A 72,089-nucleotide genomic window follows, 5' to 3' on the forward strand; every position below is an offset into this window, starting at 1 on the left:
GCATGGTATTCTGCAAATTTTTGGGTCCCCCATCTGGTCCTCCTTCTGAAAAACTGAAACTCTCAAAAATTATCAATTCGCTTCAAAATGATTGAAAGTGATAAATTAATTTAAAAAGATAACACAACACCTATTAAAACTACTAAAACATAACAATCAATTTAGGATTAATATGTCTTTCATTTATGTTTACCTTGGAGTATAGCTCTGCCTATTAGAAATTTCCCTGAAAGCTCACATTTCCTTTTTGAAGGGGGACCCTCTCCAAGCTAAAAAAAATCATTCCCCCTAGACTAAAAATGTTGTCATTCCCCATCTTCCTGGGAGGGAGAGGAGAGAAGGATCCCATGAAAAGTTTTCGGATCTTACTCATTTCACTATAATGAGGCACATCTAAAAATAAAAGAAATCTAAGTTTCAAACTATTAGACCTGTCCTGCTCTTCAAACTGACTCTTTAAGGACATTATCAGAGAATTTGTCTATAATTAAAGTACGATTTGCTGACAGTCAATGAATTACCAAAAATTTTTAGAATTTTAGGTCTTGTCTAGCCTACCTTAACTTAAGGATATGAATTAATGCAAATAAAGCCAGAAAAATATTATGTTTTGCGGAAAGAATTAATCGAATGAAGCATATTGTGAGGTTTTTCATAACGAAATGATGACAGCAAAATCATCAAAAATGCGGGATTTATTAATGTGAATGTCGCAATTCTAGGAATCACAGAATTAAAAATTGAATTAATTCTGCATTAATTTATTCTTGCATTACTTTATTCCCTTGAGGAAGTCTCAAATTTAAGAAGAACAGGAGAAAATTTAAACAAACTTGTTAAATAAAAGGGATGTAATAAAGTTAAATGAAATATTACTATCTTCATCTGGAAAAGTGAGAGACTTTTTCTTCTTCTTATTCTTCTTTTTGGACCTACCTAAGGTAGTCCTTTAAATTAACCCTTGTCCGTTCGTTCGTCCGTTCGTTCGTTCGTTCGTCTGTTGCCAGCTTTTCTCGGGATCGGCTCATTAGTTTTTTCTATTTTTTTGCACAATGATGCGAAATGGCAATGCCCAAAATGTGACGGAGCCCGATTTTCGAAGAAAAAAAAATTTCCGGCCGAAAATGGCGGAAATATGCCGGAAAAACTGTTTTTTTGGCATTTTCTCGAGATTTCATCATTAGTTTTTTCTGATTTTTTGCTCAAAGATGCGTATTAACAATGCCCAAAACATGGCCTAGTGCGATTTTTGAGAAAAAATTTTTTCCGGCCGAAAATGCCGGAAATATGCCGGAAATCGCCGTTTTTCTGGATTTTCATTGGACTTTTTCCATATAATTGGTTGTTTTTTCATTCAAAAACATTATTAATAGCAATGCCCACCATCAAGCATGTTTCAATTTCCAATAAAATTGATTTTTGAAGCCGGAACTTTCTAAAAATCGCCGGAACAGCCGATTTTCGCCGGAGAAACGGTATTTCTTGAATTTCTTGATCTGTACTTTATGTTTTTTCATGAAATTTTGCACACTGATGCAAAATGTCAATACCTAAATTGTGACGGAGCCCGATTTTTGAAAAAAATTCATTTCCGGCCGAAAATGCCGGAAATATGCCGGAAAAACTGTTTTTTTGGCATTTTCTCGAGATTTTGTCATTAGTTTTTTCTGATTTTTTGCTCAAAGATGCGTATTAACAATGCTCAAAACATGGCCGAGTCCGATTTTTGAGAAAAAATTTTTCCGGCGGAAAATGCCTGAAATGTGCCGGAAATCGCCGTTTTTCTAGATTTTCATTGGACTTTTTCCATATAATTGGTTGTTTTTTCATTCAAAACATTATTAATAGCAACGCCCACCATCAAGCATGTTTCAATTTTCAATAAAATTGATTTTACTCTCCTTCCCTCTTCCCCCATCAACAATCAATGATAAAATTTAATGTTTTATGCATTTTCGCAAAACGGTATATCGTCTGACTGATTGTTTTAATTGTTCTCCTTATTGCCTTATTATCTAGCTTTCATCATCAGGTAGGTCCATTCAGCATGTTGCTTGTTTTTGGTGGCTTGAGGCTAGATAGCACTCTCTCTCTCCTTTGCCTTTTCTCTTCATTCTCAGCTTCATTGATTGCTACAAAGAAAAAAATAGATTGAAAATGATGTGAAGCTGGCTCATTCTCCTTTATTAAAAAGTTGTTAAACTTTGCATCAGCTCTTACTATGGTGATGAAATTGAAAAGTACCTTTGCAATTTGGATTATTAACACCCTCTTTTGTAGTCTCTCAAGGCAAGTATCCTAAAAAATCAAAAAATCAGTGAGGATCAAGTGAGAATTAATTTTTAAAACCATTTATGTACAACCTCCTGTTCACTTAAAACTTGCAGGTGTTTAGAACGGTAAGAGCAAACATTCATTTCTCTAAAAGGAATAACAGCAGTCAACTTTTTTTATTTCTAACATAAACTCTTGTTTCCAAAAGCTTCAGATTACATGTGACTGCAATTCATCTTGCATTGATGGGTAGGTAATAATTAAAGCTTTGGCCATTTCAGCCAATTCTTCATCTGATGGTGTACGTAAATGATGAGTTCGTGTCAATTCTGCCTGCATGGTTGTTATTGTTGTGCGAATCAGCCGTTCATTTCTTTGTCCATACCAGAAGTCTTTGGCTCCTCGTGCAATGAATGTTCTTCGTCCATACCAGAGTTATTCAGCTCCTCATATAATGAACCTTCTTTGTCTTCACCCGAATTCCTTGGCTCTTCATGCAATGAATCTTCTTCGTTTCTTGGGACAGCTTTTTTACCAATCAGAGATGAAGTTTTAAGCGGGGGTACATTTTCCTTTCTTTTTCCATTGGGAGAAAGGGGTGGAGATCACAGTAAAGCTCCTATTCCTGAAATAATAGAGTAAACTGCTGTCAAGACTTTAGTTTGACACATAAAAAAGAATTCAACTAAGAAAAAAAAACATCCCAAATACCAGAGAGAAACACCAGAAAAAAATTAATGACTGACTTAAACCAAAATAAAAATAAATTCCACAAAAATGTTCTTTGGAATGCATAACTCAACTGCAAAGAAAATTAGGGAAAACCCTTTAATTGGCCCAGCACTGGCGATAGGGCCTTTCATTTGCGTTTCTGTCCGTTGTGTTAGCGTGTCCGTTTTGGTAGAAACGGCACCTAAAACCTATACCACTTTTTATTTTTGCAGTCTGATCACAGATCTGTAAAACCCGATATGCATCTTTAAGCTTTCTCCAGCAAAAAAAAAAGTGAAGCAAAAAATTGACTTTTTAAATTTCGTGCTAGCGGATAGGATCTAGCATTTTAATTGTTTTTGGAGCGCGAGATAAAAAAAAGTAGGCGGCAAAGGCCATTTCACATCTCTCAAACAGGTGAAATTGCATATTTTAGTCACGTGACCTTGGCTTCACTTTTCGATAAAAGTCTAGCTAGCCCTTCGGGCTTTACAGATCTGTGGGTCTGACAAGGTAAAAGTCGGCCAAAGTTCGATACGGGCTATGAAAGATATAGTTTCTACTTCGCGCTCCGTAAACACCAAATACTATTTTAATGCTCCTTAGGGGTCACTCAAAAATAAATCGATTTTAGGTTAGAAAAACGTCGATTGACGTTTTAAAAGCTCACCCACCCACCCACACCCCCAAAACGTCAAAAGCTTGAAATTCCTGAAAAACTTTTTCCACTGTTTTGTCACCCATCTTGATTTTTGATACGGCCTGCATAGTTTATTTTTGAAAAGTAACAGAGATAATTTCTAAACAACTTGTTCACGAAATTCCTATAAATTAATTATCTCCGTAGTATATAGCCAATAGCAGCAAAAAAAACGGCCATCCGAAAAATTTTGAAGGCCGTGCGGGCCGTCAAACAAAGAGCAAACTAAACATTGGGCCGTTTGTTTTGGTTTTCAAAACAGACGAAGTTATCTAAAAGAAACATGGCGACGGCGACAAGAAGAAACATTTGGCGTGGAATGAAAAATCCATGTTGAAAGAAAACGTCAACAACCTTTAAATCACCCACCCACCCACTAACGTCAATTGACATTTTTCTAACCTAAAATCGATTTGTGAGTATGACAGTGTCCAGGGTCATTAAAATAAGGTGGATTTTGGAAAGCGAAAAGTAGCAATAATTGCAAGGGAAAGGAAAGGGAAATTTCTGAAGTTAGAGTGATGCCCCCGGGGGGGGATACTTAGGCAAAATGGGTGCCGGGTATGTGCGAGCCATAAGGGTACCTTTTCTCATTCCTCAAAATTCTCTCAAAGGGGTACAAATTCAAAAGTTAGTCTCTGAAAGGGTCCCAAAATCACGAAAATCAAAAGTTTCTCTCTCAAAGGGTCACGATTTCCAAAAACTTTGACCAAAATTTGGTGAAAATCAAACCAAAATTTGGAAGGCATGGACCAAAATATAGGAAAAGGTCTCTCAAAGGGTCCCAAAATCACCAAAATTTTGTCTTTCAAAGGGTCGATTTTCGATTTTCGGCTCCGACATACCCGTCACCTCGCAAACCTAGTACCCCCCTGTTGGGGAATTCGGACAATGAATATCCGTCACCTCGCAAAGCTAGTATCCCCCTGTTGGGGAATTTGGACAAGGATTGGAATCAGTTTCCATTTGTAACTGGTTGATTATGTTCAAACTGAAAAATTGATTGAAAAATTACAATTAGAAAATAAACTAGAGAAATTGATCTTAGAAAATTGATAAAAGTAATTGATGTTTTTTGGATAATTGAATATATGACTAATTGAGTGAATATTGACAATAATTGAATGCATTAAATAAACTTAAATTTGACTAACAAAAAACATGCCTAAAAATGACCTAGCCTAATGTCCAGACCTAATCCGGACCCAACCTAAATGTGCATGAAAAGGAGGCACAAAAAGCAATCAAGAAAGGCACAAAAAGACAAACAAGAAAGGCACAGAGGCAAACAAAAAAGGCACAAAAGGCAAAGAAGCAAACAAAGCGGCAAACGTACCGGATAGCCACATGCCAAATTTGAAGGCAAGTGAGTATAGGTACATGAAATGATTGATAAAAAGATTGAACTTGAAATATTGAACTCTAAAACTTCTATCTAAAAACGCATCTCAACATCTTCCACGTCCATCCTTCTTGTGTAAGTTTCAAAATTGAATGATTGAGTTGAATTGAAATTGTAAAAAATTGATATAATATCTAGCGATAATTGCCTACAATAATTGCCTAGGGAATATAAATACAAGTCATTTGCGATGCAATAAAAAATATAATTGTCCTACGTATAAATTATTTTTGTATTTTGATATTTTGTTAATAGTAATTAAATTAAATTGAATTAGGGTGCAGCTCACCCTACACTGCCCCACCACAGGTGGCAAATTGATTAGCATTATACAAGTTCAACATCACAGAGGTTTCATCCACACGATGAATAACCACAAAATTTCGAACAGAACGAAATGTAAATCGATGAGTATTCTCTGAAGCATTCCTTCAGTGGTCGACTTTCGTTGCAAGTCTCCCATGATAGTGACTGGTCTAATTCTGTTTCTCACGATGATGCTCCAAATTTTGTTCATCAATGTTAGTCCGGTTTCCAGACAGTCATTTAAAGATGGACTTCTTTCATTTGGCTTGGCTGAAGCATCGTAAACTATCCGTAGTTTGGTCGTCTCTGAATCTTCCTTTCTGACTGGTTTGTGTGGGATGTAGTATTCCTTTCCGGTGGCTTCTTCGTTGGCTGGCTCTAATATCCTTTCTTTAATTTTGTCTGTAATCTTTTGATGGTACTCTTCAAATTGATCTTGATTTCGTTTAAGCTTGGTAATTATGTTGTTGGTTTGGCGAAGACTTGCAGCTTTGTTGTTTGGTAGCTCGGCGTGGTTTGCTTTCCACATAAGTCCGGTCTCATACCATCCTTCTTCATCTCTCTTCAGCTGCTCGCGGAACTCTGAGTTCACAGTTTGTTGATCTCCATCAGGTGAATCTTGTATTCCAAGTACATCTAGACGGCAGAGTTGGTCATAATCTGTTGCCGATGAATGTGTTAGATACGATCTTTTGCCCACTTCTTCACCTGGTGACATTACGATCAATCCAAGTTTTGTCATTTCAGCGATTGGTTGACGTGGTTGACCAATTTTTGGCTCCTTCTTCATCTTGATTTGACAGTACACATCAACTCCAATGATTAAATGAACTGGGATTTCCTCACGAAGGTCATCTGTGTTAAAGTCGATTTGTCGCAAATGATCATATGTTTCTTTGAGATTACTGTAATTTGGATTATCCAGGTCCAACAGGGTTTCCTTTTGGACTTTGTTGGCTTCACTTCGGACTTTGAAAGTCGTTTTCAGACTTTGGATTTCAATCTCGCATACTTCAAGCGTTGAATTTGATGTCGTCATCAGCATTTCGGTGCATCCAGTCTCTTGGCCAGTGTTGAAGATACGTAATTACTTCCTGTTCCACTGTCCAGCAGGACCCAACATTTGACGTTATTGACTTTCACTTGGACAATCGGGTAGATAACAGTGTCCCCAGCAGTTGATCCAGTGAGACCAGGTTCCTTTTTCTTGTCGCAAATTGATGTGTGGTGTTTTCCTCTGCAATTGAAGCACGTTCTAGCTTTACAATCAGAGGCCTGATGTCCACTTTTGGTACAGTTGAAACATCGTCGTTTATTTTGTAGTATCTTCCTCCGCTCCACTTTATCGGTAACTTTAGTACAGATGTTTTTTTTGTGATCTTCTCCGCAGTATGCACACTTCTTCTGAGTTTCTGTTTTGGTCGAAAAAGATGGTTCTCCTTTGTGTTGTGAATCATCTCGCTGATCTCCGTTCCGTTGATCATGTTGCGAACCGTTTCTTTGGTCTCGTCGCGAATTGTTTCTTCTATCTCGTTGCGAATGGTCTCGGTGATCTCTTCGTGAATCGTGGTTTTGGTCTCGTCGCGACTCATCTCTTCGCTGATCATCTCTTGAAGTTCTTGGGTTTCGTGCAATCCATTCCGATAGTGAGTTGACGAAGGTTGCAAAATTCCAGCTATGCCAGTCTTTGTCCAAACGTACCAGGTCTGATCGAATACCTGGTAACTTGTCGAGGGTCATTCGTGCGTATCCTTCAATTGAATTGAGTTTCCCCATTGTTTCCAACGATTGTATGCTGTTGACGAGAACTTCGTAAAAGTCGTGAATTTTTGTAGTGCTGGTTTCTTGGATTAAAGGTAGGGACATAATGCGTTGAATGTGTGCATTGACAACTTCGCTAGATGTTCCATATTTGCTTTGTAGAATGGTCTTGGCTCGCTCGTACCCCTCCGCGTTGAAGGGCAGCCAATTGATCAAAGATAAGGGTTGACTTGTTAACATATCTCGCAGGTACGAAAACTTTGTCACATGTGCAATTGTTGAAGTATCGATCTCTGCTTCAAATTGATTCCAAAACCGGAACCAGTCGATGTGTGTACCGTTGAACATAGCAATTTTGAGCTTGGGAAGTTTGGCATGCATCTGGGATTTTGTCTCCTCGCTGTTCGCTGTAATCTGTGCTTCTCTGTTTGTTACGATTGCCATCTGTTTTCCCATGTCGATCATATCTGCCTTTGCGATCCCCTTCAATGCATCTTTGATGCCGGTTACCATACTATCTTTGTTTGCAGTTGTGTTGACCATACATCTACTTCTTCTGGGTTTGCGTCGTTGGTCAACATCTCCTCGATAACATTGTATTTCAAGGCTTCAATGTTTTCCAAAGTCTTCTGTATGATGTTGTGTTTCTCTTTCAATCTGCGTTCGAGTTTCGTCTCAAGAACGTCGTCCATATCTTTGGTCGCATAATCTAGCAGTTTCAGCTTGACTTCGATCTTCTTACGGTCTCCCGTGTTGTGTATAAGGTAGTAGACGGTTCGTCGACTACTGTGAATTCGAAGCACGTAGCTCGAAGGACAGGAACGTCGCGTGTGTCGAATGTAGTGCTTGTAGGACGAAGCACGTGGCTCGAAGGACAGGAACGTCGCGTGTTTGTGAATGTAGTGCTTTTAGGACGAAGCACGTAGCTCGAAGGACAGGAACGTCGCGTGTGTCGAATGTAGTGCTTGTAGGACGAAGCACGTAGCTCAAAGGACAGGAACGTCGCGTGTGTCGAATGTAGTGCCTGTAGGACGAAGCACGTAGCTCGAAGGACAGGAACGTCGCGTGTGTCGAATGTAGTGCTTGTAGGACGAAGCACGTAGCTCGAAGGACAGGAGCGTCGCGTGTGTCGAATGTAGTGCTTTTAGGACAAAGCACGTAGCTCGAAGGACAGGAACGTCGCGTGTATCGAATGTAGTGCTTTTAGGACGAAGCACGTAGCTCGAAGAACAGGAACGTCGCGTTGAATGAGTGTGTCTATAGGACGAGACACGAATGATGAGTGTTGACCTGCTCCGAGAACAGAACTCGAACAGGAACGTCGCGTTGAATGAGCGTGTCTATAGGACGAGGCACGAATGATGAGTGTTGACCTGCTCCGAGAACAGGACTCGAACAGGAACGTCGCGCTGAATGAGTGTGTCTATAGGACGAGGCACGAATGATGAGTGTTGACCTGCTCCGAGAACAGGACTCGAACAGGAACGTCGCGTTGAATGAGTGTGTCTATAGGACGAGACACGAATGATGAATGTTGACCTGCTCCAAGAACAGGACTCGAACAGGAACGTCGCGTTGAATGAGTGTGTCTATAGGACGAGACACGAATGATGAGCGTGTGCTCAGGGAAATCCAATGATTGAATATCAGGAACGCAGTTTTGTTGAACGTGTTTGTTGAAATACGTTGTGTCCAAAATTCAAAAGTTGATTCGTTGATACAGAACTCAATTTGAAGATATCAATATAAAGTTATGTAACACACTAGCCCAATATAACATGAATGCTGACTCTGTTATGTAAGAAATGGTTTGTCCACCTTTTATCTTTCAACTTTCTCTCAATTAGGATGATTTCAATGTTTCTTACGAGCTCCTGAATTTTCACAAAATTTTGACAGAATTCTCTCTCTCTAGTTCTGATGGAGCATTTCCGATTTTACCAATGTAGATATGTTTCAATGCAATAATGTGCTTCTGATTTACGAAAATTTTGACAGAATTTCTCCTCGTAAATAGATGAGCTCAACAATTTGCTACAGAATTTCACACGTTTTAGAAAAAATGTCTCACCGATTTTACCAAATCAAACAAACGAATTTAGAAGAAGAGTGTGTTGTGTGTCTATGTTGTGTAACAACAATTTCTCTGAGAGAAGAAAAGATTCTTTTGTGTGTGTTTTGAAATGAAATGATCTTACGAATATCCTTTGGTTCAGCTGAGTGGGTTTACCAACTGACGGTATGTGCGGCGAAAAAGTTGGCTTTTAGAATCGCACCCTTACAGTGCAGAAAAAAATCGGTGAAATTCATACCCTTACAGTGCATTTTTTCAAATTTTAAACTCTTTTAGAGCAAAGAAAATCAACAATGCCCCCCGGGCAACAAATCCAACAAAAATCTCTCAACACTTAGTTTAAGTAATAAATTTCTTAATTATGTGTCACGATGTCTCTCAATTTTTATAGATACAAATCCAACCAAAGATATTCTCAAGTAAAGGTTTGTAAATTGTGTCGTCGTCTTTGGCTCGACGATGTTCTCAAGTTGACTGTTTAGAAGTCGTGTAAAATGTGTCGTCTTTGAATCGACGATGCTCACAAGGTTTGACTTGTCACGATGACAATCTCTCCGAGGGCACTTTGTGGGAAATTGATTCGACCACAAATAACTCACGGACACGGTTGGTTACAAAAACTAATAATAAAGTCTCTTTCTCCGGATCACCATAAAATATGTACACTATCAAAAAAATCCACTCCGTTCTTCCACTATTTAAATTCTATCCACTCTTCTCTGCTGTCTCCCATCACTAACTTGTCTTCTCTGCAACTAACTCTCACGCTCTCCATGTGCTCAAAATATATAAGAGCGCATGCGCAATATGCTATTTACACCTAAGTTATGTAACATAAAACATATACTAGTAAATATGTAACAACGAACTAGTAAATTTTCCTCAGGTTTAATGAAAGGGAAATTTCAAAGATTAAAATGGTAGAGTTTGACGACATTGCTAAGATAACACACTTCATCCACTCAATTACAGCTCTTCATAATTTTTGTGTTGATTAAAACGAAGTTGAGCTGAATGAAGACTTTGAGGTAGATGAAGGGTTGGACAGTAATGGTAATGAACTACATGAAGGAGATCGAGATGTTTTGAGAGCGAGATGTTTTGAGAGCTATTGGGTCCAAATATGAAGATGTTAAAAAGTTTCGTGACGAAATCGCTGAGGAGTTATACTTAGACTTTCATAATTGATCACATAATTTTTTGTCAAAACCAGTTTTAGTTAAATCATTTAAAGTTTTGATTTTGACCTCGTTAACCTTAAGTTAAAGGAAGAAATTTTAGCGGGAATTTAATTTGGCGGATTCTAGATTTCGGAATCCAATTTATCTACAGTAGAATTTTTTTTACATTTAAAAATTTTTAAATTGAAAATCTGATAACATTTTACATTAAATTAATTTTTCTCGTAAATTGTGACATACTATAAAATCAAATTTGAAATAGTTTGAATTTCAATAATTTACAAAATTATTATCTTCGATACAATACGCTTTTGAGTTATTCAAATGAATGTGTTCAAAATAATTAAACATTAACTTTCATTAACGTATCTCCTCAGTCCCTTTTTTTCAATTCCTCCAACATATCTTTAAAAATTTGATTTCTCTCATCTGCTATCCGCTCTAATCGATCGATTCTCTCGTCTGCCTTACGTTCTCGTTCTCTTTCCCTCTCTTCACCTTCTGCCTTTCAATTATCTAGCCAGTTAGTTAGTGCCTGAACTGATAGTGTGACTGTCGACTGATATTTCCTTTTCCGTTTTACCTTTTCTCTTTGCTGATTTCTGGCCGGCTCTGTGGGTATAGCTTGATCTTCACTTTCACTGTGTCCAACTTGCGTATTGAATGTTCCTTCCCCTCCTTTGTTGAATGTCAACGATGAAATGTTCGAAGAAGAAGCAACACAAACAGGCTTGATATTTGGATCATTTCTTTTTATTTCGTCCATTTCGTCGTAATATTCGAATTTCATTCGTGTCGATCCTGACGCTCTCGCTCCATAGTTGTTATCTTTCACACTGAAGAGAGATTAAAAAAATAAAAACGGAATTCAAGAGAGAAAGTAATAATTCTAAATCTCTTCTACTTTAATTTGGTGTCCGAACAATTTCCCCCTGGTGAATTCCCCCCGGTTAATTCCCCCTAGTATATTCCCCCCTTGGTGAATTCCCCCAGGAAAATTCCCACCCGGTGAATTCCCCCCTGGTGAATTTCCACCCATATATTTTCATATGTGTTTTTAAGTTTCGAAATCATGGACTGTAACCCCCGGGGGGGTACTAGGGTTGGCGAATGAGAGGTATGTGCGGACGGGACTGACCCTCCGAAAACTGACCGTTAGAGAGACTGATATTTTTGCTGAAAAGGTGACCCTTAGAGAGACTTTTTGAATTTTTTTTTTCGATTTTTGAAAAAAGTCATACCCTTAGAGAGACTTTATTACTATTTTTTCTCTGGAAATCAAAAAATTTTCTAAAAATCCTGAATTTTCCGACCCTTAGAGAGACTAATTTAAAACTTTCAAACCTCCAATTTTAGGGTCAAGGATTTTTACAAAGTTTTAAGAATCACAACTCAGGTATTTCAAATTACATGATTTTTAAGTTCACCAGGGGGGAATTCACCGGGTGGGAATTTTCCGGGGGGAATTCACCATGGGGGAATTTACTGGGTGGGAATTCACCGGGGGGAATTCACCAGGGGGAAATTGTCCGGGAATCGTTAATTTGGTTTGAAAAGGACGAAATAGATCATTTTAAGCTGAATTATAATAAATTGAATATAATAACGATAATAATTATGATAATAACCGGGATGGCACATTGCTATACATTGTAAATTGAATATATTAATATTCTAACAAATAATACGATTATAAACTGTATTACGTTTTATAGGTATGCTCCATTATTATTGCCCAGCAGGTCTTGCATTGAAGGGGTGTGGGTGCTGGGTCACTAGTTGGAATGTACTCCTTCATGTCATTGGCGATGTATCTCCAGACCTTTGTTCCTGAATAGGCTGCGTTAGAGAATTTATCCTGGTGTGCTCTGTATATATCAAAAAGTCGTAATTAAGTTCCCTTTTGCCAGCCCAATGGAACGTTTTAACCGTCGAGTGCTCAAAATTTTCAACGTTTTGTGTTTCGGATGTCGATGTTGTTTGGACTTGGAGTGCGGTTGCAGATGAGTGAGAGTGTGGTTGTGGGTGAGTTTCAGCGGAAAGCAGTGTATAATCTTACTTACTTTAGGCATCCACTTGGGGTGACATGATGTGTTCCCTCCATCTATCTCTGTCGTGCATCAGCCGTATAAGTTCCCTCTCTTCCAACCCAGTGTCTTCATGTATCAGTGATTTAATCGTTTTGGTTGGTCGACCTCTTCGTCTAGGCTTTTCAGGTTCCCAGAACAAAAGTTTTGTTGCAGGTTCGTTACCACGTATAATATGGCCAGCTAGGCGGAGACGGCGGATTTGAATGACTTTGCTGATTGGAGGTCGCCCTCCGTAGAGGACTCTGTTGGTGGTATGTGATTGGGGATTGATGTTTTTCACCCTTCTCAGCATCCTTGTGTAGGTCCCGTCAATTTTTCTCTCGAGAGATTTATTGAGGGACCAGGATTCACATGCATATAAAAGGATCGACATGATTGTCGCATCAAAGATCTTTAGTTTCGTTTTAGCAGAGATTTTCGACTTCCAGCATGTATCAAGCCTGTTGAGAGCAGACCAAGCTTGTGCCATTCTCGTATTGACTTCAGTAGATGTTTCGGAGTACGAGCCGAGGTATTTGAAGTCTTGGACCTTTTCAAGTTCTGATCCATCAATGGTTTTGAAGCTTTGGTTGTTTGTTGAGTTGATATGCAAGTATTTGGTTTTTTGTATATTCAAAAAACAAGCCAATAGATTGTGTTGCTAATTCAACTTTGTGGGGAACACGCTCTGCCTCTTTGATGCTTTCGTCAATTAGGGCAATATCGTCTGCGAAGTCTAAGTCGGCAAGATGAATTGAAGGGTGACGGCGGCTTCTTCGTCTAAACAAAGTCAATCCATCAGAACTCTTTATGGCCTTTCTTAGTGCGTAGTCCAGAACGATGATAAATAAGAAAGGTGCAAGTGGATCGCCTTGTAATACCCCTGTTTCGATTTTAAAGAACTCAGTTTCACCTTCCTGAGTAAGAACTGTCGCAGAGTTGTTTTCGTACATTATTCTGATGGCATCAACTATCTTCGGTGGAATTCCGTATGCATGCAGGATTTTGAACATACGTTTTCGGTCGATGCTGTCGAAAGCCTTACGGAAGTCGATGAATGTGATAACCCCTTCCATTTTGTGATTTTTCATCTCTTCAATTATTCGTCTGAGGGCAAGGATCTGGGATGATGTCGATCGAGAGCTACGAAAACCATTTTGGTTTGGTCGAAGTCGAAGTACTTTATCAATTTCAGGACGCAGTCTATTTAGAATCAAGCGATTATAGATTTTAGCCGAGACTTGACTGAGACTGATTCCGTGATAGTTATCGGTTTTAGTTAAATCACCCTTCTTCGGAACAGGTACGATAGCAGACAATCCCCACTCAGGAGGTCGAGCGCCATCTAGAGTTGCATTGCAGAAGGTAAGAAGAATTTCTTTACATTTAGGGAGCTTCCACAGTTCGAGTGGAAGACTATCGAGACCGGGTGCCTTGTTGTTTTTCATTTGTTTGATGGCTGATTCAATTTCCGTCATAGTAAAGTCTCCGGTAGAGATGTTTTCGTTGAGTTCAAAAATTTGTTGAGGATCAAAAAGTTCGTTTTCATCGGTGGTAACGTTGTTAAGAAGAAGTTTCTGGAAGTGGTCTTTCCAAGTTTTTAGTCTATCGTCTCCTGAAATGAAACAAGTAGAGGGCTTTTTCTTTCCCGAGAGTTCCTTAACAAGTTTCCAAGCGTTTTTTGAGCTGTTTGTCGATTTGGACTTGTCAAATTCGTCTAGGATGATGTTGATCCTTGTTTCCTCTTCTTGGTAATGTGTTGCCTTGAGGTGTTGTTGTTTTGACGATACGTCCTCCAGTGGTGCGTTTAACACTTCCGTGCGAGCTTTGGCGACACTTTCAGGTTCTATGGATACATTTCTTTCTTTGTTAGGTAGGACTGTTTTTGCCGTGTTGATACATTGTACAGCAAAGGATTTATACGATTTGTCCGTACAGTTTTCCCAGTTTACTGATAGATTCTCGTTTATCGAGTTTGCTGTAGTTGGATCAGCTAACTCTTTCCAGTTTAGTGCCTTTTGACGGTTAGTCTTTGGGGCACGGAGGCTTAGCTTGCACTTGGTCACGACGATGCGGTGGTCAGAACCGATGTAGCTGGGAGACCCGGCTACAATGTCCGTGTGGTTTTGAGGTATAGCATTTAGTTCGAGCAGAAAATATCAGAGTTTTGACATAGTAGCCGGGAATTATTGAAGATGTAAGAATCAGCGCAAAATTTGATTGGCTAATATTTTATTGTTATGATTTGATAAACAAAAGTATGACGTCAAACAGCTCTATTGTTTCAAGAAGTGGCGCGAGCTTTTAAATTGTTTTGAAAAGATAACGGTTTTTTCTTTTGTGATTTGAAGTGATTTGAATCGAGTCAATAATTCCATACTCTGTATTTCAGTGAAGTTGTTGGGATTTTGACAGGGTAGAAATATTTTTGTAACAGAGTATGGTCTCCAGACTAGAACCGATGGGATCAGAAGAAGAGTGTGCTTGAGAATCATGGATAGTGTTTCTCCATTTCTTTCGGCAGAGTATGTAGTCAATTTGGCTAAGGTCTCCGGTGGGAGATTTCCAAGTCCAAAGGGAGCTTGTTCGTTTTTTGAAAGATGTGTTTGTGGAGAATAAGTTGAATTCTGCAATGAACTCTTGGAGATAATCACCATTCTGGTTGCAGATGCTATGGTATGAAAAGTTGCCGGTTATACGGGCGTTGAAATCTCCACATATTGCGAGGAATGAATGACTTGGTATTGTAAGAACTATGTTGCGCATTTCAGTGTAGAATCTTTCGATATCTTTTTCATCGTAACCGCTATGTGGAGAGTAGCAAGATATTATACTGGATTTTGGGTTACCTCTGAAATCAGCGATGATAATACGATTTGAAATCTTTCGAACTGACGACAGAATTGGTAGAAGATCTGTTCGGATGATGATTCCTACTCCGCCAATAGTTGCATTGTTTGCTGCTTTCCAGGCGGAAGCAGTGAATAGTGTGTAACGATTCAATGGTTGAGCAATTATCTCAGGGTCGTTTGCATTATGGAGGAAGCGATGTTCTTGGATAGAGCATATTGGAATGTTGAATTTCTCAAGGTGGACGACTATCTCTTTTCGTGAGTTAAGAGAGTTCAGAGTGCGACAATTGAGTTGTGCGATGTGAATGTGATGCCTTTGGTTAAAGAGTCCTTTCTTTCTCCTATCATCGGGAGGTACCCTCCTTGTGGGGTTTGGGGTATCGCCGTCATTGGAATCGATTGTCGATACAATAGGTTGGAAAGGACGAAAATCAGGGGCTTCAACCCTGGAGCGATTTAAAGAACTGTTCATGTTGTCTAATGGCTGTATAATCCTCGAGCCCATTATCACTCAACAAACCTTGAGAAAAGTCCACTAAATCGCTCCCTGAATCGCTATCACTACTTTCGAGGATCTCTTTAACTGTCTTCAGTCTCTTGAATTTTCCAGCAACGCACTAAAAATAAAATAGAATAAAGCAGGGGATAAATATCCTGAATACAAATAAATGATAAATTTGTACTTGATAACATATAATATAAATGCAAATAAATAGAGTATTCAGATACAAATCTCTATAATATCTCTATATGTCTTTATTATGGTTGTCATCTCCTTGTTATTCTGATGTTGCTTTAAAAAATTAACCTTTTTGGCTTTCCCTTTATTTGATGTCTTCTTGGCCGTCATCTTCTTTTGGTTCTCTCGCTCTGTTCGTTTTCTTTCTTCCTCTTCTGCAGTTCCGCTTTCTTTTTCTTTTTGTCTTCTTTATCCTTTAATTTCTTCTCCTTTTGTCTTTCCTGCTCGTTCAATTTCTTTTGGTAATCCTTAACAAATTTGGACTTTATGAATAATTTGGACTTTATGAATAGTTTCGGGGCTTTAGGCAATGGTTCCTCTACAGAAATATCCTCATAGTTCACCGTTGCACAATAATCTTTTAAGTTTAAAAAGACGGACTCCATAATTCCACAACAGTGTTTTCACTTTTTTATTTGTTTTTATTTTCCCGCTTTCCGAGCTACCATAATTGTTTACATGGATTACGTAATCGTTACTCGCACCAACTCGCAAAAATGTCTCTAAAATCCCGCCATTTCGAATGGTTTGTAGGGATTGAATGTCCCAAAGATTTGCACATTTTTTTTGGTTGAGAAGAGGTTGAAATTGAGCTGCAACTCCTGCGACATATCCAAACAAAGTATCTCAAGAGGTAATGTTTTTGAATCTCCTCCAAACGCTGCAAACCCTTCAAATTTGTGACCAAAGATTCACAAATATGGTTTTTTTGCAGGGTTTGTAGTGACCAATAGTTTCTACCCAAAAAAAGAATAAGATTACTTTTTTCTAAGATCAATTTGTATAAAACACATGCATTTTTCCAGGAGCCCGAATTTCCTCATCGAACAGACATTTTAACAGATTAAATTATTTGAAAAATGTCAGCTATCTGTATAGCCTAATGATTTTGATTTTAACTTAACCCTTAAATGTTTAAGGCTTCCTAAAATTCACATTGATTGCTGCTATGCCAGTCGGTGCAAGGACTAGAATTATTTATTTTTTGGATTCTCTACCTCTGTACATAAGCAGTTTTGATAAAGACTGCTATATTGTTGTGAGTAAATGGCTTTTTCCTAGACCTCCGCCACCAGTTAAAGAAAATATGAAATGGCTCAATACATTTAGGCACTTTTGAAGACATAAATTGCCCTTCTTCCCACTTCTGCCACCATCACGTTGAAACATTTTTAAAAAGTGTGAAAAGTGGCTCCTCCAGCTAACTTGTGTCAGGCAACGTCTAAAACCAAGACCACGTTTCTTTCAATAAAGTCCCGAAACAGTGGTCCTTCTAACAAAAATCCCTAATCCGTCGAAAGGCTACTGGTCCTCACTCTAGGTCTTTACTTTACATTTTCAATCGGTTCAACATAAATTATGCCGTCTGCCATCTTGCGAATAAATTTATTCTCTGGTTACGTCCATAAATTATGTAAAAAATGTACACGAAAAATCAAAATCGAAAGTGAAAAAAGGACTCACAAGTATTTGTTGTTGCTGGTTAAAAAGTTTAACACTTAAAACACAAACAATCAATTATAATATGATGTCAAAACGTAGACAAATCATCTCAGCTCTTGCTCTAAGTCTATTTGATGACAATTAAATGGAAATATTGCGAGAAGAGCCAAGCACCTCTAAAAAACGAATGGTTATGGCAACTACAGCTGCCTTCTCTGAGATGTTGCCTGGTTGCTGCACCAGAGAAAAATACAGTAAACATAAAGAATTCGTACCTTTTATCGATACCTACCACCCAAATACGTTTACAGCAATGTTTAGAATGACAAGATCGACTTTTGACTCTTTACTGGGAGCAATTTGTATGGATGAGATATTTTTAAAACAAAATAGTGGAGGTATGTATAGTTATGTATATTGGATGGTATGGATTTTTTTGTGCAAGGGAGAATAATTTTTTTAATGTCTAAAGCATGCTGATGCTTATTCTAAACCCAATATCTCACTCAGTCTGGTTTAGTTGATACACGGCCACAGCCGAAAAATATTTTTGAATCGATCAAAGTTTGGAAAATATTCTCATTTTTTTGCAGGTATGGAGATGACTGCATTCAAAGACCAGCTGTTGATGTTCCTCTGGTATGCCGCAACACAGGACAACTTCATCCGCCTGGCAGATCGTTTTGGTGTTTGCACGACCACTGCGACATTAAGTGTCGATCGGATTGGTAAAGCAATTATCAATAATCTCAAGCACCTTATCAAATGGCCAAGCAGAAATGAAGCCAAAGAAACCATGCTGGCATTTTCAAAGAACGGCTTGACCAAAAAAATTGGTTCCGTTGATGGCTCTCACATACCGATCAAGAAGCCATTCAAAGGTTTTGAAACGTATTATAATCGGAAAGGATTTTATTCAATTAATTTGCAGGTAAATATATTCATAGATAAGAAACGAACATTTTAATTTCAGCACTTTTTCATAATTCTAAAAAGTGAAAGTTTAAAGAATTTTGCCAAAAAGAGGTTTTTTGTCAGAGGTTGTAGTTTGCCTAAAAAGTCAAAAAAAATTCATTTTATATTTCAGGCAATATGTGACCACAGGTTAGCATTTATTGACATTTACTGTGGTTGGCCTGGTAGCGCTCACGACAGCAAAGTTTTTCAAAACTCAGGAATAGCGATACAAATTGAAGAAAGCCCTAAGACAATGTGTCCGGATGGAAGTTACATTCTTGGTGACAGTGCATATCCCCTCTCCCCAACCTTTTTGACACCTTATAAAATATCGGGAAAGGGACTGAATCCTGTCCAGCGACATTTCAATTATGTCTTATCTTCCACACGTGTAATCATTGAACGTGCATTTGGTCTCCTGAAAGGAAAATTTCAAAGACTAAATCACATCGAAATGGACAACGTTGCAAATATTAACCAGCTTATATATACATGCATCATAATACACAATTTTTGTATTTTCCACAAGGAAGATAACTCCTTTGTTGTTATTGAAAGAGAAGCGCATGATGACGCTGATGATGTTGAAGATGTTCCACGTTTCGCAGTGGGCTCCAGATTAGAAGACTATCAAGCTTATCGTGACAAAATTGCTGAAGAGCTATACTTGGATTCTTTTTTTGCATTACTTCTCATGACATGACAATAATTTTCAAAAGGTTGAGTAATAATTAATAAATATTTTTAGATTTTACTTACATTCACAGGTTGTAGTTTGCCTGAAAAGTCAAAAAAAAATTCATTTTCTATTTCAGGCAATATGTGATCACAGGTTAGCATTTATTGACATTTACTATGATTGGCCTGGTAGCGCTCACGACAGCAAAGTTTTTCAAAACTCAGGAATAGCGATACAAATTGAAGAAAGCCCTGAGACAATGTGTCCGGATGGAAGTTACATTCTTGGTGACAGTGCATATCCCCTCTCCGCAACCTTATTGACACCTTATAAAAAATCGGGAAAGGGACTTAATCCTGTCCAGCGACATTTCAATTATGTCTTATCTTCCACACGTGTAATCATTGAACGTGCATTTGGTCTCCTGAAAGGAAAATTTCAAAGACTAAATCACATCGAAATGGACAACGTTGCAAATATTAACCAGCGTATATATACATGCATCATAATACACAATTTTTGTATTTTCCACAAGGAAGATAACTCCTTTGTTGTTATTGAAAGAGAAGCGCATGATGACGCTGATGATGTTGAAGATGTTCCACGTTTCGCAGTGGGCTCCAGATTAGAAGACTATCAAGCTTATCGTGACAAAATTGCTGAAGAGCTATACTTGGATTCTTTTTTTGCATTACTTCTCATGACATGACAATAATTTTCAAAAGGTTGAGTAATAATTAATAAATATTTTTAGATTTTATTGAAATAAATTTTTTGTACGATGTTAGAGAAATATAATTTCTTCACAATATGATTATTAACTATTGTAACTTATTTATTCTCATTCTTTAATGACAATTAAACTTGTTAATTCACATATTGTAAATATAAAAATTATTTAAGAAATAACTTACAACTCTTATTGGAATAAAATCAAATCATGCTTCGAAAGGAACAAATATTTTCAAAAAATTGTGCACATATTTAATACATCATGATATTATCAATCATCCTAATGGTCCGTAATGGTCCTCATCCGAAGGTAACTCCTCGTCTTTTTGGTTCGTTATTGCTTGTAGTAGCCCTTTCAAAATTTTGTTTTTTTCTTCTGCTAGTTTTTCTAATTTTTCGAATCGTTTCTCTAGTTTCTCTTCTCTTTCCTTTTCTTTTTTTTCTTCTTTTGCTGTCCATTGGTCAAGTCAATTCGTCAAAAAATGCGTCGATGACTCTAAAGTAGAAGTGTATTTTCTTTTCTTCGGTCTATCGCGATGCTGTTCTTTGTTCAATAGATCGTTCCTCTGTAGGTACCACTGCATCATTGGTTACGTTTTCTAATGAATCAGTGTTCCTGAAGGGCGCTACGTTTCCAATTTCATCCACTGGTTTGGTACTTGGTTTTCTGCTCAGTATTTGATTAAGCTCGTCTTGAAATTTACATGTTGTTGAGCTTGTCATGATGGAGGCAGATAGAAAAGTCAATTGAGACTGTCAGCTTTATGCTGGAAAAACTAGTATATTCGATAGTAAAAACGTTATGCGTAGCTAATCTACCATTATGGAAAATGACATAATAAAATACGGAACAAAAAGCAAGTAAGACAAATAATAGCTAAAAACATAATAAAAATATCAACACTCCCTCTTGAGGATTACTTTCATTTTCGTTTACTGTCCGAAAAGAAATTGTCCGAATTTGACTAGGAGATGTCTTTTTGGTGGTTTGGTGAAGACATCTGCAACATTGTCATCAGATGGTACATAATCAATAACTACATTTCCATTCGAATAGACTTCTCGAATAAAGTGGTAACGAATATCAATGTGTTTCGATTTAGAATGTTTAACAGGGTTCTTAATCAATGACAATGCTCCTTGATTGTCGTTCTTGATGATGGTTGGTTGTAAATCGTGCTCCGTCAGTTCATTTAGAAGACGAGCAAGATAGATGGTTTCTTGACATGTGATTGACAACGAAAACGTATTCGGCTTCACAAGTCGATAGTGCAACGGAGGTTTGCTTCTTGGATTTCCAACTGATTGGTGGACCATGTTCGGTGAGGCTAATGTGATAACCAGTGATGCTACGACGGTCATCAGTTGAAGACGCCCAATCAGCGTCGCAGAATGCGTGGATTCGAAGGTTGAACTGCGATTTTCGGAAAGTTAAATGTTCGACGCAGTTCCTTTGATGTATTGGAAGACGTGTTTGAGCATTGCCCAATCTGATGATTCAGGGCAAGATAGATGTCGAGATAATTTCGTCACGACAAAAGCGATATCGGGTCTTGTGCACGTCATAGCGTAAATTAGACTTCCAACCATTTTACGGTACTTCTCGTTGTCGGTCTCGTCGGATTTCGAATCATTGTAAGCTTTGAGGTTTTGCTCACATGGTGTAGATCGGGGTTTACAGTCCCATAGATTAAAAGTTTTTAAAACAGCTTCAAGGTAATGTGATTGCGACATGGTGATGAATTCCTCTGTCTGTTTGAAGTTGATACCGAGGAAGGTAGATAGTTGTCCGAGGTCTTTCATCTTAAATTTTGATGAAAATTTTGATTTCAGTTGTGCCATGTGGGACTCGGTACGTGTGGCGATAATAATGTCGTCTACCCAAACGAGTAGGATGGCGGTTCCACCCTGTTGAAAATAGACGCATGGGTCTGCTGATGATTGCTTAAAGGATAGTTCGTTAATGAGATAATCGTGTACAAGAGTGTGCCAATTACGACCGCTTTGTTTTAATCCGTAAAGCGACTTGTTCAACTTCCACACTTTATTGACGGGTTCATATCCTTCCGGTGGAGTAACATATACGTCCTCATCGATTGGAGCGTGAAGGTAAGCACTCTTGACATCCATTTGATGGAGTACTAGATCGTTCTGTATGGCGATTTGCATTATGGTACGGACTGATTCCATGCGGGCTGTCGGAGAGAACGTTTCGGTATAATCAATCCCTTGGATCTGAGAATATCCCTTGGCAACGAATCTGGCTTTGTAGATTGGAGAATCTGGATTTCCTTTGATGTGATGATAAACCCATTTTCCACCAACAATTGATTTGTTCTCAGGCGGTTCGGTTAACGTGTAGGTGTTGTTGAGTTGTAACGATTTAATTTCATCATCCATTGCGGCTGCCCCATTTTTGCGAATCTGGGCTGGTCATGGCTTCCTGGTAAGTAAGCGGGGCATTCACCAGGTAGCAAAAATCAATGAGGTTGATGGAATCGGTTGTCTCTTTCACGTCTTCATCTTTCATTGGTTGTTGTTGACGGCTCCTCAATGGATAGCTTTTACGTTGCTCTGGACTGACTACTGGCTTGGATGGTTCTGTCTCTGTCTTAACTTCTTGCTCCTCAGGTTCAGTTGGAGGCAAGAGTACATCTGATCCCGGTTTAGTTTCAAACTTATCGGTGAACTTTACGAGTCGATATTTCATGACAGTACGTTTGTCTGGGTGATAGACGAGGTATGATGGGCTGTCACGATCGTACCCAACAAAATAACCCTTTTTGCATCGAGGGTCTAGTTTCTTTGGGTCATGGATGAGAGGGTAGCAAACACTTCCGAATAGATGCATCTTCGAGATGTCGGGTTTCCTTCCAGTGATTACGCTGTACGGTGTAGTTTCCAATCTTTGCACATAGCAACGGTTTCGAATATGTGTGGCGGTTAGGACAGCGTAAGTCCATAGTGACTTTGGTAGGTTGGCTTCAATTAACAAAGATCGTGCCATCTCGAAAAGTGTTCTCCAGTTTCGTTCTGCTGTCCCATTTTGGTGTGGCGAGTAGGGCGATGTCAATTCATGTTTGATATTGTACTTTAACAAAAGTGCTTTGAATTCAGCTGATATATACTCTCCCCCCATTGTCACTACGTAGACGATCGGTATCTCCTGTGGGTAGAAATTCAGTATAAAAGTTGAAAGTTTTAACATTACCAAATGGGTTGGTATCCGCTAAGAATTTCTCGGTTGCTTGCAATGCATCTGACTTGTTTTTCAGGAAGTATGTAAACGAGCATCCTGAAAAATCGTCAACGAAAATCATAGCATAGCGGTGGCCATCTTTAGCTACAGGATCAACAGGACCAGCAAGGTCAGTGTGGACTAATTCGAAGGGTTTGGTAGCTCGGATGTCAGCATCTCGGTTACGAGTGTTGGTCTGTTTGGCGAGAATACATGTTTCACAATCAAAGTCACTTTTATCTGAAATGTTCATGCCTTGGGCAACTCCTTCTAGCTTTTTGACGTCGGAAAGGTTGCAATGACCTAGAAGTTTGTGCCATGTCTTGAGCGATTCGGTTCTGGTATCGGATACTGATGTCTTACAGAGGTAGTACAATCGACCATGTTGCTCGATCGGGAATGTGGTACCATCAGTGGTAATAAGTTCAGCATGATCACCTTCAAAGTTCAATTTTGTTCCTTTCTTTGTTGCTGCTTGGACTGAGAAAATGCATTGTGGAAATGAAGGTACATACAATACATTGTCTAATTTTGCATTAACAACTTTTCCAGTGGAAGATAACAAAGAAATTGACACTGTCCCTTTTTTCTTTGCTAGGTTGTTAGATCTGGAACCATCAGCAAGTTCGATGAAATGTTGGTCTGGTTTGAAAGTTGTATCAATGTCAATAAAGTTCGAGTCTGTGTCACAATGTGGGTGGTTGCACCACAATCAACTAGAAATTTGTCTGATGAAGTTTTTAAAAGCAGTTTGTTGCTATCCTCAACTGTGAATACAAATGAATGTCCTTCTGATTCGTCCGAAACGGTTTTAGCTGTGTGTTGTTGTTTTTGTTTGCGACATGTCTCGTTCGAATGGGAATTGGTTTTGTGGTACAAGCAATACGGTTTGTCGTAGTTTTGCTTTTTTGGTTTGCGACAGTCGGTTGATTTGTGACCAGCAGCACCACAATTAAAGCATGTGAGTTTCTTGGTACGATAGGAGTCTGTCTTCATGATATTATCACCTTCAGTTGAGTCAGGACGTTTGTTACGAGTTTGTTCTGTATCCTCGAAGTTTTTGAGGGCTTGTTTGAATTTTTGAAAATCTTGCACTACGTCCTCTGATTGGGTAGTAACGGCTATAAAGGATTTGTATTGATCTGGGAGTCCTTTTACAACCATGGCCACAAGAAGGCCATCACTCACGGTTTCCTTGGCGGTACGTAGGGCATTTGCAGCTGACTCAGCTCGTAAGATGTAGTCAGTGATTGATTCATTGTTTCGTTTGATCAAAGAGGTTAACTGAGTGTACAAAGTTATTATTCTCGGTTTGCCTGAACCAGCATAGTGTTCCTTGAGGATTTTGAATGCAAGTCTACCATTGTCTCTTGCATCTCTCATAATAAGTGAAATGGAACGTTCGTCTAAGAATTGGATGAGTTCAGAGAAAGCTAATTCGTTTTTCTCAGCTGTAATTTCATCTTCAGAAACGAAAATATGTTTCAGTTTACGAATGTTCATGTATCCTAAGAACTTCACCTCCCACAGCTCAAATTTTCTTTCATTTCCATCGAAAGCAATGTTCTGCCAAAGATTGTTCACACTGGGCCCATAACCTGTTGAGCTTGTCATGATGGAGGGAGATAGAAAAGTCAATTGAGACTGTCAGCTTTATGCTGGAAAAACTAGTATATTCGATAGTAAAAACGTTATGCGTAGCTAATCTACCATTATGGAAAATGACATATTAAAATACGGAACAAAAAGCAAGTAAGACAAATAATAGCTAAAAACATAATAAAAATATCAACACATGTGACTCTCTTCGCCCAACTTTGTTTTCGATTGTTGATCATCACCCTAAAAGACACATAAATATCCTAAATTTAATGAATAATACTGACAGGAGGAGTACATGCTTTTTTATAATGTATTTGGCCGATTTTCGGAATTTCCCTAGAGTAGAATTTAACTTGGGATATGAGCATTTTTCAGCCTTGTAAAGCCCTCGACCTAAGCATCTCCGAATTTAGTTTTTCCGAATTTAGTTTTTCCGAATTTAGTTTTTCCGAATTTTGTAGGCTTATAAAAAATATACTGGATTTCGGGCAGTACATACACATGTATCTCCCACTTGCGTTGGTACCCCTAAGATAATAAGTAAAAAAAAATACCCATTGTACGCTTTTGTCAGTGTTCGCCACTTTGTTTTGCATTGTGTAGCTGATGGTACCGGATTTCCAGATTTAATCTTTCTTTTTATTCCCTGGTGGATCATTTCCCAAACTTGTTTCTTTCAGTATCGTCCTGTATGAAAATAAAATTCTCGTAATGCTTTTCGTATTCATTGATGAAAATGAGGGTGATGGACTTGCTCCATGAAGCAAACTGCCCAGGACCTTTTGGTTGCTCTTCCTCGATCATGGGAACGTCAGGATCAGACTCACTGTCGGATTTGGTATCATTATCAGATTCGGATTTAGACTCGAGGTTGTGTGCCTTGTGTGTTGCGGATGTCGTTTTGTGCGTTTTAGAAAAGTTAGGGGTGTAGCGTTTAGGCGTGGCAATGTTTATTTCGACGTTCGTGCTATTAAAATCGACAGTTTCTTCGGTTTCTTCATCCTCGCTATCGGAATTGTGCAAATTAATCCTCCAGAATTCGATAAGAATTGCTCTTTTAAAAAAATTGTCAATTATAAAAAATTCAAAATACTCACATTTTTCAAAGATTTTTTCATGGATTTAACTGCTCTTCTCACTTCAGGATCTCCAACTTTTGATGACTTTTTTTTTTTTCGTTTCCGGTTTTCTGTTTTTTTTTTCTTTATTTTCTTTTTCCAAGTAATTATTATAAATATATCCTGGTACATTCATTTTCAGCCCTAAGCCTAAGGCTGTCAGGACGGTTGCAACGTCGGTCAATCGCTGGAAACATTCCATTTTATTGATTTGAAGATTTTACACAGCAGCGAAACAATTTGCTTAAATGGTGTACCGGTAACATTCTTAGCTTGACTATATTTCTATTGTTTTATCATCATTAAAAACACTTTTCCGGATTTGTTTTTATCTGATTACCCAATTTCAAAGCTCTGTATGTCTTTTTTTATTACCTCAGGGAGTCGAATTAAGGGAAATTCCATTTTTGTTGGGAAATTCCCTATTTAAACCACAAGTATTTATTAACCTCTCTGAGCAACGCACATTAGAAATTTATATCCTTTCAAGAACTTGTTGTTTGACTATTACAGTAAAATGGCAGTTTAGTACAGTAGCGTTTAGTATGATATAAACAAGCCATTATATACATAGCCTATACTAGACGTCACCCGCGTTTTTTACGCAATTAACGTCTATTCCACTTTGCGACTTTTTCGAATGTTTTGAGCCCGGGTTTTCGGGCTCTAAACATTCGATTTTTTGACGTCACTTTTAACTTTCGAAGCTCCTGCAGTAGCAAACTAATCGAATTTGCGTCAAAACACTTGAAAGGCTTCTATTTTTCGAAAATCGTCAAAGTGGAACTCACTAAGAAACGAGATGAAAAATCCCGGTTTTTAGTGTGGTGCTCGCTATTATATACATTGTTTTTGTAATAAAAGAGATGACAAAAAAACAGATAAATAACTTTATCTTATCTCTATAAAGAAGATATCTATGAGATGGACACAAATTGCTAATATTTGTAGACTAAATTTTGCTTCAGATGAGATGCCATTCTAACAGAAGTAACGGCTATTAGTAACATTTCTTTCCAAATTCAACAACTTATTTTATCGTTCTTCTGCGGTGGCACTTTAATGAAAATTATGGCTAGTAAAATAATGACCAGTTAGTGAGGGCTGTACTGAGAAATATTGCCGGAGGTCAAGTAACGACTCAGGTTGCGAGGTCGTTGCGTTGATCGAGGACAATATTTTCAGTACAGCCTGAAAAAAACGGTCATTATTGGTCCAGCGCGCAGCAGAATGACCTTTAAAAAGCAACTGATCGAAAAGATTTTGTCTTTGTCAGGGCCTGTGCGCACAATAAATTAACAAGTCCAGGCTAAACCAACCGCCGATCTAGAATTTTTGTCCGCCTACCCGCGCGATGTTTGACCTATGTTTTGGATTGAATTGGTAGTAGAGTCAAATTTTCCGGTTAGATTAAATGGTTGTTTCAGGTAGGGTTAGGGCTAGGGTTGGGGATGGGAGTTAACCCCTGGTTAGGGTTTTAGCCCCCGGGTAGAGTTTGTAGTAAATACCATGTTTATAAGGAACTTTGAACTCCTCATTGCAGTTGTGACTCGATGGCCGAGTGGTTAAGGCGCTGGCGTTCTAATCATAGGTGCTTTGTATATAGTGGGTTCGAATCCCATCAGCGGCAAAAGTTTCGAAATTTCGGAAATGCGCTTCAAGAACTTACAAAACTTAGCAATACAAAGAATCTGTCAAAGAACAGAAGCTCAGAGTGGAGGATGGGAAGGAAACTTTTTTTCGTCACTTATGGAACCCGGTACGAACGACATTCGGTTATTGCCACGTCTGCTGGACCTTCACGCCGCTCCGGCTTCTTGTTGTATTTGTTAACCGTTTCCTTCAGCTTCGATCGATTTTTAGCACTTTATCCTGGAAAAATAGCAAATTAAAGCGAAAAACTCAAGCAAAAAAGAGTTGTTAAAAATTGTTATTATTTCCGACGTCAGAAATAAAAAATGAGAGAAATGATGTCAACGCATTTTTTTTTTGTCATAATACTGAATATATTAGTTATGAATAAAATACATAAATTGCCCCAAAAATGAGAAAATGGCAAGACCAAGACCTGTGAAAGAAACCAATAAAAATCCTGAAAAACGCCAAAAAGGACAAACCAAAAATATACTCAAAAAAACAAATAAAAACAAAAACAAAAACACGCAGATTTACAAAGTCCAACAGCAATAAAAAAAAATTAGATGTTACGAAACAAATTTGTAATTTCAGCATCAGCTGTCGTGTTATTGAAAGTAGAGTGTCTCTGGTGCCTCCAGGACCTCGAACCTCTCAAACACCACAGCTGACCGAATCAAACTAAATGAAATTTTTCTCTTTACATAAAAATAAGTATCGGAAAATGCACATTTTTTTCACAAAAAAAAGTTCACTTAGGCGAACGTAAAATCGTTTGGTCCCTTTGCTCAAGCTACCATTTGAGGAGAAAACTAGTGGGGTGAATGTCCCATTCTTATGTTCTAGAATGCGATTGAGATATTTTCACTTCTTCTTTTCCTCCATAAGTCTCATAACACTAGCAAGATTTTGGCTGCGATAACTTCTAGCAAAGGGGGAAAACACCCTCGCGTAAAGAAAAGCCTTCTGTTGTCGCTGCCAAAATCCTCTCAGTGCGATATCAGCCCGGAGATCAAGATCGTTGTCAAATCGCTTTTGGAGGACCAGTTCCTTCACCACATCTTACGTCTATAGACGTTAAATTTGCGGTAATGTTCACTAACTCATTGTGACAACGCATGTGGATAAAGCCGTCGACTTTACATTGAACTTCGAACCACAGACACAGTCGCTGGGGAGATTTTTCATATCCCAACCATATCTAAGTTGGTAGATCACATCGAAAAATTCCCTTTTCGTCAGCGAGAACTCTTCTGATTTGATCGGCAGTGATGACAACCATGATGAAGCACCATGCGAAGTTGCGATTTCGATGGCCTTCAGTTCGATCTGAGATGAAACAGACTTCAAGTTTTCGAGCTTTCGTTTTAAGAACTAGGTTTTAGATTCGACATTGGTTTGATCAGATTCAGTGATGTTCTGAGTCACTATCTTTCTGACAAGGTTTCGCGTGACTTTGACAGATTGTATGAATTCGAGCTCACATGTCTCCAAAACATTCACAATTCCCGAACCACCATGATTCACAGGTGATGAGAGTAATTGGCGTTCGTGGTCGTTACAGGTTCTACCTTCTCAAAGTGCAGGACTGAAAAGATGACGGATGACATTCTTCCAAAGGCTGAAGTAGTGGCTTGATGTTTGGGATGGTACGGATGATGAAGTTGAACTTGTGCATGAAGCCAGCGGTAAATGCACAATACACGCTTTTTTTATAAGAATAGTGTACTTTAGTTGATGGTGAGCATTATTCTTATTTTTCTATTGTTCTAAACAATATGTCTATTGTTTTAAGCCCGAAATCTCACCCTGATATTCTTTTAGAAGTTATTCTTAGTTATTCTCTAAAAAAGTGTACACCGATTGGGGGGAGGCTTTAGCAATCTCCGATAGTACTTTGAGTTGGTTGATCCAATCTTTTACATAGTTTGATACATAATCGACTTTGAACTCGTTGGTTCCGATTGCTGCACCCAAGTGACGTCTTCCCTCTTTGGTGATATTGAAATTGGTATCCTTGAAGATCGATTTAGATAGTTCGTATTTATCGGATTTAAGGACCAACCAGGATTTTAAGCCTTTAGGGAAATATCCGAGGTACGGACCGATGCTCTCAATCTTTGTTCACCATTCAATATAAGATTCAAGTTGACCAGCTGCGCTCAGATCGTTAGCATACGCGACTTGGTTGACGTCCTTCGAACTGATGCTTTCTAGCAAGAGAACGAGAGCGAGAGCGGCATGGCTACTGGACCCCCTTGAGCTGTAGCCTCTGACGAGTTGATTTCATAGCCACCACTGATGAAGGTTGCAATTCCAGGGCAGATTATTTGGACGTTATGAATCATCACTCGTCGATTTATACGATTGAAGGCGTTGTCCGCGGCTACCAACATGATTCCATCACAGTCAGATTCATTCGATAGGATCTGCATGACATGAACGGCAGCTTCACATCCAGACTTCTGACTACCACAAAGCTGATGATCTCCAACACTTTGCAGTGCATTTGGTTTCAATACGGTCACGACAGATTTCCCAATTAGACGTCTCAGTACTTCACCGATTGCAATGGGTCTCACCCCAGGATTCTTGCCCAGAGGATTTAATCTGCTCGATAGTAGTGATTCGAGTGAGCCGTCTTGCCAAAGCTCAGGTTTTTGACAAAGCTTGCGTGATACTTTAGCGATAGCATCACATAGGTTCAGGCTGTGATTTCCAAATGCGGCAGATGTGAGGATTCTTTTCCAGCCATCAGCATCCAGTGTCGATGGGTCAGCTACGTGGTACCGGATTTCCAGATTTAATCTTTCTTTTTATTCCCTGGTGGATCATTTCCCAAACTTGTTTCTTTCAGTATCGTCCTGTATGAAAATAAAATTCTCGTAATGCTTTTCGTATTCATTGATGAAAATGAGGGTGATGGACTTGCTCCATGAAGCAAACTGCCCAGGACCTTTTGGTTGCTCTTCCTCGATCATGGGAACGTCAGGATCAGACTCACTGTCGGATTTGGTATCATTATCAGATTCGGATTTAGACTCGAGGTTGTGTGCCTTGTGTGTTGCGGATGTCGTTTTGTGCGTTTTAGAAAAGTTAGGGATGTAGCGTTTAGGCGTGGCAATGTTTATTTCGACGTTCGTGCTATTAAAATCGACAGTTTCTTCGGTTTCTTCATCCTCGCTATCGGAATTGTGCAAATTAATCCTCCAGAATTCGATAAGAATTGCTCTTTTAAAAAAATTGTCAATTATAAAAAAATTCAAAATACTCACATTTTTCAAAGATTTTTTCATGGATTTAACTGCTCTTCTCACTTCAGGATCTCCAACTTTTGGTGACTTTTTTTTTTTCGTTTCAGGTTTTCTGTTTTTTTTATTTTATTTTCTTTTTCCAAGTAATTATTATAAATATATCCTGGTACATTCATTTTCAGCCCTAAGCCTAAGGCTGTCAGGACGGTTGCAACGTCGGTCAATCGCTGGAAACATTCCATTTTATTGATTTGAAGATTTTACACAGCAGCGAAACAATTTGCCCCTTTAGAAACAAGGGAAGCAAAACAAGACATCGAAAAACTTGTTTGAATAAACGCGAAGTCACTCTAGTGCCAACTGAAAATGTGGTGACGCCAAAAGATATGACGTCAATTGTAATCGAAAGATCGAACGAGCTTCAAGTCTGGGTTGATCACACCTCTATCGAGCTAGCCCTAATCATCAATTCAGTGTATGAGGAATGCGTAAAATGGAAAAGAAACCTTTTTATGCTGCCTACCGGAATAATTGGAAATGGGATCGTCGATGAAATGACCCGCCTCATCGCCAATGGGTCAATGACTCTCCGCTTAAAACGTTATCACTCAAGGCTATCACTCAACGGAGAAGACCGTCATGACGAGCTCCTGCTAAGCGGTCCAATCAACAAAGTAGGAGATTATGTTTTTCAGAAGATCGACGGAACCTTGATCAGGAAGCTTGCTTGCCAAATAAAAGGAGCAGCTGACCCATCGACACTGGATGCTGATGGCTGGAAAAGAATCCTCACATCTGCCGCATTTGGAAATCACAGCCTGAACCTATGTGATGCTATCGCTAAAGTATCACGCAAGCTTTATCAAAAACCTGAGCTTTGGCAAGACGGCTCACTCGAATCACTACTATCGAGCAGATTAAATCCTCTGGACAAGAATCCTGGGGTGAGACCCATTGCAATCGGTGAAGTACTGAGACGTCTAATTGGGAAATCTGTCGTGACCGTATTGAAACCAAATGCACTGCAAATTGTTGGAGATCATCAGCTTTGTGGTAGTCAGAAGTCTGGATGTGAAGCTGCCGTTCATGTCATGCAGATCCTATCGAATGAATCTGACTGTGATGGAATCATGTTGGTAGCCGCGGACAACGCCTTCAATCGTATAAATCGGCGAGTGATGATTCATAACGTCCAAATAATCTGCCCTGGAATTGCAACCTTCATCAGTGGTGGCTATGAAATCAACTCGTCAGAGGCTACAGCTCAAGGGGATCCAGTAGCCATGCCGCTCTCGCTCTCGTTCTCTTGCTAGAAAGCATCAGTTCGAAGGACGTCAACCAAGTCGCGTATGCTAACGATCTGAGCGCAGCTGGGTCAACTTGAATCTTATATTGAATGGTGAACAAAGATTGAGAGCATCGGTCCGTACCTCGGATATTTCCCTAAAGGCTTAAAATCCTGGTTGGTCCTTAAATCCGATAAATACGAACTATCTAAATCGATCTTCAAGGATACCAATTTCAATATCACCAAAGAGGGAAGACGTCACTTGGGTGCAGCAATCGGAACCAACGAGTTCAAAGTCGATTATGTATCAAACTATGTAAAAGATTGGATCAACCAACTCAAAGTACTATCGGAGATTGCTAAAGCCTCCCCCCAATCGGTGTACACTTTTTTAGAGAATAACTAAGAATAACTTCTAAAAGAATATCAGGGTGAGATTTCGGGCTTAAAACAATAGACATATTGTTTAAAACAATAGAAAAATAAGAATAATGCTCACCATCAACTAAAGTACACTATTCTTATAAAAAAAGCGTGTGTATTGTGCATTACCGCTGGCTTCATGCACAAGTTCAACTTCATCATCCGTACCATCCCAAACATCAAGCCACTACTTCAGCCTTTGGAAGAATGTCATCCGTCATCTTTTCATTCCTGCACTTTGAGAAGGTAGAACCTGTAACGACCACGAACGCCAATTACTCTCATCACCTGTGAATCATGGTGGTTCGGGAATTGTGAATGTTTTGGAGACATGTGAGCTCGAATTCATACAATCTGTCAAAGTCACGCGAAACCTTGTCAGAAAGATAGTGACTCAGAACATCACTGAATCTGATCAAACCAATGTCGAATCTAAAACCTAGTTCTTAAAACGAAAGCTCGAAAACTTGAAGTCTGTTTCATCTCAGATCGAACTGAAGGCCATCGAAATCGCAACTTCGCATGGTGCTTCATCATGGTTGTCATCACTGCCGATCAAATCAGAAGAGTTCTCGCTGACGAAAAGGGAATTTTTCGATGTGATCTACCAACTTAGATATGGTTGGGATATGAAAAATCTCCCCAGCGACTGTGTCTGGTGTTCGAAGTTCAATGTAAAGTCGACGGCTTTATCCACATGCGTTGTCACAATGAGTTAGTGAACATTACCGCAAATTTAACGTCTATAGACGTAAGATGTGGTGAAGGAACTGGTCCTCCAAAAGCGATTTGACAACGATCTTGATCTCCGGGCTGATATCGCACTGAGAGGATTTTGGCAGCGACAACAGAAGGCTTTTCTTTACGCGAGGGTGTTTTCCCCCTTTGCTAGAAGTTATCGCAGCCAAAATCTTGCTAGTGTTATGAGACTTATGGAGGAAAAGAAGAAGTGAAAATATCTCAATCGCATTCTAGAACATAAGAATGGGACATTCACCCCACTAGTTTTCTCCTCAAATGGTAGCTTGAGCAAAGGGACCAAACGATTTTACGTTCGCCTAAGTGAACTTTTTTTGTGAAAAAAATGTGCATTTTCCGATACTTATTTTTATGTAAAGAGAAAAATTTCATTTAGTTTGATTCGGTCAGCTGTGGTGTTTGAGAGGTTCGAGGTCCTGGAGGCACCAGAGACACTCTACTTTCAATAACACGACAGCTGATGCTGAAATTACAAATTTGTTTCGTAACATCTAATTTTTTTTTATTGCTGTTGGACTTTGTAAATCTGCGTGTTTTTGTTTTTGTTTTTATTTGTTTTTTTGAGTATATTTTTGGTTTGTCCTTTTTGGCGTTTTTCAGGATTTTTATTGGTTTCTTTCACAGGTCTTGGTCTTGCCATTTTCTCATTTTTGGGGCAATTTATGTATTTTATTCATAACTAATATATTCAGTATTATGACAAAAAAAAAATGCGTTGACAATCATTTCTCTCATTTTTTATTTCTGACGTCGGAAATAATAACAATTTTTAACAACTCTTTTTTGCTTGAGTTTTTCGCTTTAATTTGCTATTTTTCCAGGATAAAGTGCTAAAAATCGATCGAAGCTGAAGGAAACGGTTAACAAATACAACAAGAAGCCGGAGCGGCGTGAAGGTCCAGCAGACGTGGCAATAACCGAATGTCGTTCGTACCGGGTTCCATAAGTGACGAAAAAAAGTTTCCTTCCCATCCTCCACTCTGAGCTTCTGTTCTTTGACAGATTCTTTGTATTGCTAAGTTTTGTAAGTTCTTGAAGCGCATTTCCGAAATTTCGAAACTTTTGCCGCTGATGGGATTCGAACCCACTATATACAAAGCACCTATGATTAGAACGCCAGCGCTTTAACCACTCGGCCATCGAGTCACAACTGCAATGAGGAGTTCAAAGTTCCTTATAAACATGGTATTTACTACAAGCTCTACCCGGGGGCTAAAACCCTAACCAGGGGTTAACTCCCATCCCCAACCCTAGCTCTAACCCTACCTGAAACAACCATTTAATCTAACCGGAAAATTTGACTCTACTACCAATTCAATCCAAAACATAGGTCAAACATCGCGCGGGTAGGCGGACAAAAATTCTAGATCGGCGGTTGGTTTAGCCTGGACTTGTTGATTTATTGTGCGCACAGGCCCTGACAAAGACAAAATCTTTTCGATCAGTTGCTTTTTAAAGGTCCATTCTGCTGCGCGCTGGACCAATAATGACCGTTTTTTTCAGGCTGTACTGAAAATATTGTCCTCGATCAACGCAACGACCTCGCAACCTGAGTCGTTACTTGACCTCGGGCAATATTTCTCAGTACAGCCCTCACTAACTGGTCATTATTGTACTAGCCATAATTTTCATTAAAGTGCCACCGCAGAAGAATGATAAAATAAGTTGTTGAATTTGGAAAGAAATGTTACTAATAGCCGTTACTTCTGTTAGAATGGCATCTCATCTGAAGCAAAATTTAGTCTACAAATATTAGCAATTTGTGTCCATCTCATAGATATCTTCTTTATAGAGATAAGATAAAGCTATTTATCTGTTTTTTGTCATCTCTTTTATTACAAAAACAATGTATATAATAGCGAGCACCACACTAAAAACCGGGATTTTCATCTCGTTTCTTAGTGAGTTCCACTTTGACGATTTTCGAAAAATAGAAGCCTTTCAAGTGTTTTGACGCAAATTCGATTAGTTTGCTACTGCAGGAGCTTCGAAAGTTAAAAGTGACGTCAAAAAATCGAATGTTTAGAGCCCGAAAACCCGGGCTCAAAACATTCGAAAAAGTCGCAAAGTGGAATAGACGTTAATTGCGTAAAAAAACGCGGGTGACGTCTAGTATAGGCTATGTATATAATGGCTTGTTTATATCATACTAAACGCTACTGTACTAAACTGCCATTTTACTGTAATAGAGTGAAAATTGCGTGAAACCTGTAATGTTAGTGGTTCCTTTGAATCTGAAGCTTCTAAAATTTTTAATGAACTACCTGTTAACTGTCGTGACTCAGAAACTTACAAAGCCTTTTGTCAAGAAACAAAAAAATATTTTTTCGACAAAGCCCTAGCTAGGAGCTTGCAGTAGTACCATATTCTACCAACTGTAGTCCCTGCGTTGCTACTCGCTATTTCCTAGCTGGTGCTTTCTATGTTATATTATTTCTTATACCTAGTTTTAGTCTAATTCTCGATTTGATTCACGCGCCATTTTAGTTTTAAATTTAATTCTGACTTCAATTCTTCCAATATTCCTACTCGTAGCCTTGGTTCCCTAGTCTCCATTCTGATTTTTAGATTTAGCCCATCTGTTGTTAGGTTTACTTAGTCTTTATTTTCTTCAGTGCATTTATATGACTTTATTATATTCTAGTTCTATGAAGTTTTTTTTTTTTTTTTTTTTTTTTTTTTTTTTCCATTTGATGTTTAATTATTTTCAATTAATTTGATTTAGATAGTTGATAGCTCACTTATTTATGTCAAAATACTGGTCGTGTTTTGCAAGGTCCAGTACACTTTTACACAGCCTTCGGTGTTGCAATATATGCAAGTTTTACTCATTCTATCTTACGCTATGTCGTGATTCTGTCTCACCGAGTTCTTAGATCTATTTTGTCGCTTACTTAACCTCTAGCCACCAATAGTACTTGAACCTTAGTCTAGTCTACCATATAACATTATGTTAGTATTTTTTTTTAAATATATTCGTTAATTTTTTATAATAGCACACATTGCGATGGCCTCAGCTAGCATACTCAGATACTCGGATTTGTTTAGGTTTTAGTCTAGCTCTATCACTATTCACATTTTACCCCTTATACTTCTTAATCCTAATCATTTTATTCGTCATACTAGCCCACCGCTTCGTCCCTATCTGCTTGTCCGCATACGGCCCCAATTTTTCTTCAGTATACTACAAGGTTATTTTACAATTTTTTTCTAGACATTGCACATATATTATATACAGAATTTTCAGGTGAAGAGCCAAATTTAAATTTTGGAAATGCCAGAAATATATCATTATCATTTGAGATATATTTTGATAATGTTTCGATAATGCACTATTTATAAAAGTTTTCCTTCTATCGAAGATAGATTAGGTACACTTTTTCTATTATAATATTAGAACAAGAACTAAAAAATAAGAAAAATTTAATATTAAGTCTCGATGGAATATCTTAGTAAACAATTTTGTAAATATCTTAATAAGAGAGATACACCTTTACTTACCGAGAAATTTTTCAAAGTCTTGCAAAACTTTCATTTTGCATTTCTGAAAAATTTGTCGCTTTCCAAGGCGTCTCATGGAAAACCAAAGTAATTTAGGTGAGACTTAGCAAATAGAATCCGGTTTGATTCGATAAAACTTAGGTATAACAAGAGAAATTTTTAATGTATTATCATCGTTCAGGCTAGATTTAGGATGTGAGAATCTGAGTGGATCTGAAATTATCAATCCATGAAAATCAAGATAAAATCGTCGAAAATCGTATCGTATCATTATTATTATTGTTATTATTATATTAATAGTCAAACGACAAGTTCTTGAAAGGATATAAATTTCTAATGTGCGTTGCTCAGAGAGGTTAATAAATACTTGTGGTTTAAATAGGGAATTTCCCAACAAAAATGGAATTTCCCTTAATTCGACTCCCTGAGGTAATAAAAAAAGACATACAGAGCTTTGAAATTGGGTAATCAGATAAAAACAAATCCGGAAAAGTGTTTTTAATGATGATAAAACAATAGAAATATAGTCAAGCTAAGAATGTTACCGGTACACCATTTAACCGGAACTAAAATACTGAAAAACGCTTAAACGCAGACGCAAAATTATGAGCTGTTTGCCCAACTTCCTTATGCGTGAAGCTATGAATGCCATTCTCGGAAGCTTTAGCCTTCCTGCAGTGGCAATTATGATTACACTGTTTTCTGTGACGAGATTTTGATCTGACGTCACTTTCATTCTTAGAAACTCTACATGAGCTTCAGTTGTTGTTATGTCAAAGGAGGGGAACAAAGATTGTGCTGTGCGATATGTTTTTCGTTGTGTGTGTGTTTGAAACTCCCGCATTTTTAATTTCTTTACCAAAAGTTACTCTGCTAAAGCTTTGATTTTAACTAAATTTCTTAATCGCTCAAAGTGATGTCACGTTTTTTCATTGGCCCCTAAAATTACTCTGCCGCTGCGCAACCTTTCGTAAAATACAGTGTTTTTTATTTAGACATAATATAACTCATACCGTACGTGAAGGACTTGCACTGTACAATATCCTTTCGCCGCTGCGCCGAAGCAGCGAAGGCTGTTTAAGATTTAAGATAACTCATGTCATACATGAAAGACATGGGCCGTGCAATATGTTTCGCCGCTGCGCTGTCTTTGCGATGGCAATTTTTGATGTAAAACCAATCATAGAAAATTGTATTTTGGCATGGATGAAATTGCTTTGCGACGCGGTGAAAGGATATTCTACAGTGCAAGTCCTTCATGTATGGTATGAGTTATCTTATGTCTAAATAAAAAAACACTATATTTTACGAAAGGTTGCGCAGGGGCGAAGTAATTTTAGGGGCCAATGAAAAAACGTGACATCACTTTGAGCGATTAAAAAATATTGTCAAAATCAAAGCTTTAGCAGAATAACTTTTGGGAAAGAAAGTAGTTTCAAACACTGCGAAAAGTTCGTTAAAATATCTTTAACTATGATCTCTAGAAAGAGTTTGAATTCAACCTACATTCTAGGGGCCATACACTGTAAAATTTAAAGTAAAACTTACTTGTAGAATGGTATGTCCGTGAAGTACGTCTTCAATTTCGTCGCTGGTTAAGAATTTAGCACATTTTTTCTTGAGAATTTATATAGTTCTCTACGAAAAGACTGCAGTTCGTGAAGGTAATTGATATCAATCAAATTCAAACTTTCGCGAGGTAAAAAAATTGCGAAATTTACGGCATTTACTTTGACTACTTTCGCTTTTCGTAAAATTCGTTTTTGCGAGCATAAACTTTCGTGAATCAAGTCTTAAATATGAAAATTTTCACACGAGAAAAATGGCTTAGAGGGAAAAATATCTCTTGAATTAGTCTGAAATTTTTGTCTTGTGACTTATGAAGGTTTAATGGGTCAAAAAGTGACATAAATCATACATTTCATTTTAAGTTAGAAAATTTACAGATTTTTTATTTTGTCAAGAATCTTCTTCGGCAAAAAACATTCGCGCATGGGCCTTTCAAGACATTTATTTAGTTTTGCAAAACTGGTTAAAATTCACGAAAATCGCTAAATCGTTTGATAGGTTTTTAGTTAGGTGATGATTGTTAAGAAATGAAAGTAACTTTAAGTAACTCTCTAAGTAGTAGAGAGCCCCCCCCCCAGCAGCCGATTTACAAAGGGCGAAAAAAGACGTCTCTTATCACTTATTTCAGCGCCCCTTTGCTTTTTTGCACCTTACAATTGGCAGTTTTAAACTAGAAAAAAGAGAAAATACCCAAAAATTTTACAAAGATATTTACTTTTAATAAGGGGTGCCAAAATCTAAATTTTCTGAAATTGCACACACAGTTTGCCCGAAATTTTGTCGAGCCACCACACTACTGTTAACATGTACAGAAATGAAGGTAACATACCCCGACTGGTATTAGGGTTTAGGGATGCAGGGTATGTGCGTGCCGGACCACCAAACCCTTACCCAACAGATTTTTGCTGAAAAGGTGACCCTTAGGGAGACTTTTCACAAAAGTTTTTTCATTTTTCAAGAAATTTCTCCAGGGGATATCGCAATGATATTATCCGCCTCACGGTGTGTGCACATCATATCGACATCTCAGGCACATTTTCTGGTGGCTTTAGCAAAATAAGATACAAAATCAAACTACACTGTTAGGGTCAGAGACATTTGGTAGAATACACTGTATAAGGCTATAAGGATCCCTTTTCACTGGTCAAGGGCTGCATGCACTCCACTCTCGAAAGATTTTCCTATATTTTTTCAACTTTCACTCTACTTTGTCTAGAGTTTGTGAAGAACGACCCTTAGGGAGACTATTATCTTTTTTTTTTTTGGTAACCCATAAAGAGACTTTGGGATGGTGAAAAACCCAACCCTTAAAGTACGCACATATCCAGCGCCAATGTTTGCCTAAGTATCCCCGGGTAATAGACCCCGGGGAGGGGGTACTAGGTTTAGAGGATGAGGGGTATGTGCGGATGGCACCTCCAAAAACCGAACCTTAGAGAGACTTTTTTGAAGGATTTTCGTTGATTTTTGAAAAGTACCCTACCCTTAGAGAGACTTTTTAACAATTTTTTCATTGTAAATCAAAAAAAAATTCCTAAAAATGGTGAATAATCCGACCCTTAGAGAGACTAATTTAAATTTTTCTGATTTTTGTAACCCTTAGAGAGACTTTGTAAGGTGAAAAAACCGAACCTTACGGTCCACACATACCCAGCACCAATGTTTGCCTAAGTATCCCCCCTCCCGGGTAACATACAAATTAAGAAAGTAATAACCTCATATTTTCAAATTTATTTACTTTACAAATTATCAAAGCTAAATTACAAGATAGATGTGATAAAATTTGATGAGGTAGGAACAAGCTATTGTGAAATAATATTTTGATTTTTAATCGGTTCTAAAGATCTCAAGAAATCATGATTTAGGATTGACAAAGCTTTTTGTAGAATTTTTAGAATCTTACAAAACACACATAATCTCATCACAAAAAGCGTATCTAAGGAAAGACTATATCCTAGTTGAAATATTCAAGTTTGCTTTTGAAATTGCTGTGTTTGAAAATATAAAATTTCTCTATATATCAACGTCCAGGAAAGCTTTCCAAATTTTTCCATTGATTTTTCCAAGTATTTTTATAAGTCCTCGAGGAATAATTCACACACTAAACAGAATCTCATACGAAAAAAGGAACATTTTCCTCAGTATTCGAACGTTTACTGAACTTTTCATACCACGGTAAAGCCTCCTTCTTTGCTGCATAAAAACTACGTCTTGATTCCTTCTTTGCTTGGTACCATGGCAACTCGACAAATCTTTTGGAACTATATGCACCGAGCGAAGGTCTTCCTGCCTCTCTTTTAACACCATACCAGGGAAGATCTATAGCCCTTTTTGCTCCATAATAGCCTTGCCAAGGTCGACTGCCTTCCCTCTTTGCACCATAGTAGCCTTGCCAAGGTCTGCTACCTTCCCTCTTTGCTCCATAATACCCTTGCCAAGGTCGGTTGCCTTCTCTCTTTGCTTGATACCAGGGTAGGACAGCTACTCTTTTCGCTCCATAGTAGCCTTGCCAAGGTCGGTTGTCTTCCCTTTTTACTTGATACCAGGGTAGGACAGCTTCTCTTTTCGCTCCGTAGTACCCTTGCCAAGGTCGGCTGCCTTCCCTCTTTGCTCCATAATAGCCTTGCCAAGGTCGGCTGCTTTCTCTCTTTGCTTGATACCAAGGAAGATCAGCTGTTCTTTTTGCTCCGTAGTACCCTTGTACCTTGCCAAGGTCGGCTGCCTTCCCTCTTTGCTCCATAATAGCCTTGCCAAGGTCGGCTGCTTTCTCTCTTTGCTTGATACCAAGGAAGATCAGCTGTTCTTTTTGCTCCGTAGTACCCTTGCCAAGGTCGGCTGCCTTCCCTCTTTGCTCCATAATAGCCTTGCCAAGGTCGGCTGCTTTCTCTCTTTGCTTGATACCAAGGAAGATCAGCTGTTCTTTTTGCTCCGTAGTATCCTTGCCAAGGTCGGCTGCCTTCCCTCTTTGCTCCATAATAGCCTTGCCAAGGTCGGCTGCTTTCTCTCTTTGCTTGATACCAAGGAAGATCAGCTGTTCTTTTTGCTCCGTAGTATCCTTGCCAAGGTCGGCTGCCTTCCCTCTTTGCTCCGTAATAGCCTTGCCAGGGACGGCTGCTTTCTCTCTTTGCTTGATACCAAGGAAGATCAGCTGTTCTTTTTGCTCCGTAGTATCCTTGCCAAGGTCGGCTGCCTTCCTTCTTTGCTCCGTAATAGCCTTGCCAAGGTCTAGCCTCTGATCGCTTGTTCCAGTAGCCGTCGAAATGTTGTCGTTTTGCACCGAAATAACTTCCGTACCATGGCCGAGTAGCTAAAGCTCTTTTTCGCCAAGTTGAAAAACTACCAATGTTAAAAAAAGGTGCTTCCTTTTTCTCATGGACCATTTTACCGGCCTCTTCATTACCGGCTCTACGACTCCATTTTCCATTTGGATAGGAGCCAGGTTCATGACTTTCTTTTGTCTCCTTTTTCTCTTCTTCTACCTTAGCGGTAGCAGTACGCGTCCATTTACCATTAGGGTAGGTGCCTGGATTATCTTCGGAAGTTTCTTCTTCAGTAGCTGCGACTCCACATTGTAGGATTATCGTCAAACAAAATACAGTTAATAACATCAAGCCTTGACGTTTCATTTTGACTATATGTCGAGTCCTTTTCCACTTTACTGTAGCAGTCGACTCATAAGCTAGACTCTTAGTTCGGTGCGAGCCCTTAAATGTCAAGTAGTCCTACAATGACCTAGATTTTATATTACAGTTTAAGGGGACAAACAAATAAACGATTTATAATCACCTGTTTGGATAAATTATTCCCCAGTGTGATTTAATTTCCCTTTTTATTTTTGATAGTTTATAATTCCGTTAAGAATTATTTTAAACCAATGTAGAACAAAGATTTCTTTCTTATTCATATTAAAAAATTCAGAATAACGAAAATATCAAATAGCCTTGTAATTAGATTTTAATGTCTAAGTATTTCTTTTGTGACGATTTCTTTAAATTTCCTCTTATTCTTCCCCGTTTTGTTGGTTTCTTTTTATTAAAAATACAAATAAAAGGCAGGTGAACGTTATATTAAGCAGGTGACATTCTTTGAATTTGAAACCGGATTCAGGAGTCCCAAACTACCTTCCTTTCCCGAAATAGTTTTTCACGGAATTAAATTATCGCCCTTGAAATGCACAGTAGAATTTTATAATTCTTATTTACTATATTGTCAACTTTAGATTTATTTAAGTAATTTATTAGGCTGGTTACTTTTAGAACCCAATGTAATAGATTGGATATCAATAATGCAGAAAAGATAACCCAAATGAAACTTGGTACGTGGCCCTCTTTTATATTTAAGCTCAATTCAAAAACCGAATCGGCCTGATAAAACTTATACATATGTTTTAGTTTTTAAATTTCAAGACATCCATCTGTCTATTGATTTGAGACAACCGTCGCTTTGGTTAAGATTACATTCCCTAATAAAGATTCCACTGCCCCTCTCTATTGGCAAAAGAATGGATTACCGGGTAGTTTAGAAATGAGATTTGAAAAATTTCCTAATTCAACAAACAAGCTATTTTCCGTACCTGCAGAAAAACAACTCTTTCAAATCTTCAGCCGGCTACACGCGTTTTTTTTATAAGAATACACTTTATAAGAATGTCCATGATGAAAATGGCCAAAAAATTAAGAATATCCTAAGAATATCACCATCATGGAATTTTGCTATTCAAGCAAAGAATGTCATTTTTAGAGCATTCTAAATTATAAATTGCCAATTACCCCCAAGTAATAAGAATGCTGTAAGAATATTTTAGGATGATTTTCCCAAAAAAGTTAAGAATATCCATGATGAAATGGATTTACACCATTCTTATAAAAAAAAGCGTGTATCGCGGAGAAGACAGCGTAATCATGCTTTGGGTAGTGAAATCTTATCCTAAAGGACAGTACACAGCTGGAAGAGGGAAGACCTGTTTTAAAACAGCTCTAAGTTTGTATCACAACTACATCCAATGGAAATTTTGGAAAAAGGTTTCTCTCCAAAACGCGATTGCATCAAAAGATTTTATTGATATATTTTGATTAAAATTTCTATAGTCCCCCACCGGGGGCACTGATATAGGAATTTTGCTTTTTCTTAGCTTATTGTACCATTATACATCACGGTTGGAAGATTAAAACCTGGTTCTAGCGCAGTAGCGTGGTTGGTCGACTAAAATTCGGGCAAACTGGGGAGGCAGTTCTAGAATATTTAGATTTTGGCGCCTTCTAGAAAAAGTTAATATCTTTGTAAAAATTGCGCGAGCGAAGCGAGTACGAAAGTTTTCTCTCTTGTTGGCCAAAAACTGCCATATCTAAGGTGTAAAAGAGCAAAGGTCAAACGCAGTAGGTGTAGCAAGATGTGGAGCAAGATGATCCAGAAAGAGGGAAAGAAAAATGTTTTTTTGTTTATATCAGCATAATATAACAATAGGGAGACACTGTCCTGATATGAAATCCCTATGGAATATGTGTTTGATATGAATGATATGAAACGGGAACACTTATGTAAAAATAAAACCTTTAAATGATGTGGACATATCAAGTTCTTCAGGGGGAAACTATCCTTGGTGTAAAAATTGACATGCAGGGCCCCAGTCGACTTAGAACTTTACAAATAGGAAAAAGGGAATTTCTAGGGATGGGTAAAACTTTTTTAAATGAAATACATTATTAATGATTTTGATTGCCCCTCTTCGTAAATATAAAAGCTTTGTGATGTATAGCCGTTCAGGCCTTTAAGGAGCTAACGGAGGGAGGAGCTACATCCTAATCTTCTGATACACGTGTTTTTATAAGAACAAACTATATAAGAACATAAGTGAGTGATCAGAATTTACTAGGGTGGTTGGAGGATATTTTCAAAAAATTCAAAAAGAAATCCCTCCTCCCTTTGATAACCTCAAAAAATTGCAAGACCCCCTTAAGCAATATATTTTAGGCATCTACTCCTAATTTGGAACCTTCCAAAGAGACATGAAATTTTTTTAAGACCATCCCCCAAGGATGGGAAAACATTTTGACACCCCTTAGAATCCTCCTAAAGCTTCGATGAGAAATTTGTTAAGAACAAGTTAAGAACATTTTAAGGCTTTTCTGACCATTAAAACACTTAGGGGTATTGGCAAAAATACACACAAAATGTTGAAAATAAGAACATGTGAAGAACATTTTTAAGGCTTAAACTAAAAAAGTACATCCGAAAGGCTCAAAACTTTTGGATGTCCCTATAAAAGAAGTGAAGACAACAATAAGACTCCAAAGCCCAGGGAGATTTCTTGATTGATTTGATTTAAAATTTGAAGATGAAATTTAAAAATTTATTAAGAATCTACTATCGATATGGATGTTTCAAAAAGAAACTACGAAAACTTTTTTAATATCCAACTCTCTTGTAAATTTCCCTTAAGAAGATTAGGATTCCTCTGTTTTCTTTACTTTATGATGAATTTGTGAGTATTCATTTTGATAACTTTTTGTGACGTTTTAATAAATAAAATTTGATTAATTTGAAAATAATATAATCATTTATAAAATGAAAAATTTTCAATTTCAATTTTTTTTCTCTTTTCAAATCTGAATTTTCATTTCGACAATTTTTATTCGAATATTTAAAAGTCTCATTTGGAGTTATATACTATATAATCATCTTCAAAGCCATTGAAAATTTCAATCGTCTGAAAAAAATTCATAATACAATTTCACACCCCTGTTTTAAGCCCCTTAGAATGTCTTGCCAGTGGGATGAAAATTTTAATCGAAATTCCAATGAGGATATAAATTCTAAGCTCAACAAATCCAGTGGGGCTTAGACTGGGGTACTTCGGCAAAAAAGGTACGGAGGTGTGTCGCTGGCCAGAGGCCAGAGTACCTTTTTTCACCTCCATGAGCCCCAGGTAGGGTAAAAAAAAATACAAAAATAGAAAGATCAGTCCCTCGTAGGGTCAATTTTTCGAACTTCGGTCGGCAAAGGGCATAGATAATTCAGTGACAGGGATGAAATCAAAGTCGACTTTTCCAGAGAGGTATTTTTGCAAAAAGACGAAATTTGGCTAATTTTTCCAGTGGGCTTGGGGTCCCACCAGGTGTAACACAGGCATGTCATTTAAATTATATTCGCCACTTAGGATTTTATATCCCGTTTAAAATAACTTAGAAGTCATTATCTGTATAAAAGTATATGTATATTTCATGTTAATACGTAGGTTAAATATGCAAAAGAGAATAATAAAAATATATAATCCCTAGGAATCCTGCCTTGGGGTTGAAAAATACACAACTATTTACAATCATTAGATTAAGAACATAATCTTAAAAATGTAAAACTCATTCAAAATATTTCTAATTTCCCTCAAACCAAGCTCACTTAAAACGGTGCTCAAAGTAAATTTTAATATCTAAAGATTTGAAAATCTCTCTGTTGCTTATTTACCAAATCGAATACACCATTTCGACCTTAGTCGCGCGGTCTAAACTCGATCCAATCCTTTTTTTAAACTTTTTCTATTGTCTTTAGGCGCGAAAAAAAGACTGGGTTTTAGGCTGGTAAAACGGACAAAAAAATCTCCGCGCGGCAAATGGCGATTACGGTCAAAAATTTGTATTACAAGCTCATTCATTAAAAAATAATTCTAAAATTTGCCCCACAGAAGCTGAATTAAAGGAAAAAGTCAAAATATGGGTCTGACGTTCATCGCATGGAAAAAACACGGGTGCAACCTTTATGAGCTACTCTTTAAGTTGTCGAATTGTGATTACTAACATAAGCCCTTAAGGACGTCGAGTTTAAGTCAGTGAGCAAGGGTTGTAAGCTCTCGAGTTCAAGTTTGTATCACTAAAATTCTATTTATGATGGACAGCTCTCTTAGCCTCTTAATCAAACAGTCGTTGTTCAGAAGCCCTTAAGGACGTCGAGTTTAAGTCAGTGAGCAAAGGTTGTAAGCATCTTTCACTTGTATCATGTTTTAATCCGATTCTTGCTTGAGTTGGAGGACTGTATAAGATCTTTGGAGTGAAATTGTAAGGTGACATCGATGATTGGAGAGGGTTTGTCGAGTTTGATTTTCCATGGTTGTAATTGAGGTCGGTTTGAAGTTGTTTTTTCCATTTGTTTCGACGATTCTGTAACCAAATTTTAACCTAAAAGGAAAAATGAAAATAAAAGATCGAATAGTTTGAGCCCGATGACGGGAGAAGAATCTCTCGATCCAAGCCCCGATAAAATTTGAATTCATACTATTAAGTTTATTGCTAACTTCTTAAAAGTATTCTTAAAAATCTTGTACAACCCTGTGTCACAGACCTGCTGGGAGCCCCACTGGAAAATTTATCAAAAATTTCGTCTCCGGTGGGAATTTACCCTGGAATTTCATTTTTCCAGGTTTTCACTAGTTTTTTTGTAAAAAAGGGATCCTTAAAAAGCTTTCTTTCTTATAATTTACAAGAAGTTTTAATTGCCCCGAGGTTTAAGTTTTAGGGAAATTTTTTTTGCGAAAATATACTTTTTGAAATTTTAATCTTTGTATCCAAAAATTGAATCCTTCCAAGAGACCCCCACCCTCCCCTTACATTCTTGCAGCTTTTTTTAAATTTTCACTGATTCACGCAAATGAAAAATCCCATTCACCCATTCACGAAACACGTTGGGGGCTTTCTAACCTAAATTTTATTCTTAGCAAAAATATCAAATTTTATAAACTTTCCCATATATTCGGAGATCTTTTTAAAAATATAATTTTGTTGGCGCTCGCAGTTTAAGTACTCAATTATAAAAGAATGTATCACCAAGTTTGCCACAAGAATTTACCTCAATTTTTCAACCTAATTATAAATTTAATTTTTTGGTGTGCTAAAACCATGACAACAGTTCAACAAAAAGCGGTTTCTTCGAAAGGTAGAAATGCACCCCGGTCTAACAGACCCAATAAATCCCTTCTCACTGAAAAATTGACCAAAATACCAAACCCAATAGAAAGTTATGCTCCATTTCTGTCCCCTTTGAAAATAATTAAATCAACTAATCTTCACATCAAAATATTTTGTTATTTTTTCCATTTCCAATGAAATTTCCAGACTCGAAAGCATTGGAATTCAAATCAGAAGGGTGTCAGAATACACCTTTTCGACCGTAGCTGTCAATTGCCGCGCGGGCATTTTTTTACCACCCTAAAACCGTCCCAGTCTTTTTTTTTGCACCTAAAGACAATAGAAAAAAAGTGTAAAAAAAGGATTGGATCGAGTTTAGGGTGGTAAAACGGACAAAAAAATGCCCGCGCGGCAATTGGCGGCTACGGTCGAAAAGGTGTATAGAAATTAAACACGGGTGAAATGCTGACATGTGCCATTTCAACTTCAGATTTAAAACGAAATTTTATTTTGCACCTAAAGACAATAGAAAAAAGTGTAAAAAAAGGATTGGATCGAGTTTAGGCTGGTAAAACGGACAAAAAAATGCCCGCGCGGCAATTGGCGGCTACGGTCGAAAAGGTGTATAGAAATGAAACACGGGTGACATGTTGACATGTGCCATTTCAACTTCAGATTTAAAACGAAATTTTATTTTGCTTTGGCCTTGTTAAATTCAGAACTTTTTAGAGATGAAGAGACGGATTTAAAAAATTTCTTACATCGCTTTGGCCTTTTTTAGTTCTGTGACCAAAAAAGCCTAAATAACCACTACAGGGTGTCTGAAAAAAAGAATGAGATCGAAACGAATGAAAAAGTAGAAAAAAATTATACTTAAAGACATATTTTGATATTATCATTTGTTACACCCTGTACTTCAAAATTGAAGTTTTTAAAGTTAGACTTTCTTTCGAATTGATTTCAATTAAAATTAATAGGGTCGTAAATTAAACCTTGCCAAATTTCGCTACCCATTATTTACAATCAATTAGAAAGTGATTTCGAAATATTAAATTATAAATTAGGCCGTTAAAATCAATAATAGCCTCGTAATATTTTTAAAGCTTAGCAGTCTTAAGGCGGAGCGGAAAAAGAGATTATTTTTCAGAAAAACCGCAACATAACTTAATTGTAAGGCCTTTAATTGAGAAGAAAATTATGAATCATTTTTAATTGGAAAGCCCCTTAAAGGTCGTCAGCTAGATCGTTATTTTTTAAATACTGCCTTAATTAAGAAAAGTTAAGTCACCTTTAACTTGATTTATCCCTGCATTTTTAGAAGCAATTTTAAATTTTATTCCTTCTCTTTCAATTAACAACATTAAAGGACTTCATTTATCTAATACCATTTGAATTAAACATTAAACAAAAGAAATACCCAACTTTCGAGAAAGGGTATGCTAGAAGGTTTGTAGTTTATTCTGCTGTCAGGGAGGCGCGCTTCCTTTCTATATCATAAAAAAGAAGATCTTTAAAGACCCCAGAAGACCTATTCATAAATTTTGGTTGCGAGGATCAGGAATGCTCGTATCGTCTTGAAAAGAGATTAACACCCTTTAGGCCAAACCCATAGTTTTATTGACAAAAAAACACTATAATCTTTTCGTTGGAAATAAGCTGTTAATAGATCCAGTTGGCACACAACGTTGTTTCAACGTTAATATAACGTTCACAACGTCCATATAACGTTAGATGAACGTTAAAACAACGTTTTGTGTCAGCACAATAGACAGATCCAGGCTTTTAGGCTTTACTCTTGGTCTATAGGCACTGCTATAAGCGGCCACTAGTGACCCCCACCGGGAATTGCTTATTAATAGGTTTAAACATAATAGACAACATTCACAAAAGATGTTTATCAATAGAGATTTTAAATAAAAGAATGTTTAAAACACAGCTGATTGGCTTAGATTTCGAAACTCTCTATTGTTTCATTAAAACCATAGCCCGAAGAGTAGGAGTTTTACGCTCGAAACGAAGGAAGATATGACGTAGCCTAGGGAATATACTGCAAACAAAAACATGAACGTAAAAGCGAAAATAGCTTATTGGTCTCTGGAATGAATCTTTAAATATTTGACTGGATCGGCCTTCCTATGTAGGAAGCGTGTTTATAAGTTTAGAGTCCGCCATATCGTTCTCAATTATGGTCGTTAACAGTGTGATTCAAATGTTTTGAAATTCGAACGTTCGAAAATCTAAGGTAAAATATGAAACAACATGGCAGGAATAGTCGACTTCAAAACTGGACACACTTCCACGAGAGAGCTGTGGGCAGTTAGTCTATCTAGTTTGTAAAAGAATAGATGTCTGTGGTCTCCGGGATGGATCTGCAAAGAGCTTTGAGCTCAATTTAAGTATCCAAAATGCACTTTTTCGTCATTCTAAAAGTATTTTCGGCAACCAATGCCAAAAATTCAATGACGTCAAAAAGCACTAATTATTTCATGTCTGAATTTCTAATTCCTATTTAGACAAAATCAGTGGTCATTCATCAAAGTTGGCAATATTTTTAATGGATTGTAAATGACCTTAATTTCCAGAGATTTAATGGCTTTTTATGGTGTATTTACGATAGCAACTTAAGGGCTCTGACCATAGTCGGAAAATTAATTTTAGTATTTGAACATAAAAGTTATGTTTTAGGTTCTTTAACACTTTTAACAAAGAATTGCCTTTATAAATTGCTTTTTAATCAAATCCCTTCAGAGTAATTAAGAATTTAATTGCAGAAATGACGTTATGAACTTTAAAAAGACGTTAATAATATGTTGCATCACCTTATTTTATAAAAAGTGCTAAGTTTTAATGGGTAATTAACCTTTTTGTTTCAAAATTTCTTTACACTGTCCGCAAAGAATTGAACTATTTAAATTTGCGGAAAATTTTTCTAAAAAGATGTGTTCAAAAGTTATGACTGTTTTTTTAAGCAAAATCCAGATGAAAATTGATTGATGAAAACACCATTTTGAAGATTTTCAAGACAAAGAAGCATTTACAAAAATTTTCCGCAAAAATTTTTATTGTTCGGTAAAAGATACACCATCTACTGCCAAAATGTTTTCAAAATGTTTTTTCTTCGCTGAAACTAAGCTCTTCAAAGTTGAAATACTCTTCCTCGCAAAAGTCTTCATTTTCTTCTTCGTCAAATTTTTTCATTGCAATTTTTGAATTTTCAGATTCAAGAATAGTTTGTCTAACAGAAAATGTATAACATGCCATAGTTTTGTTTGTTACATCAGTCAGAAAACACATTTTAAAAATGGCAATTATAGAAAATTCACTATGGTCAGAGCCCTTAAGGAAAACGACCAGCTGCCGTGTCAAAACAAAGCTTAAAATTTTACTTTCAACCTAAATCTTAATTTTTACAAGTGTTTTTTCGAATTAATCATCTTAAAACTTTTAAAAGTGTAAATAAAAGCCATCGGGAGTAAAAATAACAGACTTAAACTCGATGAGTGTTGTTTTATTATGACTGGATTTGAGCTCCATTGTTTTCATGTCAGATATTCAGCAGGGATGGAAAAAATAGCATAACATTTTGCAGTGAGGACTCGTTTATTTATTTATTTTCAGTAGGAGACAAAAGGTGGGGTATAATTTTCTATCGGGGATAATATTTTGGCCAATTTTTGCAGTGGGAAAGGGGTTCCAGTGGGTCTGTGAGAAGGGGTGTATTACGCAACTGAAATATCTAAATTTTTATGCCACTCATTTGTACCGCATCCCTGTTCCAAAAAATACAGAAATATCTGTTTTTAGGGACAAAAGAAATTGACCTATCGATAGAATTATGGCTTCCTTGATCGATTCGAAATCTAAGGCTTCCGAGATTTTATGGGAAACTTTGCATTTGCATGTTCCAAGTGGGCCTGAAATTGGAGAGCATTTTGCCACCAAAGAAAAATTTTGGCTAAATTCTCCCTAGGCAGTAGCGTGGTGGGTCGACTAAAAATCGGGCAAACTGGGGAGGCATATTTTTGGAAGATTTTGATTTTTGATCCCCTATGAAAAGTAAATATCAATGTAAAAATTACGGGAGCGTAGCGAGAACAAAGATTTTGGGGGTATTTTCTCTCTTTTAGCCGAAAACTGTCATATCTTAGGTGTAAAAGAGCAAAAGGGTTACATCGGGTTCGTGATACAAGCTTTAATCTTTTACTAAAATTTGGGCAAACTGGAAAGTCATTTTTGAAAGGTTTTGATTTTGGTACCCTCCCCCCCTGTGAAATGTAAATAATTAAATAATCTATGTTGTTTGTACCTGTGTTTCTGATAGCATTAAGTCCGTTGCTAATTTTTGTCGTTCGCTGTTGGTGAAATATTTCTTCCGATCAAAAGCGTTCTCTAAGTGTTGTATTTGTTGTCGTGTGAAGACGGTGCGCGATTTCTTTTTACGTGGTGGAGACGTGTTACTGCCTGATTCATCCGTGGATGAAATATTTTTGAAATCATCGACAGACGAAGTTGATGAAGTTTGACCTGAAAATTTAAATGAATATAGTTTTGGTTTTTGAACAATTGACCTGTATTGATACAACCCCTCCTCACAAACCCGGTGGGATTTTATCAGCTAGTAGGGATATAAGTAACAGACCAAAACTCGATGGGGATTGGTATTCCCATGTTTTTTAATGGCTGGTATTTGGAAATTCCATTGTTTTCGAGCAAGGACGTTCGGTGGGGATGGAATAAATAGCGCAATATTTTGCAGTGAGGATTTTCTTACCTAATTATTTTCAGAGGGGACAACAATTAGAGTATAATTTTCCACTGGGGACGATATTTTGATCAATTTTTCCATTGGAAAGGGTTGCCGCTGGGTCTGTGAGAAGGGGGTGTATTGATCCAATACTGTCGATTCATTCATTGTTAAATCAATACTTATTAACGCCCCTGTCTCAATCAAGCGGGGATGGTTTTAGAGTGCAATTCTTTTCCATCAAATATCCAAATGCGGATAAAAACTAATTTAATTTCCCAGTGGCGCCAAATTTTGCGGTATCTTTTCGACCGGAGACAAAATTTTAGGGTCCCACCGGGTCTATGATATATGAGATGCTTATCAATACGATTTTCATAATATTGACCCTGTTTTGACTGTACTGAATTTGATCTGCTTCTAGGATCTATTTGTTGCATCGTTATATAAATTGCACATTTCAAAAGGCCGGTTTGTCATTTGAACTTTCTTTTTTGGAGGGAGATGCAACTACAATCGGCACCGAAATATTTGGTACAAAAGGGGAATTTCCTCAAAACTTTAAACCTCATGATCTAAAAGCTCAAAAATGTTCCAATAAGGCTGAGAATATAGCCTGGAAGCCAATTAACCCCTCCCAAATCGAAAAATCCAATGAAGCAAATTGGAAGTACTGAATGCAATTCTCGCCCGACCTTTAAATTCTGAAAAATGGCGCTGATTGCTTTACATTCTAATCATTTGTTTTAAAAATATCCAAAAATATTTCACGCTCATTTCACTGGCGTAATTATTCCAAGAACGAGGAAATTGGCACCAAAAAACCAACTTTGAAAACTGCATTCCAAGTTTGCCCAAATTTTGGTTGACCAACTACCCTGCTATGTACAGCGGAGTCTTTAAAACTCGAACACGCAGGGGGGGACACAAATTTGTTTGAATTAAGGAAATTTTGAGATATGAAGTAAGGTTTATAAGGCATTGTTAACTAAAACATGGTATATGACTCTAAGAAACTTGTTCGAGTTAAGGAGGCATTCGAGTTATAGAGGTTCGCGTTAAAGAGACTCCACCTGTACTATATGTACCGACAAAGGGAAACAACTCTTATTGGCGGCATTCTTCAAAGGAACTTTAAAAGAAGTGAACAATATCACTCAACGCCTTAGCAATAAAAATATAACCACCATACACATTTCTTTTATAAGAACATCCAAAAATGTTGAAGCCTTAATGTTTTTAACATTTTGAGTTTTAAGGTTAAAACAACGTATTCTTAAGCTGTTCCTATTTTTACCATATTTTTTGTGCAATTTCCTAAGAAATCGGGTGCCCAAAAAAGACTTAAAATGTTCGTAACTCGTTCTTTAAATGTTGGCCATTGAAGCGTTATGTTCTTATGAATTTAATGGAATTCTATGTGTTTTGTTTAGAGAATGTTCACAGGAAGAAATCTTAATTTCCCTTCTCGTCGCCAGATAAAACGGTTTCAATTTATCAAGCACGACATCCAATATTATAAAGAAGGAGCTGAGATTTAGTATAATCAGTTTTATAAGCATACAAACTAGGAAAATGGCAAATGGTATGTGGGTGATATTTACATACGAAAAATAACTTTAAAACGAAAAGCTCAGTAATAAGGGATAAGTAACCAAATTCACCAAATTATTTACTGTCACTAGCAACATATTGTATGACTTGGGATTGGTCTATTTCTATATCACATAATCAAAATGTTTTCAAAATAAATCGATTTTGGTACGTAAGCTCCATCTTTTAACAATAAAAAGTGACAAAAGACTTCCAGACCAGTACTTATTTATAATAACTATGCACTCACATTCTTCAAAGACCCGTTTCCTATCCCTAGTTCTTGAAAATTCGGCGGAAAGCTGCACTCAAACTAATATTCTCAACCGACTAAAAAACCTTTAGTTTTTGGAATCCCGACTGGATTGAAATCTTGGCTCATTTAATTATTAAACACAAGACATATATTGAGACGAGCTCCAGTTTTAATAAGATACTTCACTTGTTGGTCATTTTAAAGTAACAGATATGACGTGTTCTTTTAAAATGTAACAAAATTGTTACGTCACAGGTTGACGCGGCCAATCAAATCAAATTAGAACTTGTAAAAACTCCTACTTCACCCTATTGAGTTTGAATCCCCGAAGGGGCTAGAGAATCTTCAAACTTTCTTAAGCAAGAAAAAGTGAAGCCTTAAGTTTGCCCAACATTTAGAAATTTTGTTAGAAAAACACACAGGTCACGTGTATACTGGCTTGGGAAATAAGTGACTTCATTTCCCATGAAGGTTTTTCGGATCTAGCCCTTTCGGGGCTTTGAAATCAGTTTTGGACAATTTCTTTTGTGAACTGATTGAAAGCGCTGTTTATTAATAGATCATTCCAATAAATAAAGTTTCTTTTGGTAAAAGTGTCTCTGAAAAAGTATTTAATTGATGTGCTAAATTAATTAATCAGTTTAGCCTTTTCGCCTGGAAATGCATGAAAATGAGTACGTTAATTAAGCCTTACAATTAACAAGAAATTAAGTGATAATTACGTTAAAGAAAAAATTGAAGTTTAAGTTGAATTGGTTTCTTAGTAAGAACACTTTGTAGTTTGACATAAAATTATGTAGTAAAACGACTCCAAATCTGCATGCACTGTTAAACGACCGGGGGGAAGGGGGTACTAGGGTTGCGAGCTGACGCAGGGGGGGGGTGCAACCCGACTCTCGACCGTTAGACCTTTACTGGGACTAAAAAGGAGAGTACAAAGGAAAATTTTGTGAATTTTGCGACCCTTATTGGGACAATTTTGACCAATTTTGACCAAATTTCGACTTTTCCAAGGGTAAAAAGTTGAAATCTTCCTATTTCTCCGACCCTTAGTGGGACTTTGGAAATCTAAAAAAGGTCGGCACATACCGTACCCTCCATTTGCCCAAAGACCCTCCACCGGGGGTTAAGCATTCCCCTGTTGTAACGATCTAATTGTATATTCAATCAGATATAAGAAAGTCTTGATTTTGAAAAGCCATGATCAACTCTCGCAAAGAATCCAAGAACTAAGGATCAGGAAATTTACAAATCGATTGATTTTACCTTCCCTTTTACTTTAACCCCGCAGACATTTTCGGAAAATGACGCACTCATTTTAGAATTCATTACTAGTAATTTGCAATGATAATTGGTCATTACTCCCCACTCAGATGAACTCAATTAAAATAACTATTCTTTTAAAATTTAGAGATCTGCTCATTTAGGCATAATCAAAATATAAAAAACCCAGGTCTGGAAAGCTTCTGTTTCTTTCTTTTGTTAACAACTAGAACTTGCGTTTGCAAATCAGCTTGATTTGCATACTTTTTGATCATGTGACTAGAAATTAGACCAATCCTAAGGGGAGAATTGGTAACGTGATCAAAAAGCCATGCCAATCGCAACTTGCCTTTTATTTATAACAAAGGAGCTTAGGTTAGCACAAAAAAAAGCTAAAACAATACATTGCTAGACGAGAGTTTATTTACGATGACTATGATTTAGGTTGGGAATTTTAGGATCTCTTGATCTATAAACAGTTCTACAGTGAAATCTCCGTAGCTCAAATACGCACGACCAAAACAAATTTGAAAAACCCCTAGTTGACAGAAATTTCACGCAATCACGCATTCACGCAATTTCTTCTCGAAATTCAAGAATTCACGCAAATTCTTCGAAAAAAAAAATCGGGAAATTTGCACATAAACGGTGGAGAAAGAGAAATTTCACGCATTCTTTTTATTTTTTTTTTAGAAAAGATCTCAAGTGCACTAACAAACATATACTACAAAACACACTTATACTAACATAGACATAATTTTCCCTCCCCCAGTTCACGCATTCAGACAAAAAAATAGCACAGATTCACGCATCAACGCAATCAAAGATTGGATCTTAATTTTTAGGCAAGTTTGAAACGCTTTCTTTTTTTTTTTTTCACGCATTCACGCAAACCACTGGTGGGAGGTACTACTTGGGTAAATTTCGGGAAAAAGTCCAAAGTTTTCTACAATTTCTGATACAAAAATTTTCAGCTTTCACCACAGCCGGAATAAGAATAGACAAAAAACTAAACTCTACATAAGATTTGTTGTTTGAGAATTGACTTACGTTTTAAATGGGTGACATTGTAGCCATCTTGAAAATAAGTCTCCGTCTTTTTACTAAAACTTGAACTCAAATTCAGTATTGAAGATATCGAAAAATCTGTCATTTTCGTCATCTTTGTGTTCTCAATTCACAACAATAGCTTCCAAAAATTTGTGTTTTTTTTAATTTTTTAAATGTATTAACTAAAACCAGATCAAAAATTTGTCATAAAATTTTATCTAAAGTCTAAAATATAATCTAAAGTCTGTCTCAATATGATTTGCAGTGGAGACTAAGAAGGCTGTAACTTTTGATAGAGTTTGATTTGGATAACGGTTTTGTGCTCGTTAAAAGATAATCGAGAGTGGAATATTATCAAAGAAAAAAAAAGTTTAAAAATAGATTTTTCTTCATGGTAATATATTCCACTCCTGTTTACCTTTTCAACAAGCGCTAAACTGCTTTTAAATTTAAATTCTATCAAACGTTATAGTCTTTTTTGTCAACGCTGCAGTTTTATCAAGACAGCGTTAAAAAATGATTTTCCAGACGGTATTAAGTTTAGATTTTCCAAAATGTTCCAATCAAAAAAAGAATTTCTTCAATTAATCCTTTTCGCAGACAATTGTTTATACTCAAATCAATTAACACTTCATCCAAAACATCCAAAATTCTTAATCTCATTAAAACGTTCGAAAATAAGAAAGTCCCAGCGTTACTCCTTCGCTAATGATGCAGCTATTAACTGATTAGCAAAAAGATGTGATGGCTGTCACTTAAAACCAGCAATGCACTTGTTTTTTATAAGAACAAACGAAATTTTTGAAGCCTTCGGATGTTCTTAACTTTTTTAAGTTTTAAGCCTAAAAATGTTCTTAACATGTTCTTAATTTCACTATTTTGTGACTATTTTTGTCCATTTGTCTAAGAAAATTAGTTGTTTTAGGGTCCGCAAAGCCTTAAAATATACTTAACTTACTTTTAATATAATAACCATAGAAACCTTATGTTCTTATATATTTTGTTCTTATATAAAAGAAGCGTGTAAACATTTGTATCAAAAACAATAAAATTTTAATGGACATTCCTCTTTAGTAATGATGTCAATTACATTAATTGTCTATTTAGAATGCTCCTTAAGCACAACTTAATTTCTTAGCCGCATATTAATTTATCTCGATACTTCTAAATCATATTTTCTGGATTCTTTTTTTTGTAAGAAAAGGATAAAAGGAGCTTCTCAAAAAAAAAGAAAGATGGAGCTCCTCAGTAAAAAGATGGTCGGTGGATGTTAATACAACCCCTTCTCAAAGACCCGGTAGGTTTTTTTCCCCGGGAACGATATTTAGACCAATTTTTCCAGTGGGAAGGGGTTCCAGTGGGTCTGTGAGAAGGGGGTGTGTTAATGAAATGTTAAAAAAGTTATCCTTTTTCGACAGTTTCCCCGTCGAAGCCGTTTGAAGTGAGTAGACAAAAATAATTGGGTAACGAAAAAAATATTTCGCTTCTTTCACATTTTCTAAACACCAGAAAAAGATAAGCTTACTTATTTGGATAAAAACATGTTCTTCACTTATAACAAAATCAAGACTGCAAAAAAAAAAAAAGGGAGGGGGCCATCGGGACCATATGTCCCCTGATAGACCTGTGGCCTGCAAGTTTTTTAAAAGTAAAATTAGTATTTATGCTGACAAAATATTTGCTCACGTAGCGTTGAAAGGGAGAAAAATTTGTTCTTTCTATTGTTAAAAAGATATGCTGTGTAAGCAAAAAAAGTATGATACGTTAATTAATATCCTTCGATCAATTATAAATTCTAACACGATCAACCCAAATAACATATTCTTATAACAAAGCTAGATTACAGTAATTGCACACTGTCAAATTAATGAAAGCGGGGCTATAAAAATTTCATCAGAGGTACAATTTGAGGAAGTATTAATCGGGTGTAAATCCAGCCATAGAAATTATAACACCCAGTTTTTATATAAGAACAAAACTATATAAGAACATAAGACTTCACTGGCCAAAATGTTAAGAACAAGTTAAGAACATTTTAAGGCTTTGCAGACATGCTCAAAAAATGCTCAAAAAATTATGAAGATAAAAAGAACATTTTTAGGCTTGAAACTAAAAAAAGTTAAGAACATCCGCAGGCTTTGAAAATCTTGGATGTTCTTAAAAAACATGTATGTAGTATCCAGAGCTTTTGTTTTGTTTGTGATAGGCTGGAAAGTTAAAAATTAACTCCGGTGAATTTTAGATTCTAGGACGGTAAATTCTAAGCAAGCTCAGTGTATTGATTAACGTCAATATGTACAAAATTCTCAGACGGGTGAATTTTAAACCTTTTCCCGTGCTTTAAAACGGCAAATTTCGCCCTTCGCCGGGCCTAAATAAGACCCCCGAAACCTTTCTCTGAAATGGGCCTTAACCTCAAAAACGTAAGAACTCTAAGGTATGTAGAATAGAATACTTTTGTTTCTTATAAAGAACAGCCAGTGAAATTAACCACTATGCAATGAATAAGAGATATTTAAAAAACGCTTCAAGGAAAAAGCATCAATTAATCCATTTAATTAGAAATCATTATCGAATTTCCGCATGACAGCTGTGCCTTGTTAATTGTTCGTTATTTCCTATGATAATTAAGGCGTCAAGTGGCTGCGCGGGCGAACTTGATACAGGCGTCAAGTGGCCACGCGGGCGAACTTGATTCACTGATGTAACTCATTTCTTTGGAAATCAACAGACTAAATATTTAGCAACGTGGTTATCGGCGAACCATGTACTCAGGAAAAATACTTCTGTCTCAGAGGATTGGTTGAACTTCTTCCCAAAGTTGGATTAAGATTTTCTATTGAAATCCCAATGCCGAGAGAAATTCTATTGTTCTCAGGTCAAAAAAAATCAGTGAGAATGGTTTTGGAGAGTCAATTTTATCCATTATGGGGATTTAAAAAAACTCTCCAGTGGGGCTGAAGATTGTAGGATATTTTTCCTCCGGGGACAAAAGTTTAGTCAAATTTTCCATTTGGGATGGGGTCTCACCGTATTTGCAGCATAGAAGAGGTGTGAAAAAGAAATCTTTTGGGCGAAAAGTCTGATTTTTTGCACAAAAAATGAGAAAACAGAAGTGCACAAAGAAATTTGGAAAAGTTTTCTTTTCATATATTAGCCTTGTTATGCTTTTAAAGCAATGCATTTTAACGGTGTATATAGGAGAAATGGTCTGTTTTGAAATGTTTTAAATTTTGAATTAAAATCATGTTTCAATTGAAGGTAACGAGCATTTCACAATACACAATTTTTACGACTTAAATGTACGTTTTTCATTTAAAAAAGTCTTAATTTCCGACTTTTCTTTTCCCGGTAAGTTTATAATCCGCTATATCCGGTAAAAAATGTAACAGATATTATTTTTAGAAAGATAAACCGACAGTTAAATGTTTTTATTGTTAATCGGCTTTTGTAAAGGGAGTTTCAAAACATCGACGAGAAATGGCGACCACGACCAGCGACCACGACCGGCGACCACGGAATATTTTAATTACGCTGAAGAGATCTCTTTAGTATGAATAGATAGAACTTGTCAGTAAGAAAAAACCGGGAAGGCCAGTTTCAGAGATACGAGTCTATAATCAATTATTCTTTTTTCTTTAAGCTGACAAAATGACTGATTTCGACAGAAATAAAAGTCTGACGATGAAATACAAAGCTTCTCAACCCAACTTCAAAAGAATTTGTGCCGCTAATTATTTTAATGCTAATAATACAAAAGAATCTGAAATTGACACCATAATTAAGCTCCAAGAGCGTCGAGATGGTTATTTTACGCATTGAGCACTTAACTCTAAATAGATGAGAAAGGGGTGAGCTTACTCTTCAATATGATATATTCCAATGATAGAGACAATCTACGTTGTGGAGAAGGGAAAAAACTCGATAACACAAATTTATCTGGTCGTGGTCGTGGTCACCGATCGTGGTCACCATTTCTGGTCGATGTTTAAAACTTCCTTTTGTAAATTCGATTTTCGAGGGCAATTGAAGAGAAGAAACTACTGTAAGAACTAATTATGTAAGACCGTAAGGTGTTGATAGTTGAAATCTAAAGAATAAGTTAAGAACATTTAAGGCTTTGTAAACTCTAATAGACCAAATTTCTTAGAAAAATGGACCAAATACTCGCAAAATGGTGATTTGTCGAAACGTCTTTTGGCTCTTAACTCAAAAGATTAAGAACCTCTGAACGTTTCAAAAACATTGAATGTTCTTACAAAAGACGTGTATAGCATTATGGTAAAAACAGTGTTGGTTTTGAATATGTTACATAATGTGCTTTGGTCTCGTTGTGACGGTCAGTTGTACAGCATTCTTTGGAGTCCAGAAAGTGTGGTAAGCATGAATGGACTTTCCTCGTTAATCGATCAAAGATTATACGAATACGTGAATTGAGAAAACTTGCGTGAACACGAAAGTTCGCATTTTGAGTGCGTGAATCTTTAAACTTTTACCCAATTTTTCCAAAAATATCATAATATTCTAAGAAATTCTTTTTACTTCAATTTCGCTGGAAAAAAAAGAAAGGGGTGGCCTTGTGTTAAACTTCCGGTAAATTATCTCTACAAAAGGGTAAAAAAACAGATGAGTTAAAGAAAATTGTTGTCAGATTCGTGAAGCGAAATTGTCATTTAATTAAATCAATTTCATTATCAGGAAAAAATACATTTTGTTTAGAATACAAAAATTGTTACAAACGGTGCGAATCAGTTTAAATAGCCAATATATTCCGACTGATCGGTCTCTCTGAAAAGTTTTTGTTCCGGCAGGTGAAAAGGTATATTGCTATAAACTTATACATTCTTATAAAAACGACAATACACGTTTTTATGAGAACAAACTATATTAAGAACATAAGGCTTTGACTGTCTAAATATCAAGAAAAAGTTAAGAACATTTTAAGGCTTTGCAGACTCTGAAACGCCCAAATTTTTACGTAAATGGGCAAAAATACTCAAAAAATGGTGAAAATAAGAACATGTCAAAAACATTTTTAGACTTAAAACTCAAGAATTTAAAAACTTCAAAATAAATATTCAAAGATTTTAAATGACGACGACTAAGCCAGAACGATTGAAGGATAAATTTTAATGATTAAGGTGGTCTTTCATTAAGGTTTTCCTTGCGTATTTTCACAGCTTAAAAGCCCAAATTTTGTAGATTTTTTTTAGTTTCATAAAAAAAGTGAATAAAATTTATTTTTTGCGATCTTACAGGTTCTTAAACACCCGGTTTCTTAGGAAAATGGGCAAAAATACTCACACAATGGTGTAAATAAGAACATGTGAAGAATATCTTTAGGCTTAAAAAACAATAAGTTAAGAACGGAAGGCTTCAAAAAATTTTTGATGTACTTCGTGTAATTTCCAAAAAATTTAAAATAATCAAAAAACACAAAGTTTACGTTTTCATCAATATAGTTGCGGTGTATAAAAAAATTCACTTAATACGTAAAAACGTTTTCTCATTTATTTTTGCTAATTGTGCTTAATAGGTTTTAATGAAGCAATCGATTCAAAAAGATCTCATATTTTTTCATGATCAGTCGTCATTACTGACATGTTTATATTATGAGTACTGTAAGGTCAATCTATTAAGTTGCGAATAATTTTTACATATGCCTTATTTTTATAAGAACAAACTATATAAGAACATAAAGCTTTGACGGCCAAAATATTAAGAACAAGTCAAGAACATTTAAAGGCTTTGCAGACTCTAAAATGACCAATTTCTTAAGAAAATGGACAAAAATGCTTTCAAAATGGTGGAAATAAGAACATGTTAAAAACAGTTTTAGGCTACAAACTCAAAAAATTAAGAACGTCCTTAGGCTACGTGTAAAACATAGATTGTAGAAAAAACCATACAAGAACATAAGTTTTCGGTGGCAAAATATTCAAAACAGTGTAAGAAGGGAGGGGAAAAGACCATAAATCGGGTACGATATTTTGGCCAATTTTTCCGGTGGGAAAAGCTTTAAAAAGAATTATTGTTAAGCAACAATAGGATGATTATTAAATCCTAATAACTAGGCACCGAAAGGATAATTTAAAGAAACAAAAACAATAGGTATTGTGTCTCTCTTTCATGAAATTGAGTACACGTTTTTAAGGCTTTGATGACCAAAAATTAGGAACAATGTAAGAACATTTTAAGGCTTTGCAGACTCTAAAATGACCAATTTCTCAAGAAAATGGACAAAGAAGCTTTCAAAATAATTGAAAATAAGAACATGTCAAAAAAACTTTTAGACTTAAAACTCAAAAAGTTAAGAACATCCTAAGGCTTTAAAATTTTTGGATGTTCTTATAAAAAAAGCGTGTACTTGATTTTCCACGTACAAAAACGATTCATGTATACACAAATTTCACTATAATACATTGAAATTGCTTAAGCTTCCTTTAATTAAACGTTTTACTTCCATAAATCATCTAATTATGTATCTTCATTTCCACATTTCAGTTCTATTTTTGATACACCTTTTCTACCATAGTCACGCGGTCAGGCGTGTGCCACTTTATTATTTAATCTATTTTAAATCAAAAATGAGGTATTAAACCAGGGCTAATTTCCTCCTCAATAAATAAAAGCGATTAAACGAGGTTGCAAATTCTTATTTTCACCATTGTGTAAATATTTTTTATCTTTAAAAAGGGCCAATAAAAAGGTACTAAAAAGGTATTTTCATACACGTTTTTTTTATAAGAACAAACTATATAAGAGCATAATGCTTCGATGACCAAAATGTTAAGAAAAAGTTAAGAACATTGTAAGGCTTTTTGGACCCTTAAACACCTATTTTCTTAAAAGAAAATGGACAAAAATACTCTCAAAATGTTGAAAATAAGAACATGTTAAGAACGTTTTTACGCTTAAAACTCAAAACATACGAAGGATTCAAAAATTTAGGATGTTCTTATAAAAAAACGTGTACCCTTTCAAAAATCATTCTGTTTATGTAAATTAAATTCAAGTGATCAAAAATGATGACCAAAAACCTTGAAGATACAGTACAGTAAAATCTCCAATCAACGGACACTGTAAACGGTGTATAATTTCATTTTCCCCGGCTACCTTCAACTGTAGTATTTCTGGACGCATACACCTTTTTATATAAGAACAATTTTATAAGAACAATGAGGCTCAAAATCAAATAAGAACAATTTAAGAACAATTCTGAGCCTGAAATCAAATTCAAGCAATTAGGGGTTAAAGTAATAAGAATTGGGTATAACCCCTAAAATACCTCAATTACACCTTATAAATAAGAACAGGATAAAAACAATTTAAGGCTCAAAGTGCCAAAAAAATAAGAACAACCAAGCCTCAGAAACATTTTAATGGTTCTTATAAACAGAAGTGTATACACATCTTTCGGGCTTGAAGAGTAAAATCTAAGAATTTTTTATAAAATATGTTCTGCATACTCAATAATGAGTGGTGGATTCTGAAATCGTTGTATTCAAATCCACAAACTTCGAACAAAAAGTTTTCATCAATTTCCTTCGTATTGGTCTTGAAGCAAAAACATAAATTCCAGCGTCCACTAAAAACCCAATAACATACATCGTAAAGGTCAACGTACTTAAGGTGCTACTCATCATCAGTTGATTATAGGAGTATGCAAAGTAAATAATGTCTGGTGTGTAAGTGAAGAGAAGGAAATTAAGCACGAAGAGTGTTGGTAAATAAAACGCTTTTTTCAATCTCTTCATATATTTTTTCAACTTGATGTGTCGTTCTTGCTCTCCTGGGACGTCAAGATTGTTGTTGTTAGTTGTTATGACAGCACTTACGCGAGCTCTTCTACGTCTATTGTCGCGTAACTTCGTAAATAAATACCCGTAAGCAATCATCGCAACTACGACATGTAAATGATCTAATACAATCCATATGTAGAAAATAACTTCGCTAAGTTCTGTATTGAAATAAGCGAAAACGCATCCCAAAGAAAATGCGATTAGCGTACTGATATAGACAACGATCTTTGAGCGCTTCTCTGACCAATAAACACTGTACCTAAAAAAAGCAAAATAAATTAAAATCAGAAAAAGAAACAAACAATACAATAAGAATGTCCATGATGAAAATGGCTAAAAAACTAAGAATATGCTAAGAATATCACCATCATGGAATTTTGCTACTAAAGCTAAAGAATGTCTTTTTAAGAGCATTTTCAATTATAAATTATCAATTATCCCCAAGTTAGGTGTCATGAGGGATTTATAAATAGAATTTTGTATGTTTGAATGTTTTTAAATATGCATTATGCATGAGATAGAAATATCTCAGCCAGATATAGAAATTCAGATATTCTTCAGCGAGCGTTCGTCCGGACAAGACGTATTGAGGAATCACGGATTGCGTGGCCATTAGACCTAGGTTAGCCTGGTTCCTCAAGTGGACCCCGTTGACCCCGGTCTGACTGCCACGTGCATCCACAAAAAATGCTGAAGCAGAGTCGTTTAGAGACTGGACCGTAAGGTTGGTAGAAGGAAGTGCCTGGGTGAGACAGGTGGTGAATCAAACGGAGTGAACTGCGGAGTTATGGGGTTCTCGCGCAGAGTTAATAATAAAACCCAAGTCGCAATAAACTGCAGTGAGCGGCGACGCCTGGACGCAGGTGAAATATTGACATTTAAATTTGTTTGTTTATTGTGTGTAACTTTACTTTATCATTTGGATGGATTGAAATAAATATGCACGAGCCGAAAAACTCTAGTCTACTTTGTTCTACTGTCACTCTGAATTCCACTGTACATTCTAGTCCTCCCCGTCTTCTAACGGCGGGTCAGATCACAAACGCCTGGGGCATAAAAATAAATATTCGCTTGACGTGCCAGGAGAGGACCGCGCAACCTCTTCCCGCGCGACATAGGCTCACTCCTTTTACAAAAGTGCCATTTTATGCTTGAGACGTATATGTATTAAATGTTAAATCTAGTATGAATTAGGATCCCAACCTAAGAATGTGCTGTAAGAATATTTTAGGATGGTTTTTCCAAAAAAGTTAAGAATATTCATGATGAAATGGAGTTACACCATTCTTACAAAAAAAAAGCGTGTATTTTGGGGGAAATTAACTTTGAACGGTAAACATCTGGCTCAAGAATCTAAACAAAGGGGGTGAGTTCGAAATAAATGACATGTGACAAGATAGTGTTATGCAGAGAAGCATTGTTTTATAGTTGCATGCCAATAGCAAAGACGGGAAGATCCAAATAAATGACATTTGACAAGATAGTGCTATTCAGAAAAGCATTGCTTTTATAGTTGCATACCAATACAGGGGGGGGGGTCCAAATAAATGGTACGGGGCGAGATGGTGCTATGTGGAGAAGCATTGCATTGCTTATATAGTGTATTATACCATAACAAAAGAAAATAAATGGAAACTAATGCCAAATTTTCAGTAATTTTTCGAACCCATTATTGCATTATCACCACTCAAAGTACGATGAGTCATACACCAAAAAAAGTGCATTTCAATGTAAAAAATAAAACCCTGGTAAAAATTCTTGATAAGATCTGAAAAGATCGTTGAAGATCTTTCAAGATCTTTAACAAGTAAGAATCTTATAAAATCTTTGTAAGATCTTACAACGATTCTTAGGCAATCTTGAAAATTTCTTCCAACAAAAACATCTGTAAAGATCTTGTAAAGAAATCGTTAAGAATTGTCAAGATTCTTCCCGCATATTTATAGTAAGATAATTATTATTTCTTATTGAGTTCTTAAGTAGATTCTTACGAAATCTTGAGCCATAAAATATTTTAAGATTCTTTGCGTAACTTGTAAAGTTTTTATAAAGAGACTTTCCAAATCTTGACTAACTATTACGTGCAAAGAAGCTTTAAGATTCTTAGTGGTTCTTATCAAGTTTGAGTTAAGAGTCTTAAAAGCACGTAAATTTCTGGTTATGATTGTTTTTCATAAGAAGGTGTCTTTAGACTCAAGGAGAGCAATCTCTTAGGATAATATTTACGAAACCGGTTTTGGTCAGCTTCGAAATACGGTAAGTGTTTTTTTTCTTTTGTGTGTGTGTTATCATTGACTGTATTAATAAAATAGTTGATTAATGACGAGGTCATCAGTTGAATGCTGTCACTCGAACGAAGCTTTCGGCCCTTATTCAATAACTGAACGGGGATAGTATTAAAATTCCGTCAGCGACCGTAGTGCAGTGGTAGAGCATCCTTCTACGGTGCGCAAGGTTGTGGGTTCAACCCCCGGCCGGGTCACACCAAAGATTCCCAAAATGGTACTTGATGCCTCTCTGCTTGATGCTCAGCAAGTAAGTGGAGCAATTCCTCCCCTACCTTCAGGTAGATAGCTATCGAAAGTGGAGCCTTCAGGTCACCTCCGACTTACTTTTACTTAAGATTCTGTCAAGATCTCGAATCACTGTAAGGGACAAGAATCTTATTCAAAACTTATAAAAGAGTCTTATCAGATCGTTAAAGATCTTGAAAGATCTTGGCACGTTCGTAGTAAGAAACTGAAAAAGAATAAGCAAAGTTTCTTGATAAGATCTTTTCAAGAACTTTTCAAGAATTTTTACCAGGGTAACCGCTGTTACTTAAATTTCATTTTTTTTTCTTTTGACTAAAAACTTGTTTTCAGACCATTTGTGATGACGTCATAAAACAAAAAAATTGAACATCTCATGAATGAACTAACTCATTAAAACTTCATGAGATTTTTACCAAATAAGAAACGAAAATTTTTTCCCATACCTGATATTGAGATAAACTTCCATGAATCTATCAACCATTATCAAAACATTGCTGCAGAAAAGCCAGAATCCCAAAGCCATGTATGCAAAAATTTGCAAATACCTAGAAAATGGTTGGAAAATATAATGCATCGAGTATTTTCCAAACTCTTACCCTTATAGAGATTGTTTGTTAGTTTTGGTACCCCTTAGAGAGACTTTTGATGCTGGAACACCCAAACCTTACGACAGAAATTTTACTAGTACTTACTTTTGCCTAAGTAAGGTTTCATAGTGTGTCTTGTGAATACAGAAGTAGGCTGTTTTTGTTACCTAAATGATGTCTATAAATATTAAGAAAATTTGTCGGTTATAAGTGACGAAACAATCACTTATTGGCGAAATTATTTACTGACGAGTTTTTATATAGCCGACTATTCTTGTTGTCGACGGTTATTTCTAACCTACAAGTAATTTTTGCCGGCGAATATTCTTTTACGAAATGAATTTTTGTTATTTGAATATTTTTGTTTTCTTAAAATTAGATGCTTAAGCGCTATATTTTTGTTATAACAAACTAAAGGGAAAAGAACAAAAAGGGAATATTTTTTGGACGAATATTCTATCGATAAAGTACAATACTCACATTGAGATATTAGGATAACTGTTTGAAAGTGCATAAGTTGCAATCAAAACGAGTGAATACACCAACTCACAGACAGCCATATTTAGTATGTATACCCATTGCGCAATCGGATGTAAGACATGCCTCGTTTTGAAGATAAAATACAGACCAAAGGTGTGAAAAAGGACTGGGACGGAGTAAAGACAGATTCCGAAGAGATTGTGGTCCAGTCCATTTTGTGATGGTGAAGATAATGTTGTGTTGTTGGACATCTTTTATCACCTCTATAAAATGAATAGTTAAATTGGGCTTTTCCAGAAAAAAAACCGTACACCCCCTGTTGAGGAGGTCCATCATTTTGTGGCTTGGAAATGCAGTAACCCCCTGGAATTCCAGGTAATTTCAGGTTTCAACCCCTCTGGAAATCTGAATAAGGCTACCCCCATGGAATTCCAGTTATTTTTGAAAGATTTTTGTATCTCCCTATGGAATTCCGCCACATATCAAACCTTACCCCCTTGGAACGGAAATGGACCTCCTCAACAGAGGGTATACGGTTTTTTCTGGAAAAGCCCATTCCGGTTAAGGAGTTTTTCAAACGTGTTTTTCCATTTGTAATTGTGCGTAAATCCGATTATTCGCAACAGTCGGGTTAAATTTCTCGATCTTTCCAGTTTGATTTCCCGATTTGGTTTGCGTTTGCTCTCGCATTTACTAGGATATACTCTTTTAAATTTTATGTTCTAGATATATTAAGAAAGGCTAACCACGATTAAGATATTTCTAGGTTCTAGGTTCGCTATTCAAAAATGACAATTACCAGAGTTTGCAGCCGTCATTACGATTGTTTTATTTGATTTAAAACACCCATTACCTTAGAGCCTGAAATTCTAAAATGGGTCATTTTACGCGTTTTTTTTATTAGAAAACCTTAATTTTGGGTGAGCCTGGATGTGCTTATTTTTTCATCGAATTTCAGTCTCAGATGTTCTTATTGACGTTCTTAATTTGAAAACAAATTAACTTAAGAAAAAAATTACACCTTTATTTGCACTATTTATTTCGGTAGAAAAGTCTCTGCAGGTCTAAAGAAATTCTACCAATTATTTAATTATTCAAAATTCGAAACACTGCAATAACTGCAACTTTTGACTTGACTTTTAAATGATTATGTCACAATTTTTTTTCTTCGCCTCTCTTTTCCAAGTTTGGGCATTAAGATGTTCTTAAGATGTTCTTGCTTTTTTTCCCAACTTCAGTCTAAATGTTTTTATAAACTGGGTCCTTATAAAAGAGAAAACGTGTATTTGGAGAAAAGTGATTTCCACAAAGTGCTTTAATTTAGGGTTGGGTAATATGAGTTTTAACATTGGAATAGGAAAACCCTTGTGTCACAGACCGGCTCGGACCCAAGCCCCACTTGAAAAAGTTTCACCGGGGCTGTGAAGCAGGGATATATAGGATCTCAGGATCTAAACGTTCAAAATTGTTCCAATAAACCTTAGAATACAGTCTGTAAGCAAATAAACACCTGCAAATTAAAGAAACCCAAAGATATGAAGTAAAAAGTTAAAAAAGTCTATCAGGCTTTAAATTCTAACAAAAATGATTAAATATCCAGAAATCCCAATATATTTGTGACTAATTGTAGGCTGTAAACTTTTTTTTTTTGTGTTTAGGTTTCTATCCATAAAGCCTAGTCTCTATCTAAATTGATTTTCATTCCGAGACACTAGAATTTGCAGAAGTGAAAAAAGGATTTAGGAAGAAACATATAATTTTTATGAACAGATAACAAATTTTCTCTAATAGGAACTTCTATTGGAGAAACTTGAATTTACGAATATTCCATTTGCATATATTCCCACTTTAATAGATTTCACAGACCTTACATATTCATTTCATTTCCCGGTTATTAACACAAAAGGAACGAAAAAGAAGTACGGACAGAAAAGTGTTTATTACAGGGTGAATTCAAAAAGAAAAAAACTGTGATCATCGATTTTTGAAGTAACCTATTTCCAGTTTATCTTATATACAGAAGATTCAGATTTACCCCTTCGATTTTACCCTTTTATTTTTCATCATCATTCTCATTTTACTATAGTCTAGTTGTAAAAAAAAAATAAAGTTGTTCGATTGGAGATTTGTGGCAGTTTTTCACCTTAAAACTTTAAATGAACAGACAACAACTTTCCCATTAGAGAGGATTTGTTGCACACAACGTTGTTTCAACGTTCATCTAACGTTATATGGACGTTGGGAACGTTTAATAAACGTTGAAACAACGTTGTGTGCCAGCTGGGAGATATGTCGCATGCCCGGTCAAATTTAACTGTACTTCTCCGTAAAGAATCTATCTAGCTATTACAGCGATTCAGCTTGTGTTAGCTGAAAATATTTCCAAAATTAGATGAACGGGGGAGGTTCCAAAGATTTTTCCAAAATTAGGAACGTTTATTCAGGACCTTAGAATAAACAATGGAAAAATGAGTAATTATTTTGTTTAGACCTTCCGCTGCATGGATTGGTAAAGAAAAATTATCAAAATCTTTTAGGCAATTAGTGCGTGCTTATTTAACTGAAAGGATATGGAATAGGCTGATACTAAAGTCTCAAAGATAACACACTTGATATCTGTCTGTTCGATACTCGGTGACTAAAGTTAAGGATCAAGGGTGAACGAAGAAATCTAAATAGAAAAGAATTGCCTCCTTTTTCTCCCCTCAGGCAGATAACTAAGGAAAAAGGCACATTCACGTCGTCTAAAATGTTCGAACAAAGCTTCTGAAAAATAAATAGTCAGCAAACTGAAATTACATCCCTGGGTCACAGACTTGCTGGGATCCCAGCTCGACCGGACAAATTGGCAAAATTTATGTCCCCGGTGGGGAAACACCCTTAAATATCAGCCCCACCGGGAAATTGACTTTGATTAAATCCCTATTCAAAATTCAATGTTTAGAAATTGCACTCCAAAACCATTCGAACTAGATTTTTTAGCCTTGGAACAATAGAATTTCTTTCCCCCTTTGGATTTCAAAGAAGTTTTATCTCCACTGAGGAAAAAAGCTCCACCGAGGCTGTGAGACAGGGGTGGGAGATTGAGAAACTTCAGCCATTCATCTTTAATGATCATCCACTCTAATTACCTCCTAAATTAGATTTGTTTTGTCGCCACTGTGCCTCATGAAATACACCTTTTCGACCGCCAATTGCCGCGCGGCATTTCTTTGTCCATTTACCACCCTAAAACCATCCTAGTCTTTTTTTGCACCTATAGACAATAGAAAAAGGTGTAAAAATAGGATTGGGTCGAGTTTAGGAGGGAGGGTAATTAAATGATTAAGTAGCACGTGCCTGGCCGTGCGACTACGGTCGAAAAGATGTATTGACTGTGATGTTATAAAATACGGTGATATAAACTTATTATCAAAACTCAGTGAATGCAAAAGTAAACTTAGGGCTATAAAAAATATTAAAAGGTAGAATGTTTTCTCAGAATGGTAGATTTTCGACTTAATCCAAAATAGTTTTTGATATAGATGTCAACCTGTGCTTTTATATCTTTTCTAAAAATTTAACTGAAAATGGGAAATAGCTAGTCATCACACGACACAAACATTAAACTGAAAACATCGCGTTATATATAAAAATCCACTGTTTGAAGAAATCATTTATATGAAAAATAATTCTTAGTTTGAATTGTAATATTCATAATGTGGCCCCTGGGGGGGGAGGTTGGGTACTCATACGATCCATCCCACGGGATGTGCCGCCCTTAATAGTTGATTTTCGAGACCTTCAAAATGCACTGTGAAGGAAAACTTTTTTGGATAGAGTACACTACAAGGGACCTCTTTTTAGCTGGATACACTGTAAGGGTGTGTTAAGGGACTGCCGATTTGCAAGTCTGATAGTATAAATCTGATATATCTTTGGAATTTTGTTTCGCCCCCATTTTGATTTGTTTTGAACATTGTGTCGATATCTCGACATATAAGATATGAAATCAAACTACAGCAGTGAAAAGGTACCCTTACAGTGCATTTTCCAAACTTTTCTATTTTTCTACCCTTGTAAAATGCACTGTAAGGGTACCTTTTCACTGCTCAAGGGCTGCACTGTACGGGTCCGGTTTTGAAAGCCATTTTTGGCGGCACATGCCATCGTTTAGAAATTGAGTGCCCCCGGAAGCTAGAATAAAAGCGTCTCAAAAAGCAAACGAATATGTCGACCAGAAGGCTCCTCTTTTGATAGCTGTCTACCCATAGGTAGGAGAAGACGCCACTCTCTCTCTTTCGATTGCTCCACTTAATCTTGAGTCCCTCTCTTTTCCTCCACAAGAGATAGCAGCAAACCAATTTCATAATCTTTGTCATCAGCCGGCCAGAAACCTAGATGCTCTCTTTCGTTGGTTCTTTAACTATTATTCAATTTTTAAAAATAGTTTTGTTCATTATTTTAAATTTAGTTTTTCTGTTACTTTTTATTTTACTATCGTAGCAATCTATATCATAATCTTTTAGGTGATAAAAAGCTGATAAAATTTTCTTCTTTCTGCGCTATTTTTCTTTAAAGGGATAATCAGATGGTCTGAGATATTTTGCCTGCAGATAGCTTCTAGGATTTTAGGAAAA

At 36.6% G+C, this 72,089-nt stretch overlaps 3 protein-coding genes across 3 annotated transcripts; 1 reads left to right on the forward strand and 2 right to left on the reverse strand.

Moving 5' to 3' along the window:
• Positions 1–6,431: 6,431 nt before the first annotated feature.
• On the reverse strand, positions 6,432–7,610 carry LOC136820002 (uncharacterized). The gene has a single exon (XM_067076237.1). The coding sequence runs from the start codon at positions 7,608–7,610 to the stop codon at positions 6,432–6,434; it is 1,179 nt and encodes a 392-aa protein (XP_066932338.1).
• Positions 7,611–17,657: 10,047 nt separating this feature from the next.
• On the forward strand, positions 17,658–19,857 carry LOC136820004 (putative nuclease HARBI1). Its single transcript, XM_067076238.1, has 4 exons — positions 17,658–17,910; positions 18,106–18,443; positions 18,999–19,076; positions 19,285–19,857. The coding sequence occupies exons 1-4, from the start codon at positions 17,658–17,660 to the stop codon at positions 19,855–19,857; spliced, it is 1,242 nt and encodes a 413-aa protein (XP_066932339.1).
• Positions 19,858–45,721: 25,864 nt separating this feature from the next.
• LOC136819989 (homeobox protein mls-2-like) lies at positions 45,722–56,227 on the reverse strand. The gene is made up of 3 exons (XM_067076223.1): positions 56,068–56,227; positions 51,468–51,685; positions 45,722–46,435 (listed from the first exon to the last, which is right to left on the reverse strand). The coding sequence occupies exons 1-3, from the start codon at positions 56,177–56,179 to the stop codon at positions 46,169–46,171; spliced, it is 597 nt and encodes a 198-aa protein (XP_066932324.1). The 5' UTR covers positions 56,180–56,227; the 3' UTR covers positions 45,722–46,168.
• Positions 56,228–72,089: the final 15,862 nt, after the last annotated feature.

Source organism: Clytia hemisphaerica, unplaced genomic scaffold (genome assembly GCF_902728285.1).
Source record: "Clytia hemisphaerica strain Z4C2 unplaced genomic scaffold, Clytia hemisphaerica genome assembly, whole genome shotgun sequence".
Lineage (NCBI taxonomy): Eukaryota > Metazoa > Cnidaria > Hydrozoa > Leptothecata > Clytiidae > Clytia > Clytia hemisphaerica.

What these genes read in the sequence shown, in the direction of transcription:
- LOC136819989 (XM_067076223.1), bottom strand. Translation starts at nt 56,179, where the DNA reads ATGACGAAAATGACAGATTTTTCGATATCTTCAATACTGAATTTGAGT. An exon ending in CAATGTCACCCATTTAAAAC is followed by an intron (nt 51,686 to 56,067) that starts GTAAGTCAATTC and finishes TTAAATTTTCAG; the next exon opens with GTCAAACTTCATCAACTTCG. An exon ending in TAATGCTATCAGAAACACAG is followed by an intron (nt 46,436 to 51,467) that starts GTACAAACAACA and finishes TTTTCCTTTTAG; the next exon opens with GTTAAAATTTGGTTACAGAA.
- LOC136820002 (XM_067076237.1), bottom strand. Translation starts at nt 7,610, where the DNA reads ATGGGAAAACAGATGGCAATCGTAACAAACAGAGAAGCACAGATTACA.
- LOC136820004 (XM_067076238.1), top strand. Translation starts at nt 17,658, where the DNA reads ATGGAAATATTGCGAGAAGAGCCAAGCACCTCTAAAAAACGAATGGTT. An exon ending in TTTATTCAATTAATTTGCAG is followed by an intron (nt 18,444 to 18,998) that starts GTAAATATATTC and finishes ATTTTCCACAAG; the next exon opens with GAAGATAACTCCTTTGTTGT. An exon ending in AAGATGTTCCACGTTTCGCA is followed by an intron (nt 19,077 to 19,284) that starts GTGGGCTCCAGA and finishes TTTCTATTTCAG; the next exon opens with GCAATATGTGATCACAGGTT.